The 71,677-nt window shown below is 45.3% G+C and overlaps 1 protein-coding gene across 1 annotated transcript; it reads left to right on the forward strand.

Moving 5' to 3' along the window:
* Positions 1–7,747: 7,747 nt before the first annotated feature.
* Positions 7,748–45,001, forward strand: PKDCC (protein kinase domain containing, cytoplasmic). Its single transcript, XM_059835093.1, has 7 exons — positions 7,748–8,469; positions 22,642–22,764; positions 25,854–26,125; positions 29,813–29,892; positions 30,629–30,736; positions 40,712–40,885; positions 43,824–45,001. Exons 1-7 carry the CDS (start codon positions 7,795–7,797, stop codon positions 43,907–43,909), a joined length of 1,518 nt encoding a protein of 505 aa, XP_059691076.1. The 5' UTR covers positions 7,748–7,794; the 3' UTR covers positions 43,910–45,001.
* Positions 45,002–71,677: the final 26,676 nt, after the last annotated feature.

Here is a 71,677-nt window from a genome sequence, read left to right on the forward strand (position 1 = left end):
ACCATGGCCAGAGAGAATCGTGCCTCAGGCTCAGCAGCAAATACAGCACACACCACTTGCCCTCAAAATCGCTCCTTTCTGACCTGATCCTCGGCAGAACCCCTGGTTACACATGCTGGGTGGTTAGACCAGCGCTGCTGAAGCTGTTCCTTCACTTCTGAGCAGGTCCTCATTTGATGTCGATTCATAAAGCTCCACAAATGAAGCCTATTCACAGCTGGAGTCCATCCCCCTGCATTAAAGTATTACGTTATTGTTTATTAGGCTGAATGGATATTATGTGCATGTGTGTATGGATTTTCATTTCAGATTATGGAAAAAAAAAAAAGTAGTACAAGTAAATCCCAAGAGTGCCCACAAGCCATGAAGAGCTTGGATTGAACAACAAACGCGGGGACAAGGCAAGACGGTGTGATTGACTGAGAAAGGGGAGCCCTGGGTTGTCTCCGGGGTGCTGCAGGATTGGAGGTAAGTCACTTCCCACTTGCATGTGGACTTCCCACTTCTCATGGGGGGTGTGATTCCTTCTAGTTCCCTTTGGGAACAGAGCCCTCCGTGAGCAGCGCTGGCACCCCACCTACTACTCTGGGGTCCTGGCACTGGGGACACGGGGCATTTCTAATGTAGTATAAATCATCAGATGAAAGAGGGGATTTAAAAACAATTTATTTTGTGGCTGGTACTTCAAAATACTTTACAAGTCATATCAAGAGGATTTTTGAAAATCTTTCTTTATGAGTTGCTTTCTTTTCCAGAATAGTATCCTTGGAAATGACCCACTGGGTAAAAACAAAACAATAATAAATCCCTGTGAAAAACAGCCATTTGAATTTCCATGAATGTCATTACCTTTGAAAGCCATGGGCGCCTGTGCTGTGTTTGGGTGGCACTGCGGAGAGGACAGAACAGTTGAAACAGAGGTCTGGCAGCAATGAGATTACACAAAGATACCATCAAATGTCGTCCAGATTGCTGGTAAGTACGTTTGTCCACGTACCGGGCTCAGATAAAGAGCCTGCAATGTGAATTCAGGCCTGCGCCAGGTCATGGTGCTGCAGTTCACGTCAGCGAGGTCCAGCAAGTCACAGCCACACCGCGAGTGAAAGCAGTGGGGAGAAAAAGCCACAGAGTAAACAACTCACCCAAAGACTCCGTGGCAGTAAGCTGAGGCAGCTGCCTGTGCCTTTACCCTGTTACGCACTAGATGATGTGAGTACTATTTGCATATAGATATTTGCACCCCAGCTGTGCTGGCAGGTTTTGTTTTTCCAGGTGCCAGGCAGCACCCAGGAGCTTACGTTCTTAGACTAAGCGGGCTTGAGGCTTGCTGCCATGTCACTCTCATCAGACCAAACACGTAATTTTTGAAATGCCTGTGAGAGGTGACCTAGAGCCTTTGGCATGTCCTCAGGGAAGGATCAGCCATGGGAACTGACATCAGCTTTTTTAAACAATTACTGGAGGAGTTCGCAGGGATATTATTCACAGACTAGTAGAGGGGCCTGCCATATGGGAGCTCAGTCTTTCCTCCTGGCATAATGAACTAGGGGAGCTGGGCAGCAACTGGGAGGAGTGAAAAAGTACTTGAGAGGCCTGGAAACATATGCCTCCCCTCACCTTTGCAGAGAGGTGGGACAGACCCGGTCCCTTTGCCAGTCCCCACGTGTCAGGAGGAGCGGGAGCGCTGCTGTAGGTTTTGAAGGCACTTTCCAAGCTGCCCTCATTCTTCTGCACATGGTCCTGACATTTTATTAAATTCTCCTGAAGTTGCTCCTGACCTAAGCTAAGTACTTTTCTATTGACATCAACTTTTGCCACTTCACTATTCACCCCCAGGTTATTAATAAAGCATTAAACAATATTGGTCTGAGTCCTGCTCTCTAGGGCACCTCATTATTAATCTCTTTCCCTACTAGAATTGGCCATTTATTCCATACCCATTTATAACCAGATTTTAATCCATGACAGGACTTTACCTCTCACTTTGTGGTTACCAAGTTTCCTTAACAGTTTCTTGTACAGGTGTTTATCAAAAGGCTTTTGAATGCCCAAATAAATTATATCCTCTAGTTGTTCTTTACCCAGTATTTTATTAACTCTTGAAAGTGTAAAAGGTCTGACTGGCAAGATTTATTCTTATAGCAGCTATGTTACTTTTTTCCTTTGCTTGAGACTTGGTATTTCCCTGCAGATTGTAAAATATTTAGAGCAGCGACTCTCTGAATCTTGTGGCTTGAAGCAGCACCAGATATGTTGTCAATGTTTAATTAAACATAAAAGTGAATGTAATATACCGCTGACTTTCTCAGCTACTTCCTTGTAATGAAGTTAAGCTAATAATGTAGAATTTCCACGAGCTTGCTCTGTCTGTGTAAATATTGACAGGGTCTTTATCACTGCAGTACCAGATTTCCACGTGCATTAATGGAGTTATCCTTGTAACACCTCTCTGATACAGGGAAGCTTTAATCCCAACTGCCTGAAGAATCGGGGCACACTGACATCTGGCACGTAAAAACCAAACTGCTGTGCTTTGAGAATACAGGTTAGGAGATAAAACACCTTCTCCCACTTACAGATGGTGTATTCACAAAAAATGCAGGAATCATCACAATTCACAAAGGTAATCAAAAAGGCACAGTGCCCCAGCATCTCTTCCCAAGCTCTCTAAACCCCAAGTTCATTTTTCCTGTTGGAAAAATGCAGAGCACCGCAGGTAGAGTCCAAATTTTTCCTTTTTTGCAGACTGTCTGTGCTTGCAGGTTTTTGCTGGCTCCGCTAGTGACCATTTATTTTGGACTCACACCACATATCCAGTGTTTCATTATGCATTTTTGCTCCAGCCAGAACTAATACAATTGGCTGCATCTCAGCTTGCTTCAAATATACAAGGGAGCGGGTTTCCTGAGAGAAAAGGAAGAAACAACACCAAAAAAAGAGATCTTGTTTAAAGGAAAAAGCACTACAAAGATTTTGCCATGTAAGAAAACTTACAAAAAGCTACAAAATATACACGTGCAAGGGCCCACCTCTGGCCCCACGTCCCTGAGGAAAGAGAGGCTTTCTATGCTGTGCTGAAAGCTGACAAGACTTTGGCAAAGCAGGGAAAGAGGTTGGACATGGAGGAGGCCTCAGCAAAAAGGCATGCAGGACACGGACTTGCATTTTGAAGGGACTTCTGGCCTCACGGCTGAGACTGGGCTTTCCAGAAAAAGCTCTCCTTCCACATAAGCAGCCAGAACAGGTGGTCAGGAATTCAAAAAGTTATTAAGTCCTTTCAAAAAAAAAAAAGTCCTAAGCATCAAAAGGGAGTGCTGTGAGCACCGAACACTTCTGGAAGAACAAACTTCCCCAGCAGAAGCTCTGAAGGATTCCAGCTCCCTCAAACATGTCTCCAGTTGTGTTTTTTAAGTGATCTTGAAGCTGCCCATGCTTGAAAATGTGGGACTTCTTTTTTGGGGCCTGGAGTCAGAACCCCTTGAGACCAGCAGTGGGACTCGCTGGAAGATGCCTGCTTGTGGGTGTAAAAACAGGGATAGCTGAGCTTAGCTTGGCAAATTTCATCGACTCCATAGACCAGCGATGCCCATGCAGCCGGGCTGATGGCACAGAGGGGGACAGGAGCACGGGCGCTTGAGATTGCTCCTGGCCGGGTTTGGATGCAGACTCCCAAACCTCTCTTTCCCATCGCCCATTCCTGAAACACAAGCTTTGCCTCCAGGATGGCCATGGCTCCTGCAGCAACAAAATAATTTCCCCAAGGAGCAGTCAATATATTGCCGCGATCTTAATCTTATTTAGCGTGGTAGCATGGTTTTAATTTTTCCGTGTTTGATCCCTCGGCTTTAGGAATATTGATAGAAATAGGGACTGTGAAGATCAAATAAAGAGCAGCCTGTTGCATATGAAAAAACACCCTTCAGTCCTCACTCCCTCCGCGGTGATTCAGCTTTTCCAACTGCGCTGCCGAGATAAAAGGCTCGCATGTGAGCAGAAGTGTTAGCAAGGTCTGTAATGCTTTCAGCGCACCGTCTTGCAGAAGAGCCTTGGCTGCGGGAGCAGATAGCATCTACTCCTAAATCTCCTTCAGCGGCGGGGAGGCCGGGGGTGCGGCGGGGATGCAGAAAAGGCTTTCGCCCCCTTTTCTCGCCGGCACGGGCTCCTTGCTGTTCGCCGCTGCTCGCTGCTGGCTTTAGTCGGTCGCTCTGTTCATGCACCCGTGTTGGTTTTTGTGGCAGCGCGGTGTGAAGAGGCTGGCAGCCCCTCCTCGCCCAGCCGGGCAGAGCCGGGCAGAGCCGCGCCGGGCCGCCCGCCTGCGCTCCCGCGGGCCGCCCGCCCCGCCCGCCTCGCCCCGGCACCGCCGCCCTAATCAGTGGCAGGCCCCGGGCGCGGGGTAATTAGAAACATGGAAGGGGCTTTCTGTCTTTTGAAATCTGCCTCTCAACATCAAAGTGCTCCGCGCAAGTCGTCCTCCAGAGGTCGGCTCCCATATCTAAATGAGTGATGTATTTCATGGTATCTGTCGGGAGGGATATAATAAAGAAAACCGGCTTTGAGACGGGGCATGATGTGAAAAACAGGTGGCCCACTTTAATGGGTTGCGGAGCATCTGTTTTGCAGTCCGGTTGTTTCCCGTAAACGGCGCAAACGCGGCGGGCCGGCGGCGGGCGCGCAACCTCCGCGGGCGCGCAGCCTCCGCGGCGCCTGGCGCTGCCCGGCCCGAAGCGGCGCGTTTCGGGGGAGAAGGAAAGGGGAAGGCAGAAGAGGGGCGGCTCTGCCCCCCGGCCGCTCGGGCTGCTCTCCTTAAATCACTGCCTCCTCACGGTGACAAGCACAGCCCGACCCCCCCATTTCGCTGCAGACGCTCTCTTTCCCGTCCTGCGAGAAGAGCCGGCACTGCCTCCGCCTCGCGGAGATGTACACCCCCCCTAACACACCCGTCCCCCCCAAAGCATCCAGGGGTGCAGGTGCCATGCGAGGTACCCGGCAGAGCAAGCTTCCCCCGCGCTCTGCGCTGGCCCTCAGCCGCCCCCCGGGGCTACCGGCCCCCCTCCGCTTCCGTGGCGGGCACGGCCCCTCGGAGGAGCCGGCTCCCCCCTCCAAGAGTCTGTTGGCCTCGGTTGGCCCCCGGTTTGGCCTGTACGAAACACTCCGCTGAGATCACACCGCTTGCTGGTAACGTTTCCAGCGCCTCCTCCTTTCTCGGCTTGCACAACCGCTCCGACTTTCTTCTGACTCTCTCTGCGCAGGGGTAGAAAGTGTTGGCTAGCATCAACCAAGCCCTAAGTCCAGCCAGGCGTGCGCGTTTCAAGCGCTCACGGGCAAATCGCCGTGATTTCCCCGGCGGGCGCGCAGGACGGCGGGCTGCGCGCCTGCTGCGCGGCGGCTGCGCTCGGCTCGGGGAGCGCGCAGTGGCGAGCCCCGCCGCCGTGACTTGGCCTGCGGTGTGATTTAAGGTGACCCTCCGGATCATACCGCACGGTGTCTCCCCGGGAGCCCTCTGCCCTGCCGGGGGGAGGTCCGGTACATTCAGCTCTCCCAAACCTACCGCGGGAAGGCGGTCCCTGCCTGCGGGGTGGGGGGATGCCCCTCGAAACAGGGAGGGCTGCAGGTGTCCCAACAACTTTGGAAACGCGTTTCATGCCGTTGTGAACCCGCTTACTTTGCACAAAAAAAATCACCCCGGCCTGCACCCCTCTCCTGCTCTACACCCGCCAAATCCCACTGAGCGCAGCAGGAACGGGGGCTGGCTCGGGAAATCTGCAACGACGCTGCCCTGGAATGGCTGAAAGGTAAAAAAAAAGCGCTGCTCCCGCTAGATAGGAACAAAAACAGTTGGTGGGGGGAAAGACCCCAAATCCCCCCCAAACTTTAACAACAAAAAACCCCACGCCCCTCTCCCCCCCCCCCAAAAAAAAAAAAAAAACCCAAACCACACCAATCCCCCGGAATACAGCAAACATAAATCCCCGGGCGCCCAACACCCCCACCGTGCTCCCCTCCCAGCCCCGCCCGTGGTCCCCCGCAGCCGCGGGGAGGGCAGGTGGCACCGCCCCGGCGGGCGGAGCGAGTACCGCGGGGCGGCGCGCAGCGGCCGCGGGGCAGCGCGCAGCGGGCGGGGAGGGGGCGCGGGGTCTGGGCGGCACGGCACGCCGCGGCCGGGAGCCGGCTGCCCCGCCGGGCACAGCCCCCCCCCCCCCGTGTTATTTTTATTTTAATTGGTGATTACGCGCCCCCCGTTATTTTTATGTGGTGCTTAGTGCCGGGCTCCGGAAGTCCCGCTGGGAAGGGGCGCCCGGTCCGGCGTGCGGCTGGCGGGCAGCTGCCTGCGCCTCTGCCCGCCCCGTGTGCGGGGCCGCGGGGGGGCCGTGCCGCCGGTGAGTGCGGAGGGCTCTCGGGAGGCAGCGACGGAAAGGCGAGGCTGCTGGGAGGGACGGCGGATCCCCCGCATCCCCCCCGGAGGCTGCCTCCGCCCGCCTCCTCCCGCTCTCGCCGCTGCCTCCGGCCCCCGAGCGCTTCCCCGCGCGTCCGGGCCCGGCAGCGGGCGGGGACGGGGGCTGAGCCTCCCCGGGCTCCGCTTTCTGCCGGCGCTGGAGGAAGCGCTGGCGCTCACAGCACGCTGGCTCCGGGGAGCCGTCGCGGGTTTCTTTTGCCCTTCCCCCCCCCCCCCCCCCTTTTTTTTTCGGTGTGTCCGATGTGTATTACCTAAATGGCTCGTCCCTTCCTTTCCCTTGTTGGAAATGATTTCCCGCTTCCATTGTGGTGAACTTTGCCTCGCCTGGCTCTTTACGGCTTTTCTCTTGTTGATGGGCTTTCCTTTGTGGAAGTTTCGCGGGCTGATTGTATTTGTTAATTAGTTGCTAACAGCATCGTAATGTGGGCTTGATGGATAACCATGTCATTAGCACTCACCCCTGCAATTCACATTTCCAACAGGGCAGGGGCTGCCCCATGCCGAGACGGTGATTTGTGGCTGTAGCCTCCTGTGCCTGACAGGCACCCCGAGCCGCTCTCTCCGCTCCCCTGCCCAGCCCTCCGCGCCCGCGTTGTGCCGGAAAAAGGCATCGGAAACCCCCTCCTTCCTGTGGCTCTGTGGGTGCTTGTGCCCCCCCCGCGCCTGCCAGGGACGGGGACAGGGCATTCCGCACACACCGCTGCCGGCGCGACTTTCACCGCGCCGCGCGGACACGCGTGGGAAGGACCACAGCCGCGGCTGCCCCCGCCTCGCCCGGCGGCAGCGCCCGGAACCCGCCCTGCCCGGCAGCCCCCGACGGCGGTGCCCCCGGGGCCGCGGCGCCCGTCGGGGGGGGGGGGGTGTCGGTCCGCCCGCTCCGCCCCGCCCCGCCCCGCCCCGCGCCTTCCTCGCCGGGGGCTCGGCCGAGCCTGGGAGATGTAGTCCCGGCTCCCGGGCTCGCCGGAGGCCGGCGGGGCTTCCGCGGGGGACTACGTTTCCCAGGCCCCCCTGCCGCTCGGCCGGGCCGCGGGAAGGGCCGGGCTGTCAATCAGTGCGCGTCGGCGGGGGTAGCGAGCCGGGGATCCCCCCCGCCCCCCCCCCGCGTCCCTCTAATAATAAGTGCTTCAGAGGCTTAAAAGCAAGGAGGCAAGTGTCATGCGGGCGCGCCGTAAGGGGCTGAGCTGCGGCTGAGCGCCCGGGTCCGCTCTGCTGCCGGCACAGCCCGGAGGAAAAAAAAAAAAGGGGGGGGGGGGGAACCGACCCACCTCAGAGCTGGTTCCCGGGGAAGGGGCGAGAGGAGAGAAGCCCGAAAGGCTGGACAAGCCGGCAGCGAAGTGGCGATGAGGCGCAGGAAGACGGCGGTGGCGGCCGGCTGCTGCCTCGCCTTCCTCCTGGGCACCCTGCTCAACGTCCTCTTCATCCCCGGTTCCGAGCACCCGCCGCCGCCGCCCCGCGACGGGGTGCCCCCCTCCCCGCCCGGCGCCCCCCTCTACCCGCCGGAGGAGGAGGGCGGCGGCGGCGGCGGCGGCCGGGCCGCCCTGGCGCGGCAGATCCGCGAGCGCTACGAGGAGGTGCTGCGCTACCGGCAGCACCGGGCGGCGGCGGGGCGGCGGCCGCTGCGGCCGCGGGAGCGGCGCCTGATGGACCTGGCGCCGCCGCGCACCTCGGCGGAGCAGCCGCGGCCGCCGGGGCCGCGGGGCCGAGCGGCGGCGGCGGGGCCGCGGGCCGGCGCCTGGGCCGAGCTCTCGCTGGAGCCGCCGCTGCTGGGCTGCCGCGACATCCGCAATGTCAGCGGCGTGCAGTACTTGGGCTCGGGGTACACCAAGGCGGTCTACAAGGCGGTCCTCAACCGCACGCTGGCCGTGGCGCTGAAGGCGGTGGATTTCGGCGGGCACGACATCGCCCACTGCGTGCGGCAGTTCTCCGCCCTGGGGGACTGCTACCGCCTGGCCGCCTACAAGATCGTCAAGGAGATGATCCTGCTGCAGCGCCTGCGCCACGCCAACGTCCTGCAGGTACGCGGGTCCTGCGCGGGCGGCCGCGGAGCCCCGCCGGGGCGGGTGGGTTGCGCTGGTTTTCCGCCGCTTTCTTGGCCCCGCCGCGGGCAACCTGTCGCTGCTGCCGGCGCCGGCCCGAGCGTGAGCGGGGAGCGGGCCGGGGCCGTGCCGCGGACCACCACCCCCCCCCCCCCCCCCCCGCCCCGCGGGGAGCCGCAGCCCCGTCGAGGGGCGCGGTGGGGGGCGGCGGTGCTGACACAGAGGCCCCTGCGGGCGCGGCGGCTCCGCGGGGGAGGCAGGAGGCGCGCCGATGGGCGCTTTCCGCCGGCAGCCGCGCACCGTCAGCGGTGCTCGCCCCCCCGCCGACAAGGGGTTCGCCCCGGCGGGGCGCGCCGGGCCCGGGGGCAAGGCCGGTGAAGGTGCGGGGTGCGGCGCATCCCCCCTGCCGCCGGGTGCGGGGCCGACCTCACCGGCAGCCTCCGCCACGGCCGGCCTTGCGGCTTGCTTTCTGATCGCTCCTCCTCGTAAATACTGCTGAGGTGAGGAAGGGGGCGAGGGAGAGGGCTGAGGAAGGACTCGGAGATCGGCAAGCGCTCCCCGAATGTAGGAAATACAGGCCGTCCTGGATGCAAGCGCCGCGTGCTCCGGGCACCCCTGGAGCGGAGGGGGCAGAGGGGGCTCCCCGGCGGCGCCTGCGGGCTCTGAGACGGCGCCGTGCTGGGTACAGGCAGCCCTGGCACCCGGAGCAGTAACCGGGGAGGACAGGCCGAGCGTTAGTCCTCTTAGTCAGCGCGCCGAGACCGCGGCACTTGCCAGAAGGGCTGCACAGTAGGACTGTTACACATCAGCATGAATCTCAACGGGTCCATTTGGATGTAAATGCTGGTGTGGAAATTCCTGTTGCGTTTCGCATAGCATGAGCGTTGCGGTAGAATAAAAAATGAACGTTAGACCAGACGGTCTCACAGTAGGTGCTTTTTGAACTGAAACGAGTAAAGGAGTTTTGTGTTTCTTCAGCAGCAGCAGCAGGAGTACCAGCTCCCCCACGAGAACTTCAGATCCCGACGATCAAAGCTCTCGAGTTTCATACACTGTTCAAAGAAAGGGTAGTCATGATTCATCCACAACAAGAAAATAGATATTAACCAACCTTCCTTCCTTCCTTCCTTCCTCTTCCTATTTCCATATTCTTTCCTCCGTGGTGCCAGGTCTAACTATAATCCATAAGGAGAGCAACATCTAGCAAGCTACAAAGAGCTGTACTCCTAGTAGGGATGTTACTTGCTCCCCTGTCGCTGGGATGAATTCTTGTTGGGAAGCCCGTGCTTGGGTGCAGCCATCGTTACTGATTGAGTTGACAGCAGGAAGTGCACCCTACAGTTGTAAACGCGGAGGGGATTTTTTTTCCCCCCAATATTGTTTTTCTTGCTCAGTGGAAGCGAGCTGGCCAGGTCGAGCTTGAAGCGTGTGTTTTTAAAGTTGCGGTCGTTTTGGTAGGCACTAGCGTTCCTTCCCCGCGTTACTCGCGTGCAGTTTTCTGCTCTGGAAAGATGAATCGGGAAATCGCTCGTCCTCCTCACAAAATGGAAGGGGGCCGCGTTGTCTGCGAAGGGTCCCCAGCAGCCGCCGTGGTGTTTCCGCGTGTGTGGGCAGCGGGACCCCCGGCAGCGGGACCCCCGGCAGCGGGACCCCCGGCAGCCGGCTGGCAGCGCGGGCTGCGCCGCTGAGGCTGCCCGGAGCACCGCTCCCCCGGCAGCAAAGCTGAGAGGGGCCGCAGCCGTTCGCTCCGCCGCTCCGCGATGTCAGGTGGGCTCTGGAGGGGGACGCGAAGGCGAGGTGCGGGGTGTCCCCCGGCGAGGAGGAGGCCGGGGCTGGAGCAGCTGGAGGGTGAGCGGGCGCGTCCACAAGCGCCGGGAGGAGAAACGCTCAGCCTCCGTGCTGGGAAACGCTCTCACGGGCAAAAACCCCGCGTGTCAGTTCGGGCTTCGTATCTGCGCGCCACCCGACTTAAAAATAGATTACGCTTAAATCAGAAACATGTTTTAAGTTTCGTTCCGATCTTGTCATCGCGTTTTCCTTTGTCTGCCCTCCGCCTCCAGAGCCGCTGGCAGAGCTGCCTGGGGGAGCTCGGGACGGCCCTGCGCCCCCCGCGCCCCCGCCCGTTTTCTTCAACGCGTTTCATTCTGGAGGCGCGCGGGGCGAGGTCACTGCGGCGTGAGTGAGGGATAAACGTTGGGTAAGACATTACCTTGAAAGGAGGCTATAAAAATCGACCTGACAGGCTTTATCTAGGCACGGTCGGGGCAGCCGTATGGGCCGGGAATAGGTCTCCGGTGTCACACTGGAGTCGTAAAACCGGTGCAGAAGACGGGCACCAGCGAGCAACGTGAGATTTATTGGTTATGTCTCTGTTAAAATCTCCGAGGGGACAGGATCTACCGACCTCAGGACTGATTTTTAGCTTGTTTTCAGCGGAAGCTGGCCCAGGGCTTAGAAATCACTGTCCAGGGTTTGCGGCCGAGGGAAATCAGTTCAAAACCCTCCCCGCGCCCCCCGCCCCCCCGCTCCTGGCTTTTGACAGGCGCTTCAGCTTCCATTGGAGCAGTAGGACCCGCGCTGCTTACCGATGCCGCAGGCACCACACAACATCAACCGGGCCAGCAAAGGCCGGGAGCTTTTCTGCCTTTCCTCCTTACCTCTTTTTTGCTCCTTAACCCGCCCCCCCTCCCCCCCCCCCCCCCGCCGGCGGCACCCGGCATACCCGAATAGGAGCCGGCTGCTATAAATAGCTCGAAGGACATGCCACCCTCCTGCCAGCCTGCCGTGCAGGGGGAGGGCTGCGGGCAGCCTGCAGCAGCCCCGGCTCGGGGCAGCGAGGGGGGAGCCGGGGGGGCTTTGGGCAGGGAGCGGTGCTCTTCCCTCCGCGCCGCGGCGGCAGCCGGCACCCGCCCGCGCTGCCACCTGCGAGCGCCGCCCGGCTGCCACCCCGGCTGGAGCCGGCGGCACCCCCGCAGCCGCCCACCGGGGCTGGCGAGGAGCCGGGGCTGGCTCGGGGCGAGCGGCGGGTCTTCCTCCAACCCCCTCCGCCGTGGGCAGGGGGGCGGCGCGGCGGCGGCGGCCGCCCCCCCCCCCCCCCCCGGGCTGCCCTGTCCTCCTCCTCCGCGCCCGGCCGCCCCCGAGCAGCCCCGGCCCCGGTCGGGGGCTATTCGGGGTGAATGCGTTCGTCAGTTTCTCTTGCTGGGAATAAAGTTTCGTGTAGGTTCGGTCCTAGGAAAGGGGGTTTTCCTGTAAATCTCTGGCAGCTGACAGCCTGAAGTGTAGCTTGTAAGATAACAGGCTTGTTCTTTACTGTCTCAGCAGTTCTCATTCTGGCCTGTCTCTTGTCAAAATCAGCTTTTTTTTTTTATTTTTTTCTTTTAGCCATCCTTTTAAAAGACTTGATTATTGTACAATATATGATAGAGGGGAAAAGAGCTCTTTCCAGAAAGTACCGCTGCCTTCAGGCAACATGTTGACATATCCACCGTGCCCTCCGCCTGGGGAAGGAGCCAGATGTGTCAGCTCCGGCAGATGTGGCGAATCAAGTCTATCAAAAGAAACGTGGAAATCCGGCAAGAGGGACAGGGGTTTCGCATTAGCCAACGCTGAGGCGACGGCAGCTTGCCCTCCTATCTTTCTTTACGTGCTCTGCCCGTCCCCAAAAGGGCCTGTGTGCCCGCCGGAGTGCCAGCGCTGGGCCATCGGCCCCCCTTGCCCCCGCAGCTCGCCGGGGCTGCCCGAGGCTCCCTGGCGCGGCAGCCGCTGGGAAGGGCAGGTGCAGACTGCAGTGGAAATATATTTGCTTTGGAGTGGGGAAGAGAGGGGTAGTTCATTAAAGTTGATTTTATAATGAAGGGCGCTGGGGAAGAGAGGGAACTGGGTCACTGATTTATTGTAACAGAGGATTTAGCGGCCCGCTAATTGCTTTGCAGTCGCTCTGTGTCAAATGCGGTGCCTGATCTCTTCCTTTCCCTCCGTGCTGCGGTTTCTTTTCTTGCAAAGTTCAAATGCTGCTGTCTGAATGCTGGCTTTCCGTGCATTTTAGTGGCGAAGATGATTTAGTGTGCTTTAATTCCTCCCTGCCCGTATTTGAGGAAGGAAAGAAAATCAAACCATTTGCAGTTAATTTTAAACAATGAGCACGATTGTAAAGACACAAAGGCAATGTTTGATTTACTGTAATAATGTAATTATAGCCCTGGAATATCAGAATTAAGGGTGTTGCCATTCATGGGCATAAGCGGTTCTTTGGAGGAATTCTTTCTTCCTTTGCATTGCTGAAGCTGAAGAGAGGGGAGGGAAGGTTTGAAAGGGCAGACGTTTGGAAAAGTGCAAGCTTATTTCTGTGACAGCTATTGGTCAGCACTTCTAGTGTGAGTTCACAATGATTCATTTAAGAAGCAGCTACTGCTTTCTTAAAAGCAAACAAAAGCTTAAGGAAAAGGGTTGGCTTTGTCTGAAGCTGGTGGAAGATACCAGCTGCTAACAGAACCAGTGGTCTGCTGACTGCCCAGACAAGGCTGCTTCAGTTGGCTTATTTAGCTTTAGTGTAAAGTCGAAACACGCAGATGAAATACTGAGATGGCATCAACACTAAAAAAGTCACCATCCCAGTTACGATGTCAAAGCGGTTTCTATATGAATTGGTTCAGTTAGCTCTAGTGTATTTGTTACTGATTTGTTTTAAATGGTCATGATTACAGTGAGAATATTTATCACTTAGAAAATTCATTGAATAAAACAGTACTGAAAATAATACATCACTTGCTGTTGACAAGTTCAATAGACTTAAGATGTGCTAGACGGTCATGGTATTTTTAAATACCTATTTTTAAATAAGGTTTTCTTTTCTTTACATGTGATAGTTAACAGAGCGTTTACCCTGATGGTTTCCCTGTACATATGCAAAGCCAGCAGGATAGGGCAGTTTTAATTTTAATGTGAGAATTAAAATAGTAAAGCTTTACATACAGTTTGCTTATTCCAAGTGGAAGTAGACAGTCTTTCCAAGTCTGAAGAAAGCCAATACACAATTAATTTCCAGTGCAAATACGTTTGCATAGGGAGTGTATGGACTCTTGAAGGTCTGGTCCTTCCCCATCCCTCTTGCATGAATCCACTGTTGTTTTCACAGAAAGGAGGGGGGAAGGGGAGATCAAGCCATGGTGGAAACAGCTACTCGGGGACCTCTTCCCTGTTGCCAGCGGGTGGACATTGAATCTCCTTTGTGGTGGCAATGGTGCAGGATTCCCAGCAACAAGCCTTGATCTGCAGTTGGCTGGAGTCTGATGATGACAACTTTGGGAATGGCTGGCCTGAGAGGAGTGCTGTGATTGCTGATACCAGCTGGTGGGTGACTGCACGGAGAATTTGTCATTCTGAATTTCGGATGGGGCAGCAGAGGTTCACAGCTCTTAGGAGCAAACCTTTCAAAGCCAAGCACCTAATGAAAATTAACCTTCCAGGCTGGGGCTGGGGCTAGCTGGGGTCTGACCATGCGCTCTGCACGCAGTCATCGGTAGGGGATTGCTGCAAGTAGGAGGGTCGGTTTAGACGGGGAATTTTTTCTAATGCTTTTCTAAAGTAGCTCAGTTGAGCTGCTCTTGGGACAGGTTGGCTAAAGATGAATGAGGCCACCACACACGGTGCAAGACCAGGCTGACACCATCTGTTTAACTGGCGTTAGGATCAGAGGAACCTCAGGTCACGGGCAGATGAGCCTGCCAAATCCTGGTGAGGTGGCAGGAGAGGTTCACACCGCTGGCTCGCTGCCTCCTTCCTCTGGTAAAGCTGCCACCGCCGCGGGCGAGCGGAGACGGAGCTGTGCCTTTGTCCCGGTCGCTCCACTCCACTGCTTGACGTTGCCGTAGGTGCACCTTGCAGGAGGTGAGGCATCTAAGTCACCTGAGCATCCTTGAAAATTGTTGTTGGTGGTGGATGTAGGGTGTCAGCACTGGACACTTAGGTGGGTGGAGAGGAAAAAGCAGGCAGTGCCACCTACTGATGGCTCCGTGAGGCAGCTCGTTGCTGCTAACAGATGTCCCCACAGCCCCAAGGAGTTTCGGGGTGGAGTGGAGAAGGGCAGAGAGAGCAGACAGATGTGGTTTGGCGAGGAAAGAGGAATTACACAAAGTGCTTCTTTATTGCGAGACTGCTTCCCAAAAGGCCCAGATGTTATCCTGCACTTTTAAGAGTGAAGAAAGGATCTGTTAACAAGAACTCCAGAGCTGCTGGAAGCGCAGAGCTGATACAATTGCAAACCGACTCTAACCGTTCGTGTCACTGGAAGGCAAGCTGTACGTCTTGATGCTGAAGTGGCCAAATAATGTTTTTTCCCACTGAATTGCATGGGATGGCAGAGGGCGTTCAACTTGCAAAGCCTTTGGCAGGAACGGATTTCCATAAGGCACGTGCCACCACATAAGTTAAAAGGGCTACATCGTCTGTCCTTTTGAAAACGGCATTCATAAAACTAATCCCAATCATTTGTTGAATGATTTCTATGATTGCTTCTCAGTTTTATGTGCCATGTAAATCTTTCCAGAAGACTCTGGTTTGAATTTCTGCCTCCTTTATGGGAGCTGATGACTTGCAACCTCATGCAGTTTCCTTCAGGGGAGCCCAGCATCGCTCCTCCTGCACAGCAGCAGCTGAGGGAGATCGCTGTGGGATCCCATGGGATGCTGTGGGTGCGATCAAGTTCTCCCTTGCTGCTTGCTTTTTTCAGAGGAGCGACAGCGAGTGAACAAGGCCACTCCATCTTGTGAATATCCTGGCCTGGAAATGAATTCTGACCAGGGCAGAAATGCAAGGGAAAGCATGTGGTTTTTAGAGCGTCTCTTTTCACTCCCCCTCCTTCCCCCAAACGTGGAGTAGCTAGGTAAACCTCTTCTGCCTGGTATCCAGTGGTAGGACATATGGAAATGGTTCAAAACTGTGCCAGGGGAGGTTTAGACTGGACATTAGGAAGCATTTCTTTACCGAGAGGGTGGTCAGACACTGGAACAGGCTTCCTAGAGAGGTGGTTGATGCCCTAAGCCTGTCAGTGTTTAAAAGGCACTTGGACAATGCCCTTAATAACATACTTTAACTTTTGATCAGCCCTGAATTGGTCAGGTAGTTGGCCTGGATGATTGTTGTAGGTCCCTTCCAACTGAAATTATTCTGTGCTATTCTATGCTATTCTATGCTATTCTATGCTATTCTATGCTATCTTTGCAACGGGTGGTTGTGGCCCTTTTGTACATGCTCTGTCTCCTTGTTGCAGTCGTATTTTGGGAAGGGCTGTTAGGGCTGTGGTGGTTAGCCAAGGAGGCGGGAGATGATCCCTGGAAGGGCACTCCAGGGCTGGCAGAGCTCTGCTCCTCTGGCCCTCAGCTCGCCACACGGACCCAGGGAGTGTTGGTGGACACACAGAGGTGTGAGCTGGCCCACACTTAGAAGTGTTGCAGCCCTGGTTTATGAAGTGTCTGTGTCAGATATACAAGCTGTTTTTTTTTAAAATGTCTTTTTCATGGATTTTTGTGCCAACACAGTCATCTGATGGTTCAGATCGGTGCCTCGTGACATCTAACTCCCATTGCAATTTTTCATTTCTGTGATGGCCGTGAAAAACTTGACAAGAACTAGTTCTCACAGGCACTATGCTAATACTAATATTGACTTTAGACTAATTTTAAAGGAGTTGTTATTTTTTGTCACACTCAGCTGAACCACTCAGTTTAGGTAGTAGGCACCAAACATGGATGTTTTATATTGTTTTAGGCCAAATTTGGAACAACATAGTTTGGAAAAGAGTTGCTTTTTTCTTGGGCTATGTAGCTGCAGATAGACTCCAAGCTTATTTTAAAGCTCACCATGATAAAGTAGACAGTGATATGGCTCAGATACCTAAGAAAGAAGAATTATACAAATGAATCCAAGTCAAGCTCTTCCGAACGTGTGGTGCACCGAGGTTGATAGTTTTGTAGTGCAAAATCACGTCATAACGAAGGGTTAATATGTCGGTGGAGTGGAAATGAATGCAGTCCTATGGATGGAGGTCAGGGGAGCTTCTGGTCTGGCTATTTACAAGATAATGAACTGTGCCTGCAGTGATACTTCCATTGAAATCATGGTTGTATGAGTGATCTATTTGTCTTCACTGGAAGGCTTTACAGGAGTAAGCCACTTGCGTGACTAAATATTTGCAGGTTTGGGCCTTGAGCTTGTGCAGCGCAATGCAAATTCAAAGTGCTGTAAATGTTTTTAGTAGAAGAATTTTCCACTTCAGAGTGTAAGGAAAGCAGGGAGAGTAAAAGGGAGATAACGTTAATAAATCATAAGATTATAGCCAACATAATATGTGTCAGAACAGCAGGTATATATGGATACGTATACACACACATACATATAAAATATATGGAAATATCTGGGGACCTTTGTGGATATACCAACAGATATAGTTAGATATACATACGTGTGTGTTTCTAAGTGATACATTCCAATTTTTCTATTAATGAACTTCCATGTTTAGTAACAGTGCCAGATACGAGATTCTTGTACCTTCTGGAGTTTAGTGCTAATTGTAATAATGCCTTTATAAATAAAAGCCTGGGCAGAGCTGTGAATTTAGAGTTTAATATTTGAATTACCCACTGCTTGCTCTCAGTTCCAGTATCTGGCAGCAGAGGAAATCCTGTCTCACAGCTGTCAGCACGCAGTTTTGGTCCCACTCTTAAAAGGTTCTGCGTGGTGCTGGGGACACTCTGTATGAAAGTCTTTTTCCAGTGAAGCTCAGCACTTGGCAGGGCTTGATTGCTAGATTTCAAAAAGGTGAATCAATTTGCTTCTTATGCATCGTCTCTATATATCCTGTAGCAGGAAAGATGATGTTGGATCGGTCTTTATTAAGTTTAGGCCTTTCAGGGAACCCATCCTTTTTCCAGGGAGATGCATGTTACAGGTTTGCAGATGCCTTTGGGCTGAGTAAGTATGGCAATGTATAAAAATATTTTAATATATGTATATAAAACATATTAAGATGTAGATGCAAATAATAAGTGTATATATTATATAAACACATAAACATACATATGTCATATATACACAAGTATATACATATATGTGCTTGTGTATATATTTATATATGTATAAACCATCAGCAATGAAGGAAAATATTTAAAACCCGAGGGATGACTAGATCTTAGAGTGACATAAACATCTCAAATCATGTATTGGCAAATCATAGCTGTACCAGGCAGGGGCTGTCCCAGCGCTCCAGGAATGAAAGGAGAATCCAAGAACTGGTTGCATAAAAAATATTACATTCACTTTGATGGCAATAAAGTGGCAAGAGCTTGTAAAATGTGCTGTTCTGGTTTTGACGGGTAGCAGCTCGAACAAATGGCTCTTCAAATGGCTAGCAATGTCAGTGGGAGCTTTTTATTCCCCCTGGGCATCCTTAAGTCACTGCAAAATACCGTCTTGACACAACCAGTTTTGATTAAGTAACCCTGTGTCCGTGTATTTTTGAAATTAAAGACTGTTGCTCTTCATAAAAGTGACGTTTTTTTAAATTGCCCTTTTCTATTGTGGGCAGCAGTGAGGCCTTACTGTAGTTAGGTTGGGCAGGTCCAATTTAGAAGAGAATTAGGTTTCTAGAAATTACTTCTGGTGTAATGCAGTTGAACGTGTCGCTTACATTACAGCTGGAAATAGTGTTCTTGAAGTCCCTGTTCCTGGAGTCTTGGAAATCTCGTGTTCATTAAAGAAAGAAGGGGGAGATTTCTAGCTTTTGTGGTTGTAGAGAAAAATCCAGAAATTGTGAACGTTAAGGGTAGAACCCAGCAAGGCAAAGAAGATGATTGGCGGTGCGTTGTAATGGCATGATCCGTACAGAGGAGTTCTGCCCTCCCGTAGCCGGGGCAGCGGTTCTGCCGCAGCCCGGCCGTGGGGCCGAGCCGAGCCCGCGCAGCCCCGGCTGGGGAGGGTGGCCGGAGCCCGGCTGGGCAGGGTGGCCCGTCCTACCCTTCCCGACCGAGCAGCCTCTATACATGAAATGTAACACTTTGGCGGAGGTTCTGGCTCGACATTTATTTTTCTGAAAATCCAGCTGGGGTGCCTACGCTAATGCAGGAGGGCTCGTTGTTTGCACAGACTTACCCTGCTGATGACAGCTTAATAAGCTCCTTTATTTTGTGTTTTGATTCAGTAAGCTTGTCAGCTTTTGTGTAGGGTCTGACCTCTGCTTTCGCCCTCCCTCCCCACCCCAGCTCCTCTGAAAGGGGCGTCTCTGTCCCCATAATTTGTAGTAAAAGGGCATTGTAAGGGGAGGTGAACTGACTGGCTGTAGGGACACGGGCTCCTGCACAGCAACATAACTTCCACAGGGGCTGGCCCTGGATGCCCAGCGTGCCTCAAAACTGCTGAAGTCAGTGGGAGTTTGGGGTGCGCAACGGCTAGTGCAGAACCGAGCCTTTACGACTGAGAAAGTCCAAGCAGCGAGGGAAGGATTCGGTAAACAGGGCTACTCGAAATGGATTACGGCACATGATGTGAGAACAGGTCAACATTTCGCCTCTGGCCTACGTTTTTCTAAACAGACAGAAAGGCATCCCAATATTGTGACTGCTTGCTATTACATTCTACACAAAAATATATCGGGGTAGCATTTAAATGCAGTGACTCGAGATAGCAAAAAGATGTGGGGTTGTATTTCTTGCCGTTCATTTGATTGGAACCATGCTGAAAAGGCGTATGAAAACCATCACTCGTGAATATATCTAAAGTGTAGCTTTGTGATGCTGAGAATGATGTCCAACCGAATAGAATTTCAGATAGAGGAGATATTTTGGCTCATCTCTTGCTTCCAGCTATATTCAGTTTCCCCGTGTCGTTATTTTTCTTGCTATTGCATGCATCCAGCTATCTGTTTCTTACTTCACCGTCTGGGAATACAATCCATTTTGTCTCATTTCAGACCTTAAAATGGATTGGACAAAAACAAAAGGAAGGAAAAAAAAATATTTTGGGCAGTACCTCTGTACTTGTTTCTGTGTCTTAATAAGTCAGCTGCTGAAACGAAAGGCCTAAGAATTACTGTCTTGGAGTATTTTGCATCTATATATATTCTGTATTTTGTAACATCTGTATGCTGGATGGTGGTTCATCAGGAGGGGATGAATGTAACCATTTTAGATGCTTAACTGGCTGTTGGGACTTGCTCAGTTTGTAATCATGGTAATTGCACATACAAATATGGCCATGCAATTACATGAGCATTTTTGCATTTAGTTTCAGGAGCTCATTTAGAAAAGTATAAACGCAGCCCAATAAATCCTTTATATCTCAGACTTCCGTGCTTTTATAACTCTATATAATTATGTAATAACACTGCATCTGAAGAGGTTTCACTTAAGTAAAAGCAATAAAGAGATCAGGTTGGATTATGTATTTTTTGAGTTGGACCTACACTAACTTGCTCAGTACTCTGTTTTTCACCTTGTAAGATTGATTAAGTTTGGCAGTACTTGTGCAAGAAAATTTTTTTGTGAGGAAAAAAGAGCAATTTAATATGAAACCAAAACTGGATCAGGCCATTTAAGCTTCCACAATGCCTGAAATGATTAAATGGATATTAATGTAGTAAAATACACACTGAATACTCAGATACTCGGGCAGTGAAGACTTTTGCCAAGGTATAAATTGGATACTAAAATGAAAGAATGATGAGCGAAGTTCCAGCTCTCTGAGAACAAATCTAAATCATTATTATTACTATTGGCATTCATGGATTGAGATAAAATAGACACAAATAGATCCTGTAATTAATTCCTACTTATGTGTTCATGTGCACATGAGTAGATAATAAGACTAATTTCTCGGTATTTTGTGTGTACAGATATGTATGTATTACGTTTTTATAATCAAACGAACGTATAATTGTTGTTTGTTTTCCGTATTTGTATTCCTGGAATGGTTTTCACAAACATTGAGAATATCTAATGAAGACTGCTATCTTTTGTTGTATTCAGTGTTAATGTGAACCAAGAGTTATTGCGATACTGTCATTTCCCAGTCTGGATTGCTTGCTAATTTCCCTTATGGCTTTTTCCCCAATGGATAGTATTACTGTGCTAAAGACAAGCGCTGAGCTCTGCAGATGGTACAGAAACAGATGTTAGATTTTGACACTCGGAAGTGAGGGTTTTCAAACCTACCCAGCTTCGTCCTGCCTTCTTTGTCTGCCCCCTTTGTCACAAGGGAGACCTGAAATACCCAGTAAGAACTGCAGAATCCAGCTTGTCTCTGAGAAAAGATACATATTTTGTATTAAATATTTTAATTTAATTTCATTTTTTGTTAGCTCAGAAGGCTTAAACAGAATTGTGCTGATGTGATCCTCTAAGATAGTTTGCAGCAGAGGAAGGTCTAACTGCTGTCAATAAGCTGCACAAAACTGGTGTCACAGGTGATGAGGAACAAACACGAGTCCGGTCTGAATGGCTCTAGATCAAGAGATGGGTTGTCGTGGTTGTGGCAGTAAAGAGGAAGGTCTCTCCTCCTATTTCAAATGTTCATATCGGCATCTATCACAAATTCTCTGTTGTGCATCGATGCCAAAATCTTTTCGGCATGTTTTAAAATAAAATCTTCTAGCTCTTTTTTTTGTTTAGGTTAACGTCCACGTTTAAGCAGCTGTTTTGAAATACAGTGCCATTTTTACACCAAAAAGAAAAATTGTTTACTTCTTTTACATTTTTGGCACCCTTTTTTTCCTTTAAACGTAGACAGCTACAGTCAGAGCTAGCAGAGCGCTTCATAACAAATCCCGTATTTGCTGACTTTAGCCTGGTCTTTACTTTTCTCTCTGGGAGGGTCACAGGCCGTAAGAACGTGCTTGATACCCGAATCTGCTCGCAGCGGTTGTGTTCCGCCTCACCCCGCTCCCTCCCGCGATGGCACTCGCTGGTCTGGCTCTCTGCTTTCCTGGTGAATTGGAGTCGGTCCCCGTTCTGGTCTGCATGAGCCTGGCTTCTCCTGCAGGGCCATATCCGAGTCCCCTCAGCTCAGAGGAGACCCCCATCATCTTCCCTGAGCTTTTTAAAACTAAAAGAGGTCTGAAAAGTCAAATTACTCAGGGCAAGGCAGTAGAGGAATAGCAGCAGGGCATTTTTTTAATGCTGCATTTTCACACAGACCTTTTCACTGTGTGGCTTATTTGACTGGGGGCAGAGATTACATTTAATTTTATTTTGTGTGCATGCTGTTCTGGCTGGAAAGTTGCAACCAGATCCTTATCAGGCTCATTTAGCTGCCTCTCTGCCAGGGCTTGGCAGGGAGTTTGTAAAAGCCTGTCCCCCAGCCCTGTCAGACATTGTCCCGCTCCATATAAAGCAAGACATCTCTTCTCCACAGTCTTTAAATATTCTTCTTGTGCAATTATTTGTGCAAGTGAAAATTAATCGTTCAAATGTCCTTGGAAAGCAAATACAAGAAGGAGCTGGAGCATAGCTGAAATTGCCATTTAAATGCTTTTGAATTGAAGAAGCTACTGGCAGATAATATTGTGGAGCATTTGCCCTTCTTTAACCATACTGCACACAAGTCGATCAAGTATAGCAAGAGGCAATTTCTGGCTGGGAAAAGATAAGTTTTGGTATTTCAATTGCTTTTCAAGCTACCGTGTCATTGAAATACACATTGCCACTCAATGCACAAAAAGTAGTCCTATGGGATATGTCATTAAAAGCTATTTTGCCCTGTCTTTTAAGCAGAAAATCAGTCTTATTTAGCCAGGTATTGCATAGGCTAGACTAATTTTCCTCAGATAGAATTCTGTTTCTGCACTCATGGATCTTTTAATTTTATTTTTTTTCCTTAAACATTCATTGAGATAAGATCCTCTACTGAGGGGCATGCAGTGGGCACTTTACTGGCCTTGTGCTGTATGATGCCCACAAGACACACTGCTAGCTAATTTGGGAGTTTCAAGGGAGTGTTCCTCATATGAGAGGACGCAAAAGCTATTGGAGGGTGACTTCAAGGCAATAAAATGTGTAGAACTCAGAGCCTTTTAAGAAATGCTTACTTTGCACCTCATCCATGGAGAAACATAAAAGCATGCCGAGATACATTACACTGATACTGCCTGGTTGTGATTTTTTTCAGCTCTATGGCTATTGCTACCAAGATAGCAATGACATCCCAGACACACTGACGACCATCACTGAACTAGGCTCGCCTTTAGAGATGATTCAGCTTTTACAGACTTCCTGGGAAGACAGATTTCGAGTGAGTAACAACTGTTTTAAAAGGACTTTTAAGAGACCGATGAATACAAAATAACATCAAGCATGAAACAGGGGTTATGTACTATGCAGTGCAATTCACATTTATTAAACGTTTGCCTTGCATGTGATTACATCTTGGTTTAGAAACAACATTTAGCATTCCCTTTCAGCAGTGTTTAAAATACCATGCTATTTTGTCTGTCGATGTTATCTAATTGTAGCCGGTTATATGCTTTTTACATGGTGTCTTCAAACATTTCTTACTTGTTAAAGCTCGAGGCCCAGGATTTTTGGCGTTGAGCATTGTGCTCTGCAACTGGGATTAAACAATAGAAGGATGTTACATTTCTCTCCTGATCCTTATCATAGGTTGGTTTTATAATTGTTTTCTACTGCTTCCTGCTCTGTTTGTCTTTCACTGGGGGAAGAGTGAAATAAATGTACACAAATCTCAAACCCGGGTTGTCCACTGCATTGGCAATTTACCAGGAGCACGAAGGTCACACTTAATTTGTCCAAAATGAAGCCAGACTGCAGCAATGCTTTGATCAAGACAGCAGTGCCTCGCTCAGTGTGTATTGGGACGTGTCGTCGGCTGAGGTTGAGTCCCGAAGACGTTGCAAGGCAGCAGCAGTCTTCATCTAAACCAGTTTGGATTGCATGGCTACATCTGTACCAGAAAATTAAAAGGGCGCCTGACTGATCTCAGAGACGAACCAGCGAGGTGCAGCCCACCTCTGTACTATTGAATTCTTGCGCTCTCTGAAGGCCGGGTGGCTGCACGCAGGATGCCCGTCCTGGGCTGTGCTGCCTTCTGGATCACCTCTGGGGACGGTGTGGGAGAGCAGCCTTGGTCCTGGCCAGACCCGGGCCAGAGACCGTCCTGGCAAGTGTGTGTGTGGGATTAAGTTTCTGTGCCCGGGAATGTTCCCTGGCAGAGTTTATTTTACTAATACAGAAAGAGAAGTATGTTCCCTGCGCTAAGCTTCATCTCCCTTTTCCTGAAAGAAGTACGGTCTTAACAAGTGGTAGAGGTACTCTCCACGGCTCCCGAAATACAAGACCTGTCTTCGGCTCATCTGATCCAAGGAATGCAAATAATGGACTGTGATGGTAACTACGTACAAAGTAGATGACCAAGAGATATGTTAGATTACGGGTAATAAACAGGGAAGTTTCCTTCCAGCATGGATATTTCTGAGTGAGCAATTGCAAAGGGAGATGAAGGAGAATTAGGTGAAGGTGCTGAGCTGATTTACAGAAGTGGAATTACAGATGAAACATTCCTGGGACAGCTGTAATGACGTCTTAGATAATGTCACGCTCATTAGCTTGTCTAGGATGCAACTAACGCAGAGAAGCAGGAGGAAATAAAACCGTATCTTCTTGATACGTGAGACTTGTTTGTGGTCCGGTCCTAAAAATGGCTGCGTAATTATTTGACCTTATTCCTACAAATAATTTCCTTGTATTGAAGGACTCGGCAGTAAGCTTGCTCCCCAGATCAGCACCTCTGTGCTCGGCAGAGGTCTGTGACACAGAGCAGAGCCTTCATCTGTGTGCTTAAAGCTTGTCATACAGGGGCATTTGCAGTCCCAGCCTGGCAGCAGGTACCCAGGGCAGCAGCCTGTCAGGGTTGGGGACAGAGGTTCCCACTGCAGGAGCAGGGGCTTTTTGGCGTTTGAGGAAAGGCCATTTCAGCTGACAACCTGTGTTTTTATTCAAACTAAATTCTGGGTTTGTTGGCAATTGAAGATATGTGTATTATAGGTTAGTTTCGGCTGGATGTGCCTTTTACATACAGCCTGTTGTGGGATGGCACATATGTGAACCCCATGTCCTTCCAGAGGGAGGAACGGGCGGTCAAGTCTGGCATCCCATAACCAGGTCTGTGTTCATCTACACCTACAGGCATCTCCATGTGAACTGTGGTGTCCTGTAAGTAGGATAGAAACGTTCTAGTCTGGTCAAGCAGGAGAATGATTATAGAAGTGTGAGATAGTCCAAATGTCCCACAGGTGCAGGGTCTGTGAGGGATAACTTCAGACGTGCTCAGCTTTCTTATGAAGGACATATTTAGGTGCTCCCCTGAGCATACTGTTTATGCCCCAAGATTGAATTTAGATTTGACTACTTCAATGCACGTGGCCTTAACAGTGTATTTTAACAGAAAACAAAGATTACTTCTAAATAAAAAGCTTGCTAGACTGAATAAGACCTGTTATTAATTTAATACATAGAATAAAAATTCCCATGTTTAACTGCGTTCATATTAATGCTACGTTGCATTCATGTTACATAGTGGACTCTAAAGGAATGCATGAATTGAAAACAGTACTTTGGTAAAGGGGCTGTGTTCAACGTTCATCGAGTTTGCTGTCTAGTAATACTCAGGTTTCTAACCTGCAATTGAGAAGTGCAGCATCAGCACAGAGCTCCCACCCCAGCCCCGAAGTGGCACATGAGGGTGCACCAAGGTAGACCCACCAAGGCAGATGGATGTAGGTGCTTACCCTGAGGCACAGTGAAGAGTTACGGAGAAGCTGTGGAGCTCTTTTTTCTGGGAGTTTGCTTCCTTCTCCCCTGGAAGAAGGCAAACATAAGAGGAATCAATGGAAAAAAATGATAAAAGTGGTCAAAAGGCAGGATCAGTACGTAGGCAATACAGGCACTGTCTGCAGTTGGAGCTCCAGGCACGGGCGCAGGGCGCTCCGGCCAAAGCTTCCAGACCTGGAGTTTGTAAAAGAGCAGAATCAGGCTGCGTGGTCAAGGTCTGTGCATAATGCGTTATTAAAAGTTAATGCTTTTATTCCTATTAAAAGTTAAGAATAGCAACAATGAGCCCTGCTTCAAGAAGTGTGGGAAAACACTGGTAAAGAAACTTATTTTTGTTTCAAGTCTCGAAGGGTTTTACAATCAGCTGTGTTAATTCTTTGAAAAATACCTTAGTGGCAACATTCATTTTTGAGGACAAGTTATAATGCTTATATGAAGTCATATATTTACAAATATATCTTCAGCTAAAGTGGTTTCATTTATATACTTTGTACTGAGAAAATAACGCAAGGTACCCACGTTTTTGCATTTCAGATATGTCTCAGCTTAGTTCGGCTTCTGCATTACTTGGCTCATTCTCCTCTTGGCTCTGTGACATTACTGGATTTTCGCCCTCGGCAGTTCGTGATTGTGGATGGGGAACTGAAGGTGACGGATCTGGATGATGCCAGCATCGAGGAGAGCTCTTGCACCAGTAACAGTGACTGCTTTATGGAATTCCCCGCGAGGAACTTCACCTTGCCGTGTTCGGTTGAGGGACGGTGTCAGAGTATGAACGAAAAGAGGAATCTCTATAACGCCTACAGGTACGTGATCGGAGAAGGTAAAAGAGAATTAAGAGCGGGCAAAAAGCCTCCAGCATCCTTTATAGTTATTCACATCAACGAGTGCATATTGTGTCAGAACCATTACCCAAGGGTAAGTGAAGCCATGAATAATTGTTTCATTTGTGAAAGTACGTAGCATTTATAACTTTGGAAATGTTTTGCATATTTTGAGTGTGATTCACCACTTAGTCTGATTTTATGTTGGTTGAATCCTGCTGAATTCTTCACACAAGTTGAGATTTTCATAGGAGTGAAATACCGCCTGTGGAGATGGGGGCCCATTAGCTCTGTGGTGAGACAATTCTTGCAGCTCTTCTTCAGTGTGAGTTAAGAAGGGTCATCGTGCCTTTTCCCCCACGGGCTGAGGGAAGGGCTGGCTTCAGAGGCAGAGTTAGAGCTCAGGTCTCATCCTGCACTCCAGCTTGATGCTCCCTGCCTCACCGGAGCCTGCCTCGGTAGGGTTATAACAGTCCCTGGCGCAGCCACGGGACCACGAAGAGCACCCTCAGTCGCTGACAATCTGGGGTGTAATCCTCTTAAAGCAAGGGGTGCTCCCTTTTGCCCCCCCTGCTCTGCCTACAGCCCTGTCTCTGGGTGGGCAGGCACTGGGGGACTGGCTCGCGGTGCCGCTCCCGCTCCGCGGCCGCACCGTGCCCGTGATGGGGAACGCGTAGGTGACGGGTCATGCTGGACCAGTCGGCCACGCTGAAGAAAGCGTTCAGCTGATGCATCTGTCTTCCAAATTAGATTTTAAAGGTTTCTCCAGATTTACAATGGAGTCCTTCTGGGCGATGGCTTTGTGTTCGTGGTCTTGGCTCTCCCCCGTCAGTCATCGCTCCCCTCGGAGGGCTGGGCTGGAATGCTGAGGGAGCCGTGTCGCTGCTTTCCGGGGAACCGGTAGCTGATGCTCTCAGTGCCACACTCCTCATGCTGCCGCCGCTCCGGCTGACGGGCGCTGCTGGGGCAGGCGGCCGCATTCTCTGATCCAGATAGGAGGATCTCAAAGCAGTGCCATAATGGTGTGCTCATTTCTTAGACTTCTCTTTCAAGTATCGTGCCATTCACTGCCTGCCAGACCACAGCGAGGAGAGGCTGCTCCAAAGAGAGTCTTCTGCTTTGGTCCCAGGGCGCTCACCAGCATGTGTGTCGCATTAGCTGACCACACTGAAATGGGCTGCACCACATGACAGCCATCTGCAGTCGTGCAGCGCAGTTTTTAGTGCGTCCTGCAAAATTTTCCGTTTCCATTTGCTTGGCTTAAAGATCCTGCTTAGCTTGCTAGCTTTTGGTTAAGACCGTTTTACTGGTCTGGCTAAGAAACCTTTAACAGGCACCCGTCTATCTCGGTCGCAAGTGGGGATATGTCTGCGGCGTGGTGGGCTCGCGGCAGGTTGCTGGTCTTGCTGGAGGAAGCAGTCTTCTTCTATTACAGTTCTTAATATTGCCTTTGAACCACGCACCAGTGTGTGACGCACGCACAGTGCCCCAGTGTTTTCAGCCACTGCTCTTGCTTAATTCGATAGAGACAGTGGGGCTTTGTTCAGCAGCAGATTCATGCTATAATAGGCCATGACCACCCGTGCTAGGGCATTAGCAAGAAACTCTGTGCACTTGCCTTGGAAGGCTAAATCTTCAGTTCATTAGGTATAGGCTACTAAATTTCATATTTTCATGGATGCACTCTTGTTGTAGAGTTAGAGACTGCCCTCAATAAAGGGTCGCTGGTGCTGTCGGGTAGAAGTCAAAAGCAGTAGTTTGTCAAACCGTGCGTAAACCCTTTGTAATTTTAAAATATAGCAGGCCCTAGCCTTGAAAGTATAATTAGCCTATCTAGCTGGTTTCTTTATCAGGTAAATAATTAAAGGAGAGGAAACGTTTTGGAAAAAACTCCACTATGCAAGAGCTGGCCCATCTTGACTTTCAGATGGTTACCTTCTGTCACAAATGTGTCTCAATGGTTTTTCCTCCAAATGTTTGGAGGAACAATTTTCAAAGCACTGGACAGTTTTAAAAGTAAGGATAATTAATATTTTGAACTATTAACCAATGGCTGAGATGAATTCTCCATCTTTGACAATTTTTAAATTAAGATTGGCTAGTTCTCAAAAAGAAAAAAGAAAGGGGAAAAAAAGGCTGTAGGAACAAATGTAAAAGAACCTGATAATCTGTGTCGTGCAGATCACAAAGGATGCCACTGGCCCTGCAATCGATGAATAACAAATGTTCATGCAATTAAGTTGTGCAGGCGTCAGTGTCTCTACATGTCAGAATTCCACATGTGGGTGTTTGCGTTAGAACAAGTCGTGTATTTCTATAGCCACGCAGAAACAATAACCTCCGTGACTCACATCCATCCAGCGTTTAGCAAAGTAAACGACGGCTACTGAATTTTTGCAAAGAACTATTGACAATCAGTCAGACTCTGCTTTATAGATAATGTCTAAGCAAAAAAATGAGGTAAAATTTACCAGACAAGTTATTCATTACAAATGTTATGCTGCTGTTTATATTTCTGTATGTATTTATATTGGCTGTTTCATACTCATCACTAAGAAAACCCACCTGGGTATAATCCCGCTCGGGAAAATCATAAATACTATTTTTGTAAGGAATGAAAAAGGGAGTTAAAATCTCAAGGAAATACTGATTGTGTAAGTGGAAAATGTCAGCTCGATAATACCTGTGTCTATGACCAATTTTTGCTATCAGTAACTTAATTTTTTAATTTGTGCTTATGTGAGACATCTGCTAGTCTCCCTCCTGAGCGTGAGTCCCTGGAGGTTTCTGTTTGACAATGTGGTCTCTTTATATGAAAAAGTGTTTACTCTGCTTTGCAGATTAGATGTAAAGCAGGGCAATTTCCCAATTGTGTTCCTGTTCTGCTCATTACCTAATATTTATGGCTGGTAGTTCTGTTTAATTTGTCAGATCCTGAACTGTCCATCTCCATCTTAGGTTGCTATGACACTGAGTTTGCAGTGGGTAGTAATATTGGCAGTGTAATAGAAATTTAAAGAACAATGTGAAAATTAAGTGCACTTCAAGTGATGATAAAGGCATATAGTTTTTTCTTTTGTAATTAAAAATTTTAAAATGGAGAATATTCATCCATCAATGAATATCTACATAAATGCATCTTGAATTTAGATAAATTATGAGAACAGAGAAGACATTCTGAATTGCGGTGGCATTAAAACAATAGAAGAAGGCTTTCTGCTGGCAATTCATTTGAAAGTCGAAGAAAACTGTAGAAAATAAAATAATAGTTATTTGAAATGAGCAGAAATTTGATTTGTGCACTTTCAAGGTTTGAAAAAAAACCCAAGACATCTGGGTTGATGGCATCCTTTTAGTTTGTTAAAGTACAGACAGCTTTGCAAATAGTCACAATCCACGGGGCTTCATTGCAAATTTCTGTATTAATGGAACATTTACAGGTAGTTACAAGGCAGCCTTGTATATAACAGCATGGTCTAGGTATGCCAGACAGCTGCGTGAATAGTCTCAGCTTTATATTTATTTGACTATAGAATATGATTATATTTCCTGAATAGGTCAGTGGCTTATAAGCAATAGGAATTTTTTTCCTTATGTTGTTCAGTAGTTACCAGACATTTGTCAACTCTTTTTAAAAGTTTTTCAATGTGGGTTACTTTTCCATTGCAGGTTTTTTTTTACGTATCTTCTTCCACACAGTGCTCCATCCTCACTGAGACCATTGCTGGATAAGATAGTCAATGCAACAGGTAATCGCAATAAACATGGTAATGCCACGTATTTCCTTTTTTAGTGTGACTATCACATTTGGGATGTGGGGGATGCTGCTTTTATGTTCACTGCAATAGTTCACTGGGGTGAACTGCATCAGAATGCAATTCCTTGCAGGATGTGGAGGAACCTCTGTCTCTGGCAAGGGGAATTTTAATGATAAAAACAGGATACTTCCCCATTGCCAGTGGTAGCAGTGGTGGTTTTAGACCTCAGAAGCCAGAGGCAAGTGACATTACCATAAATCTTTACTAATTACCGAGGTGGTGCCTTTGGGACAAGAGTAGTTGCCCCAGCTGATTTCCCCTCTGATTTAAGGGGTTTTGGTGTATTGTTCTAGGGGGTTTATGCCTTGTCCTGTGTGTATTCAGTGGGGACTTTAATGATGCTGGGCTATAGCTAATTAAGCAGCGAAGCCTTTGGAGCTCCCTATATTGGCTAAAGTTCATCCCTCGTGGGGAGCTCACCGCCGTGTTTTCTGCCCGCAGGCTGGAGGTTCCCAGCTGGACAAGCCAGCCTTTGACATGCCTGGCTCATGTCAGGTACAAAACCCAATTTATAGTAACTCATGGACTTCATGTCCGCATCACAACACCGTTGTGGAGCAGGGCACCGCTGGGCTCTGATGCTTAGGGCTTTATTCAGATGCAACCTTGCCTTCGTCCTGTCCAGGTTGCTTCTCATCTAACTTGTTCTTTTTCTGTGCTTTTAAAGGAGAGCTTCACTGGGGAATAGATGAGACGGCTGCTCAGCTAGAGAGAGTTTTGAATCTGTATAAGAGTGGAGAGTACCTACAGAACACGACCCGGATGCCGAAAGCTGGTAAAGAGGTCTTTCTCGAAACTTGAAATCAGAAACTTTGTCTTTATTTTGAGGTTTGAAAGGGCAAATGTGCAGAAAACGGGGCTCACTCGCCCTTGAAATCATGCACATGGTAGTCTGTTGTCTGCTTTTTGCTTACTGGGTGCCTTCTGAAGCCCTTCTCACTAAATGAGGTAGCTGCACATCCATAGGTGTGAGCAGGCTGTAATAGGGTTAAGGAAATCCAGCGGAGCATTGCTCTCCTTAGCAGATCTGTGGAAAATGTTTTTCGTCACTTCCACACACTTCTCTGCTGTTGGAGTATCAGAGCCTCCCCAAACATCAGCTGGGGGGAATCTAATCAAGATGCCATAACCCTCTGTGGATTTCCTGTGACTTACAGGAATTTCTTGTTACCTAAGCACTCGTAGGTTGGAAGAATAAAATTTTTGCATGGTTTGCAAGAGAAAAATAATGTGTCCCACAGCTGTCTGCTAGCAGTAGAATGAAAAAGGAAAAAAAAAAAAGGATAGGATGAAAATGAAGCTGCATGATAGTATCTTTTTCATAAAATCTCTGCAGCACCACAGGTATGTAAAATGCTGTTCGAGCAGCTATGATACAGAGGGATGCATATTCTTCCCGGAAGGATAGCTTGCGGAATTATACATGTCAAAGAAGATTATGTACGATGGAAATGACTGTTAAGTCTAACAATTGAAAAAGCTGTTTTGCAAATTATTTTTGTGTACGTACAATATTCATGTCAAATTGTCAACATAATTGCCTGTGAGTTGATAGGAAAATTATGGCATTGCTGCAAAAGCTCAGTAAAGAGGGAAAGATGGGTTCTAAATGAAGATGAATGTTGGCACAGGGAGTTTGAAAAGTTCAGTGAAGCATTTGCTCTGTGAAAGAGACACAGGAGCCAAATGCATTCCTGTCGTAGCACTGTTAACCTCAAAGGGCCATGACACCAGGGATGAATTTGACCCACTTATCAGAATAATTCAATATTTATTTTGTTGTAAAATTGGCAGGAAAATTGTTGCAGGTGTTCATTTAACTTTCTAATTTTCAGCTTTTCATCACAATCTGTGCTGAGTGATGCCTGTCAACACAGCAAAATTATTTTCAGCAGTACAATCAATAGTACAAACACGTCCTTTGTTGAAGAAGTGCCAGGACGGCTGAAGTTTTTCTGTGATGCTGGTTGATTCCAGATTTAACTGCCGTATCAGGACAAGATGAAGTTTTGAGTTTTAGAGGGCTGTCACGTTTATAAAGAATCTCAGGGAGAGAAGCTTAAGGACAGCGGTGGTAAATGTAACAGTGCAGGTTTCTACTAATACGCAGCAGAGCTCCGTGTATATTTGGCTACTGTAATAGTTACACATTTTTGTGTTAGTTTAATTCTGTAGAGTCCTGGATAATATAACGCAGAATCTGCTACCCCTGTTCATGGTTAGTAACGCCCTTGTGTGCAAGGAGCCCTTTTTATTTGTAGGACACTGCTTGTGGACGTAGGCACTCCACAGCGCGAGCAAAGATATTGAAAATCCGTCGATGCTTTGTGTAACATACTTGGCCAGTCTACATTAAAGACTGTGAGTGTAATATTGAATTCCTTGATAGGAAAATGTTCTCAACCAATGGCAAGCCTGAGGAATCAGGTATCTTAGTGGAAATTACGCTTAGATGAGATGTGTTTTCAGACTTAGCTGCCATGCCTTTAAGACGTGCAGGCCTGTTTCTTGTTTGTTCTAAGGCTACTTTAACCAAACAGAAAAGGGGTTGTAATTTATTGCTATTTTAAGGCTCCCTTTCCTTGCCAGAAAAGTATGAAGAAGTTGTATGGTGAGGGTGAAAATAGGCCTACCTGCTCATTCATATCACTTTTGTTCTGAACACATTCCTTTCTCAACCAGTATTTGATTGGTAATACCAGGCTACAATTAACTTTTAATATTCTCGGTCCAGAGATTACGGAATTAGAAACCATTAATTAGAAGTTGTCCAGGGACTATGGAATGAGAAACTCTCCTGCGGTATGGTGGACTTGCGGGAGAGGGTGACAGTGGTGCTGGAGAGGACTGGTGTCGAAGTGATCAACCTCTTCCACTGGCAGGATGTGCCCAACTGAGCTGGCGTCCTGCCCGGCGAAACCAGGGCTGAAATGCTGAGCAGATCGAATAATTCGTGTAACTCCTGGTGGGTGGTGAAGGGAGAGATGGGTGTGAAAAGGGACAACCGCGATACTTTCCCAAGCTGTCAGCTGAGGTCCTGCTTTGGCACTGTTTGAGAACTAGGAGGACACTGTGTTACTCTCTGAAAGCAAAGAAAAAGTGGTTTTAAGACTGTGGGATTTTTTTAAACCTTTTCTGCCTTGCTCTACAGCATGATGAAAGTTCAAGGAGAGTGTTTTCCAACCCAGTGCTAGGTTAAGATAAAACTAGAGATGATGGTTTGGTTCTCAGGCCAGGTTGGAGTTAATCAGAGCTTTGCATTCCTACGCCAGTGTGCCAAGGTCAGGAAGGCACAAGTTCGCATTGATTTTGCTCCAGATGATGGAAGTCCCACAAGGTGACTGGCTCCCCAGATTTTCGCTCCCTCAAGCAGTAGAAATGACAAGAATTAACAATGCCAGTCTCCTCTGGCATCTAAAGGGTTGTGACAAAATAAGGCCTTTCTGGTGTATGATCTATTTTGAAATCCTAAAAGCAGAACTGGAGGAGAATTCAGATCCAGGAATCGTAAGATTTTGTTTTGGATTCGTTTTTTTGGGAAAAGAAACGACACAAGGTTCAGGTAATGGTGCTTCAGGATTTGGCTTAGGTCTAAATGCTTTGAATTACCCATTGTCTTGTATAGAGCACTGTAAATTCATACTAGGAAGGAGGAGATCATGATGTTGGGGCAAGTGATCTAAGGCCGCAACTAAAACATAAACTTTGAGGAAACAGTCTGTTATCTATCTGAACCTATGTTTTTGAAAGGAAGACCTCCTCCTATGAACACCATGAAGTGAGAAAGGTGATAGTGATAATCAGTAGGGAAGTGACATGAAGAAAGTTCTTGTCAACCCTAGTGTTCCCATAAATAAAGTTTAACAAGATGACACAGTCATATTACAGAAGGTCTTGGATATTAAGCTTTCACTGTGCTTCAGTTGTAAAAGATTTTATAGTGCTGTAAATTATATTATGGTCTGGACTATGCTTTAGTGTCTTAGAAACCGAGTAGTGGCGCGGGAGACATTTGATAGCTATGTATGCGTTCTGTAATCATAAATCATACTAGTGTTAATGTTGATATAGGAACAGTACAGTGTTTAAAACAACACAATGAACAAATACTTTTATATTCCATTGACTGTTGGTCTCTTGCTGGAATCCAGAAGAATGTGTATTAAAACAGGAACCATGTATTTCTTCTGACATACGTTATCTAAAAATGATTAAATTGTTCCATTAATTATCCAGATTAAGAAGACTATAAAAAAATCTACTGATGTTCGTCAGTAAAGTCCTGCCCCAGTATCAACATTTTTATTACTTCAATCAAGTGACATTGATTTGTACCAACTGGGTGTCTGGCCCTTGAGCTAAGCCCCAGCCCTTCAGTTACCTCAGAATTTACTCAGAAATGCGTGAAATCAGCTAAGACTAGTAAATCCAATAGCTTTGTTATTCATTAAAGCTAATAGATGACCCATTATTAGGCCTGAGGGTGTGCAAACCCACAGAAAGGCGTAATTAGCTGCTGTTAGTTGAAAGTACATTCTCAACGCTAAAAAGGCTGGAAGGCTGGACATAAAGCAAAAGTGTTTTCCTTTGTCTTAAGACAATTTGGCAGGATTATGCTGTATGTAAACATTTACACTACAACAGTGTTTTGAAAAAATATTCTGCAGGGTCACTATAGCAACCTGCTTAGGACATGGTAAATCCGCCCAAGAATTATTGAAATCAAGTGGGGGGGGGGTGTGTATACGTGTGTGTGTCTCTGTGTGTGTGTTTGTGCACATGTGTACGTGCGAGACAAATTTTGCAAGGTTGCTGGAATATTGTTTGAGGCAGTTTGTGTATCCTACGGCAGGCCACAACGCGAAGGCTAAAAGTACTCTGCTGAAGGTGCTTGAAGGCTCGGCCGGGAACATACTGCAGCCCAGATTCCTGCTTTATCTGGCACTTGTGCGTTTGGTGTTTCTTTCCCAGGGACACTGAGGCTGCTTTGCGGCCAGCGGAGGGTACGTGGGGCTGCAGGCACGGGCAGAAGGGCTCCCTCTACGCCCTGCCTTGCACAGAGGGCTCTCGCATCAGCAGCCTGGCAATCCCAGCGTGCAGAGGAATACAGGAGCAGGTTGCTTTGCACTCACACGGTGCTGGAAATACGGTGGGGCAGCATGTGTGTGCTCCCCGCTACTGAGCTGTACAGTGACCGGTTGGTTGTTGCTCACACGTATCTCCACCGTCGCGCAAACCATTATGCCCCATTCACTATGCAGCGTGTTCCGCTGTCACTAAACTTCTCTGGGTCCAACTTGGCATCGTACAGCAAAATGCTTTCTGCTGATGGTTTAGGTCCTCAGCTCCTTTGAAGAACACTAAAGAAGTCACTGAGTGTCTTTTACAAGTCCTGTAGGCACCTGTCTTTAAGCTGAAATACCCCACACATGGGACCCTGTATGCCTTTTGGCTCGTCCATCATCAGCATCATTGTTTTTATGAGTGAGTGGGCCAGATGCAGCTTACAAGCATCTGTGGCACTGGGTTGGGCTAGTTGCCTTCAGTAAATCAGTGCGCACCGCAGAGGTGGCCCTGCGTGCAGAGCAGCTCCGCAGCCCGGTGAGCCGCCCGGGGACGTGGGGCACGAGGCAGGAAAAACACCCCAGCTGTGTCACGTTAACAGGAATAAAATTAAGGGAACATGTTGTTCCTCTCCTTATTTATTTGCGTTTCAGTGGCAGCCTGCATACCAATTTAAATATGGCTCTACTGTAAGCACAATAGAAGCATATAAAAAGCGGCAAGCCTTACTTCGCTTCCAGCCTGCACACGGGAAACAGCCAAAGGATGGAAATACTCACCAGAGAAGCCAGGCTATCTCCCGGTCTGACGGCAAACCCGTGTCCTGCCAGGCCTGTCTGTCTTTCCAAACAGTTGGGATTCGTCAGAAATGATTGAAAGCAGAGACACGCGGGATATGCCTAGCATGTCATTTTCTCAGACATACCAAAAAATAGCTTTCCGTCGCACAACTGCACCATACGGCTTTGCGAGGCTCGTTGTCAGAAGCGTGTTTAAATGTGAGGTATTGAAGCATGAGGAAAATTTCAGCATAAAATGAAGCGTACTAAAAACATAAGTGTATTATTGTCTATTTAGGATTCGATTCTGTTCTGCATAAGCTCCCTGAGAAGCAGTGGGGACTGTTTGTAGAGCAAAACACTGCTCAATACCACTTTTTGCTGAGATTGGCAAGATCAGGCTCTCTCTGCTTACTTGTAAGCAAAGCAATTAAAAGCCAACCCGGAGTCAACTGCCAGTGTTCCTCTTGAGAGTGGAGGAAAAGGGGAGGGAGGAAAAGGAGCAACATGATTTCTCTCTCAAGGATGAACATTACTGCATCTGTGTCATTGACCCATGGTGTATTGGCAGGTGATAACTAGAAAAGAGAACTGGGCAAATTTCCAATGAGTAGCATAGTTGGTAGTAAAAATGCAATCTGGCTGCTGTGGCTGAAATAAACGGTCATTAGGACTGATTAAAGTCAGATTTAGGGTGATTCAAACAAGCTAAAAGGGGGAAACCACAGGCGGTTTCACATAGTTTATTATATACTTGTGGAGTTATTTATATGATTCAGTCTAGTACAGTGAAAATGAGTATGTTTATAGATTGTAGTCGGCTTTGGGACAACGCAGGTGATTTTTGAGGGAAAAAATATAGAACAAGATTTTAAATCATTGACTTTCTTTTGTAGCTCTTGCCCTGGTCAGTGATGCTGCAGGTTGTTTTTAAAGATGCCTCTGTTACCTGTCCCGAGAAGATGCTTGTTTGGAAAACAGCTGTGGCTGCTGGGGAGGCTGGCTAGCACTGTAAGAAACTTCTAAGAAGATTTTGGCCTGATTGAAACAGCAAATTTCGATTGACCAGAGCAAATTTTTAAAAATATTTTAAAACTATTAAAAATGTCGCAAACCAAAACTTTTGAGGATTGCCCAGATTCAGCATAGCAAGATATTTTGAAGTTTCAAAATGTTTACGGGGCAGGAAAGACATTTCCTAGTGGGATTTATTTGTATAACTGTGAGCAGCAAATCAGCTCCCATATGTTAAGCTGGAGTTAATCTGTCATAAGTGACATCAAGATCAGGCTTACTGCATTACGTTTATTTGCTTTAATCCTCACAAAATCAGTAGATGGAGAAAAGGATTCTTCTTCCGTTGTGATACCAGCAGGAGCATCTTGCACGTCTCTGATCTATTCCTTGCCATTACCTTGATAGACTTCATATACTCTGTGTCAAGCTACGTGTATGTACGCAAAAGTGTAAATTTATGGCTGTATTTATAGTATTAGGCAAGTATTTATTGGTTTTAAACACCATTAGTCTGGAAATCGACCAGAACTTTGACCTTTTTATGATGTGATTTACTGCCGTGAGCCTTCAAATTCCACGGACTCCATTTAAGCAAGTTTCAGGTCTCGGCAGGACAAAAACCTGAGCTGGAGCTGTCTTTAAACGAGTGGAGTATTGCTTATTTGAGCAAGTAACTGCACTGTAGTGACCAAGACGATAATTTAAAGGTGTAGGGGAAGCCCAGCTCTCCTGCTGGCTGGGGCTAATGGAGTGCAAGGAGGAGCAGGAGGCGCCTGGCATTGCCGGGGCACATCACAGCGGAGGGGCATCCTTCAGGAGCACCCTTCTTCCGACTCCTCCTAGTTCTTGTGAGAGGAGTGCATTTCTTCGCAACTCCTACAAATAAGGGCTAAGGGGTCAGCTCCCTAATTTGTCGCTGTGTAAACAAGAGATTCCAGGGATATTTGCCATCGCCATGTAAACGGGGAAGGCAGCTACCTTGCTCTGCTCAAGATAAAGTGAGTTTTGGAGTGAAACGTGGTTTCCTCAGACGAGCGCTTTGTTGCTGTTGCAATGAGTTTCTGATCGGTTCTGACTGTAATAGTTTAAGAGGAGATCCTGGGGCGGCAGGAGCGCCTGGCTGGTTTGGGAGTGTAGCCAGGGTGCGGGGCCATCCCATGTCCCACTCTCTGCTCCTTATGGCCGCCTTCCCATCAGAATGCTGCCTGCCATGCAGGCGGGGAGAGGGGCTGCCTTCCTGCCTTTCCCCCTCGCTGCATCCCACTCCCCTCCCTGCAGGCAGCGTGGGCAGGAGGCTCAGGTCCCCAAACTGCAGGCATTCAGCGGTCTGTGCCATTTCGGGGGAGCTGCCAGACTTGCCTTTTTGGAGCCCGTGTGACTCTGTGCTTTCACTTAGACTCCAGTGGCTGTATTTTCACCTCTCTGGCGCTTGATGATCTCCCAGCCAAGGAGAATCCTCTTTGTGTGTGGGTTGCGCTGCTGTGTACCTGTTACACTACCCTGTTCCTATGAGTCGTTGCAGATGGTGGTGGCTTCCCTCATGTAGGAACTGGTGGGGAGTGCCAAGGAGAGTAGGGACAGCCACAGGGCTCTGCTGCATGGTGAGACCACCCTAAGTACTGTCGTGGAGGTTTCCGTCCTCTCCTGCACCCGCAAGCCAGGACCTCGCCATCACCATCGCAGTTACTGCTGGCCCAACTCTGTCGATTAATGTGTCCAAGCTGCCCAAATGATTTACCAGGCTCGGTCACCTTGAAAAAGTCAGTGGACAGGGAGAACTTTGTCTCCTACCTCTGACAGAGCCTCAGGTCACGTAAATCACTGCTGCTCTTTTGAAATCTCTTTATATCAGCCGAGAGCCTAACCCCTGACAGCTGTACCAGGAGCAGTGTTGAGAAGAAAGTGCTAGAGGCGTATTAAGAGGCATGTCTGTGCGCAGAGGAGTTTAAAAATTGAACGATAATTCAAAATAAGGGTCTTCCAGACGGGCTCCTGCCTTGCATGGAGAAAAATACATGACGTGATGGGGGGCTGCGCTGCTTAGTGCCCTGAGGGCGTGCCGAGGGAAGGACGGGGCACGCTCTCTGCTGATGGGGAGAATTGGGCAGATGCTGCATCTTCTGCTGCTGCAGCAAGTGCCATCATTCTGTGAACGTCCTCTGTGGCGTGGCTTTGGCACAGTGCAGTGTTAGGTGGCACTTCTGTAGCCATGCAAGGAAAAGTTGTGAATAGTCACATTTTACATCCAGTCAACATGGCACGCAAACTGATACAGACAGTTGTATATGGTGCTGACAATGGTGAATTGATTTTTTTGCATTTTATTTGCACATATCATTTTACTGACCTTGGCTGTGAGGCACAAATCGATACTCAGCAGTTACCATACAGAGATAAGAGAATATTATTCAGTTACATTCAATTATTGTTACACTGTACAGTTGATACAGAAATTAAAAAAAAGGGACTTTACCTATCCAGCCAGTAGCAGTTTGATTTCTGCTCTGACTTTTCTTCAGAAGAACTACATATGCATTTTTGAGGGAGGCACGACCATTTGTAATGTAAAACTGCATTTGTATTCTGTTTTTTTTTCTTCGTCTGTGTGAGTCTGCATTTTCTGAATGAATGAAAACTTCTTTTCTTTTGATTTAAGCAGGACAGGATCAGCTCTGATTTTGCTTCTTGTTTGTGAATGTTTCTTATGATGCTTTTAATGAGCTAGCCTTAAAAAAAATCCGCATTTACTGCATTTGTTTCCCACTATTTCAGACTGCGTGGTGTGAATGAGCACTTCTGGATGTCTACTTCTTTTCCCTGTTGAAATACTGGCAGTTTAGAGTAGTAGACGCACTCGCCTCTGACTCGGTAGTGTTCGTACAATGTGCTACCCGAAATATTAGCAGGCTGAATCTGCAATGTCAGTCAGAAAATGCTTGAACCAAAGTGACTTAAGAATAGGCTGTGAGTCAGGGCCGGCAGCTCTGGTTTCCATAATAGATACAATTAGAAGAAATACAGAATGTTATTTATTTTTTTGAATAGCATGTGGGGGGGAGAGATGGGGGGAACCGTCAATTTGTGCGTCTGGACACTAAATAGAAATGTTTATAAATGATTAGTTGAATTTGCTGATGCATTCATTAGAGAAACCCCCGTCAGCGGCTGGGAAAGTGAGAGGCGCTGTGAACAGAGAACAAGAGGCAGCTCATAAAGGCAAGTGAGACTGAACGGCAGCCAAGGGAGAGGAGTAATCGGCAGGGCAGCGCGGAGGCGCTGGGCGAGGACCACGCTGACGTTCTCCCTCTGCTTTTTTTTTTCCCCTTCTCTTCGGAGGCCCACCAAGCGACTCCCCTTTTGTGCTAATCTGAGCAAGCAAAAAAAAGTTTGCTTAATTAAAAGCCTGTCTTTTCTTCCTTCTCTAAAGGGGCTGGGGGAAAATAGCATGCTCTTCTGAGGGAGAGGGAGGGCTGGGAACGCCTGGTCGGGTCTCACCCCGACAATCCTGCTCACTGTTAAGAAGTAGGACAGTGAGTCAGTTCATTCAAGTGGATGCTGTTTATTCAATGGGACATTCTTCCTGTAAAACTCCTAATAAAACCAAAGCCTCGCCTACGCAGTGGGGAAGGGGAAAGGGTTTTGTGCCCAGACTGTTTATTTACAGACGCTTTCTGGAAAAAAAGGTGAGAAGAAGAAAGGAGGAAAGGAAAAGGAAAGTAAGGTGCAGAGCTATAAACACGTTTGGGAGTAAACCGGGGCTGGTACAGTCTGGCCCGTCACCTTTTCCGTCATATATCCCAGTCCTAAGCTGTTATAATAAACCTCGCCTGTTAAAAACAAGCAGTTTGCTAGAGCTTTTAAAACGATTGCTTTGCGGTGGTTATTTGCAGAGTACAGACGGGTGCCTGAAGCTTTTATCCCTGATGAGAACTACAGATGCTGGCCATCTTACCATCATAAGGGCTGCCTCCTCTCCGTGTTTGACATCAACGAAGCCATTGAGATCTGTGACAGCTACTCCCAGTGCAAAGCTTTTGTCTTAACTAACCAGACGACTTGGACAGGTAGGTGGCAGATGCTGCTGAGCAGAAACAGCATCCGAGTCACATATGCTGCTTTAAATGTTTTAATACAGTTTGGGGAGCATGCTGCGCCGGGCTGTGGGAGCCACCAGCAGCAGCTAGAGGTTTCTGAAGCTCCAGCTGATGTGGTTTGATTGTTGGTGGGGCTTCTCTTTGCTTGCTCTCGGGGGAGCAGGAACCGGCGGGTGGGCTCAAAGGAGCTGGCACCAAAGGGCTGCAGCACATGGACCGCAGGTCTCCAAACAGTGGGGTCTGAAATTTTATTTTAAAACACAGAAACAACAACAAAAGCCTGTGACCTGTTTCCACAGTTAAATGTGCAGGACGTGGTCCAACATCTGGATTGAAATAAATCTTTCCAATCCATATGGTTGTTGTGGTTTGACACAAAACCAAACAGGTTCTCCCGTGCATCTAGCTGGGTCTTCCCGGCTGGTGTCAGAGATGCCCTGCCGCTGGTGGGAACACTGTGCTTCTAGCAGTAGGGCTTTGGCTAAAGGACAGTGAGGAGGGAGGGTTTAAAAGCAGGTAGAAGTAGGACTTCCAGGGGAAAATCCCATTTGCTACCACAACTCATTTTCTTGTCTAACAGAATACAATCGTTGAAAAGAGAAATACATTTTCCAAAAGGTCTGTGGGTCTGGCAGTCCCCATGTGGTTCCCCTGAAGGCAGGCAGTCGGTGCCGATTGACATCAAGTGGAGAACTGGCCCTGGCTCACTGCTTCTGCACCAGGCTTGTGCCTATTTCAGGCAACTCCAGAGCAATCTGAGAAAAAAAATGTTATGAGTCTCTGCTAAAAATCTCCAGTAGCTGCAGCTCCCGAGTGGCTGAGGGTTTCAAAAAGCAGAATGCCACAGCCAGCTCCCAACCCTGCGCCCCTTCCCTGGGTGCCCAGGAGAGCTGTGTGCCCCCGCGGCTGGCCCCTGGGCCGTGCCGTGTTCCCCTGGGCAAGGTGCACCCCTTGAAGGGTAAAGAAAAAAGGCATGTTTGTGTCTATAAAGTGCAATCACAGAATGACAGGGCTTGGAAGGGACCTATAGAGATCATCTACTCCAACCGCCCCGCCAGAGCAGGTTCACCTAGAGCAGATTGCACAGGAATGCGTCCAGGCGAGTTTTGAATGTCTCCAATCGATCAAATCCGTGTTCTTTTGTAATCTTCCGTCGAGATAAACACCCCCCCTGCCCCAAAGTCGGGGTGAGTTTTTCTTCTGTGTGTTGTCTCCACACATACAGGGCTGTTTCCCTGTCTGTGATTGCCATTTTCTGCTCGGGCCAGGTCGGCTCCCCTGCTCCTGTCTTTGAGAGGAAGGGTTGCTGATGCTAGCCACACCTTGGGAAAACTGATTGAAGTCATTGGTCTACCACAGTCTTTAATGTGACAAGTTATTTAGGCTCTGAGGCTCAACTTTCTGTTTGTACATCTGCGATCACAACATGTCTTAACCTTAAAGTCAAAATTTACCCTGTGTGCAGTTGGCTGCTTTAGCTGTGCTTCGCTGAGCAACATAAATACACACCAAAGCCAGGCTTATATACATGCCTAGCAGGTCCCCAGCTCCGAAAGCATCACAAGCTGGTAGAAGCCTTAGACAGTTCATACGTTTCAGAGTGTTTTAGGCAGTGTACTGCTACGGCTTTCTGCATTTCTTGCGCTTTTGAGAGGTTTGAACGGGGACTTCCACGGAGCCTAGAAAAAACTAATTTATATTAAGCTTGCCTGTGGCTAACTGGTGACTACTAGGTCACCATGTCAGACTATTTATAGTCAGACTATTGAATTTAATTAATGTAGTAAAACAGTAATTATTATGGCACAGGGAACTTCATAGGAAGTTTAGAGCAGCTCCTGTCTCAGATTATGTTAAAAGCAAGTGAAACATATTAGCAGTATTTCTAGTCTTATTTATCATTGCCTTTACCTTGTCGCTCCTGATGCGTAAGCACTCGAGTCCCTGAAATCTGCGGCATGGAAGTTTGCTCAGTAGCTGAGGCATCCCATTTGCTGTGTGATACTTTTTAAGAAAATAGTGTTATGGGAGCTCCCTAGAGAGGCAGGCTGGGAGTAAATAGCATTTGATTTTCTGAAGTTCAGAGAGAGGGAAGGCAGAGGTTGAATAGCTGTGGAAAATCTCTCTGTGGCCTCTGCTCCAAGGAAAGGCAATGACAGTGTGCATCTGTGGGGCGGCAGGTACTCATCGAGAGGCAGGGATGTGAATGAGATGCCAGAGCAGTAAGCACGGGGAGAGACAAGAACTGTGCTGCGGCTCCCACGAATACCGCTGAGTGAAACCTCACCAAATTCAGTGCCCGCTGGCCTCGGATGTCTACCTGGCAGGTGCCTTACGCTGCCCAGGCTGTTAGTACTTGCTGGTGCTTTTTGTACAAGGAGTAGAAACCTTGTTCCAGCTTGCTTAAAACCCAGAGCTATGAAGTGATCAGCAAGAGCTATTTCAGCAAAAGTGGTGTTTAACACACATCGCACTGATCAGTTTTGCAAAGATTCAAGCATGCAAAGACAATTCTGCTCCTGTACAATCAAATGAATGCCCTGAACGCAAGCCCGTTTTTATCAGCGGGAGAGTCTTTAAATAGGTTTTTTTAAAGGTCATGTGAAATTTGTATTAAAATCTTCAGACCCTTCCTTCATTTACTGTGCTAGCTGTGCGCAGCCGTAGCTGGACCATAATTAGATAAGAGTAAACATACGGAAAGCAGGGGAGATTCAGTGTCATTTTAAACGAAAGCATTTCAGTTTTATACCAGGTGAAGTTAAGAAAGACTTCAGTCTTGGGTTGCCAGAAGAACGCATAGGTTGAAGAAGAATATGAAAAGTCAGTATTTTAAAGTTTGCAACCTTTTGCTCATCACTTCTAATAAATTTTTTTTCCTACCCCTGCCTTTTCCTATTTGGTGCAGGTCGGCAGCTTGTCTTCTTCAAGATGGCCTCAAATCATATCGTGCCTGATCCTGACAAGATAACGTATGTGAAGGTGACAGACTGACAGCTAAAGTGGCTCAGTCTGACGCATGAGTGACAAGAGCTGTTTGTGTATAAATATAGGCAGCTGTTAGGTATAAGGCGGCTGTGGCCGGAGAGATAATTGCACTATTACTCATTCTAATCTATAGAGTGCTAAACAAAACTTTAAAGAAATAACCTGCATGACCAGGATGAATGTGCAATAAAACAACATTTTGAAAATGTGATATTTTTTTTAAAACAAAGCAAAATACAAGATATGATACACTGTTAGGGTATAATTTTGGTTATAAATCAGCTGGCAGCTCTGGCTTTTCTAACCAAGGTTAGCATAATATTTCTGACCTGTACATGTGTGTGCAGGGATGAAAGTTGATCATTTCTATGGGAAGTCTGTATCCTCCACGCTGATATTTATTTGGGCACGTACAATCACAACAGAGTAACTGAAGCATATCAGTTTGTAAGCTGAATAGCAAATGTTTCTGAAGACAATCAGCATTTGTGTTAAAGCTATCAAATATGTAATGCCGGCATATTTGTTAAAAGGAGGGAATTGGTTAAGTTTAGAATTGCGAGACTGTAGCTAATTTTAATTTTTGCTTCCAATGTTATCATAAAGTTTCATTTTTAATTTAAAAGAGCCGTTTTGTAGGTCTAGCAAATCGCATAAGCATATGAATAGTCCCACTGAAAGGGTAGGGACTTACCAAGTGCCGAGTGCTTTGCTGAATAGGGATAGGCCTAAGCATATGCTTACAATTAAGCCTGTGCTTAAGACTTTTGTTGAGTCGAGTTAGAATTGTTCAGGAAGCCACATCTTTGACAGACTGGCAGAGCAATCCAGCTGGTGGAACAGTACTTGTTTAATGACTATCTTGCAGTTACTCATATTTATCATCAAATCCTTGGTTTTCTAAGGCACCGCTTGCTAATTCTTAGAGTGAACGAAGTAAACGACCTTAATAATGGCAAATGAATGCTAGCCTTAATTCTATATAAAATGCGTTTCACAGGCATGGTGTGTCTAGAGAATTTGCTTTCAGTGAAAGCAATGAAGTAAATGCTAAAGTGACCAATGTCATACTGTTTTGTAGTTTGTACAGTCAGGAAAAAAAATGTGCTTTTGTTTCTCAAATTGTTTATTTTTGTAAAAAAAAAATAAAAAGATAAATACAATCTCTTTCATACTTGATTTTTTTGTGTTGCAAATAAATGCCTATATCCAGTGAAGACTTAGACATAATGTATTGTATTTAAACTTAAGCCTAGGATATTTTTTCCAGGAAGGAATTGAGGTCGTTCCAGTGGCTCCCAGTGCGGGGTGTGTTTCTGGGAGTACATGGTGGCTTTGTCTACGCGGTTGCCTGTCGCAAAGCAAGTGACCATTAAAAGACAAGGCTTGAGCAGCCTTTCTTTCCCTGTAGTTTGAGTCACATTGGTACCAGTCTTTTAACATTTGGAAGGAATGAGAGTGAGAGCAGAACCTGAAGGAATTACTCATTGGGCTAAATGGTGGGTTTTCTTACGGGGCTTTTACCAAGGAGGCTCTGAGAAGGAGAGCAGGAGAGCCAGGGAAGCAGGGCAGAAGTGCTCATAGCCTGTGTGAGTACGCAGGAGAGATGGTGACACTGTCGGCAGCGGGTCTCATCTCACTGCGGTTTCCCTGAGGTCACCGATACCCTAACAACTTCTGGCAATTGACTGAAATGACATGCTGTAGGGGCTGTAACTCACAAATTATCAAACTCCCAGCCGTAATAGCTCAGCTGATTGTGTCACCCTGCACTTAGGAACCCATCAATCATGCTGTGGTAATAAACAAACACTACAGATTCTTTTAAAATTGCTACATAAATCATGCCAACACATACTGCACAGTTCATTGAAGTGATACGGGTTGTTGGCACTGAGGTGCTGGTATGTATTTTGAAAGTCTTTAACCTCCTGTGATTGCCTTACCATTAAGCACTGTACACTGCTCCAAAAATACTCAACGTTTAAAAACAATGTGAATGGTTAAATTCTTTAGTTGCATTCCTAGGTAAAAAATACAAACATTTAAAAGGAAAAAAAAAGATATCTGGGGTAATTCTTTAATGTTGTAGGTAGGTAACTTAGGATAATTTCATTCCATCACTTTCCGCACACTGGAAAAAAATGCCTCTTAAGTCAGGAACTGTTTATCCCTGGAATTAAACAAACTTGCCAAACCAATTTACATCAGCTTTTGCAAACAGAGGTCAAGTAAGCAAGAAAGAAACGTAGCCATGAGCCAAGAAGCTGGATTCTGAATTTCAGTGGTAATCAACTTTATACAGGCAGTTTGAGAACTCTTTGAGAGTAAGGCTTTCCAATGGAAATGCTGATTAAAATCTTAATAAGGGAGGCATGATACTGCAATAAATGAATTTAATAGCTATAATAAGCACTGGCAAAAGTCTGCATTTATGGGGAGAAAGTGTCTTTGGTAGCAGTGGGTCTGATTCAGCGAAGTGCCTGCCTGGCGCTTGAGGCATGGAAACCCCTGAGAAGCCACGGAGGAGGAGGAGGAGGAGGGAGCAAGGCACAAAGTGAGCTGGCAGATCTGAGCCAGTCAGCCTGGGAGCTGCTTCACGTTTTCTGTGGAAAAGGCATTTCTATCTATTTTTTTCACCCTAACATTTTGACTGCTTTTTACATTTCCTGGCTTCCTCAAGCCACAGGGTAGAAATGTGAAAGAAGACACCCACAGGGCTTTAAATGACTGATGTCTGCGTGCATGCACGTGTATGTATGTGTATACGTATTTATGTGCATGTCACACTGAACAGGGAGAGCTTATTTCCTCAGTGAAAAACCAATTGGCTGTGCACAAAATGAAGTGCTAAACAGGATGTTGAGTTCACCTGGAGAAGTGAGAGCTGCGTGAAGCAGTGGGTGCTGCGGCTCTGCGAGGGGCTGTGCTGAGCGTTTGGTCCTGTCCAGCGCTGCAATGCCCCAGCCAGGCTACGGCTCAGAGCGCTTCCAAGAGCTGCCCTCCGTCTCCATGATGGTTTGGTGAAGGGGTGACACTAGCCCCACCACTGGGAACAGACTCAGGCAGTGAAGCGGGCACTGTTCGGCATCACTTCTGGCCCGACATCCCGAGGGATGTAGTGGAGACATGCTGAGAGCTTTGGTCTTTGCTTAGACCAAAATAAAAGTGTGTTCTTCTATTTTTCTGTATCTTGTCTGAGCCTACTGTTTTCTCTCTAGTCATTTTTCAAAGCTTTCTCCCCAACTTCAATGCGTCTTTTTAACTGGAAAGCTGAGGTCTCATGTATTTATTCAGCTCCAGAAATAGGTTGTTAAAAGTCACATCACTTCTAAGAGAAATCTGTGGTGAAATTAGTGATATCACCACGTGCATTCATCATCCTGAAAGGAAGCTTGAAAACAAGTGGGCCCTGTTGCCAGCTGAGGAGCTCGAGTAAGTTTGTGTAGATTGTGAAGGGGGTCGGATGGGCAGTGAGGCACCAGAGAATAATCTCAGAGATGTTCTTCCAATATGAGATAAAGGCGTTTTGTGTATGACTATTCCTAACGTGCTTTGCCCTGCCTCTCCCTGTTTCACTGAGGCATTTTGTTTAGTACTTCTGCCAGCCATGACCACCAGGATTCTCCTAAGATTTGTGAGAAGGATGGCAGAGTGGGGTGCAGGGGGGACAGCAGCTCAGAGTGAAGGCAGGTCTTCCTGTTGCCAGTTACTGTATGTAGTGTGGTAACCGCTGCGGACCAGTGTCCTGGAGCAGGACCAGACCATGGTAGATGCACAGTGAAGACCTTGTCCTTGCCTCTGAAATTCACATTACCAACTTGTACCACAGCTCATGATAAGTCAATGCAGCCTTCTGTTGGTACCAGGTGAGCAAAGGAGCAGACTTAGCGACTAATCAGTCAGTCACAGACAAGCATCCTGAAAAACATAGCGACCCACATGGGCTCTCTGTGCTACAGTTACGGAGAGCAGAGCCCCAGCAGGTCCTAGCAAGACCGTCCTGCATTGATCCTCTCCCACAGCCTGCTGTAACCTGGGGACATGCAGGAGGCATGCGTTACAAGGAGAATTGCAGAGAGGCAAAATACATACTGTTATTCCACTTCTACTGGTGGATGTGGGGTGCTGACCCTATTAATGTCTGTAAGACACCGCACCTTCATGCGCTGTTGCTATTTAGAGCAAAAAAGACACTCTTGTTGATAATAATTTAGATTAAGCAAATAATTTAGAGGACTTGTAATTGAAAGCTTTTGGAAGGTGATAGCGAACATCCAGAGATCATGTTATGTTGCCTGTCAGAAAGAAATATATGAATAGAGGGATGTTCAGACTTTGGGTAGAGAATGCCTTATCTTGTATTCTTTAGCACTAAATTCTTTGAAGACTAACTAAAACCTACTACCAGGGGAAAAAAAAAGGAAAAATGGAGTGGCAAGACTGTTCACAAGTTTTCCCAGGAAAACATATCCCTAACTTTTTGGTCAAAATGTGAAATGCTGTTGAAAGAAGTCAAACAGATTCGGGTTGAAAAGACTGAAGTGAAGTTTTCATCAATCGACTGCAGAAAGAAGAAAATGGGCTCAAAGAAGAAGAGGAAGATTTGTGAAAAGCAGGCAGTATATAAAGACTTTACAATCATACTCTGCTTAATGTTTTTTGAGGTGTGATCATTTGATCCTTTTTTTTTAAGAAAACATATATTTTTCTCTCTGAGTTTTAAGCAGGAGCGAGACACATTGGGCCAACTTGGGCTGACTGCCTCTGAGAGCTCCCAGGGGACATAGGATCCACATCCATCCTTCAGCACAGACATGGACCTTGGCATTTTAACTCTAATCAGTAAATTGCTTGAAAGTAAGTATAGGTGTGTTTTTCAAGTTGACATGGCTGCTTTTAAGAGCTGCATTTTAAAAATATGAAAGAAACAAAACATTGTCTCTCTTCCCTTTGTAGTTGCATGCAGTCAACAATTGCCTTTGTGTAATAGGTGCCCCACTTCCCCATGCAAACTGAAGGGAAATATAATTCAGTAGGAGCCACCCTCATTATGAAACGGTCTTTGATGTCAAACCAGAGGACAAACAACATGTTTATTAGAAATTGTGGCTTGTAAACAAAAAAATCCCTGCTAACCAGTTTTTCAGCAAGTACTGTGAGGCTAAGAAGGAAGACTGAAATATCTGGTGGCTACTAGAAATGATAAAGCCAGAGTCTGATCTTACTTAGTTTGATTTTACCAGTGTAATTCAGTTAATTCTTGATTTATGTTCACACAAAACAGAATCGTACTGTTAGGTTTTAAATTAGCTATGGAGTAGGAGCTAAATGAAACCTGCCTCTTTGACCTAAATGTTCGCACCATACAAGTGAGGAAAAAAACCCACTGATTTTCCCATATATACACACATGCGTGTGTGTGAACACATGTGTAGGTTCCTGTGAGAGTTAAACAATGATGACATGAAGAGTCACCTTACTTTAAGATGGAAGCTTTAGCAAGACACAGCAAATTAAAGACATGCTATTTAATAAATAATCTCAGGAAAGGCATAAGTGTTCTACACGTTTTCACTCCCTGTTTAACAGGTATAATGCCGTTCTTATTTATCATCCTTCTGCTGACTTCAAGTATGCCCTAAGAACAATTTCCAGTTTTCAATATTACAAGTACCTGGCATGTATGAAGATAATGGTACTAATTGGTATTTACGAATTGCAGCTTTCTATAAATACACTGGAAGGAATGCGGAGCAGCCAGTCAGACAAACAGATGACCAGGGGCACAGTGGCACTTTTAGAAGTGGGTGTACTTAACGTTTTATACAAGACCTTGGCGTTGTGCAAGTTCATGACCTATTCAAAACCTTATGTGACTTACTAACAGGTCTTACCTCATTCTTGGACACAAGCTGTTGTTCAGCATGGACGCTACTATTTCTACATGTTTTACCATCCTGGCCTTTAGTCCCAAGAGTGACAAACCTAAAGCCTGCTTGAAGAATGAAACCACTTCAATTAAATGTCGGGTTTTCATCTGTATACAGCTCTGATATCTGATTCATTATGGAATTCAGATAAAAGACAGCTTTTAAGCAGAGAGAATGTCACAGAGGCAAAAAATAATGCCTGTTTTGTCATATAGGCAATGGCTTTGCAAACAGACTCTGTGCAGTCTACCTGGAGAATTGAAAAGTTTAATGACTTAGATTGTGGGTGAAGGTGGCAGATGTGAAAAGAAGTCACCATTTTGCTGCTTTATATTGTAACATATGTTCCTCGACTTGTAATTACTCTGATATACTGTCCATTTTGTAAAGACCGAGCTAGTAGGATCAGGTGTTGATATGGGAAAAAACTCCTCTTTGCTATTTTTTACAAAATTCTAAAGAGTATGACTAAAAAGAGAACTCCATAAGTGCAATAATAATATTGCAATTCAGAAACCACTGTAGTTGTGATGTAGCTGATTCTGCACAGCTTCTTTGCAGTAACAATTGATGGACAAGAGTAGGCGACTAAAATTAGCAGTAATTCCAAAGTGGATGTTGGTGCTAAACAAAAATATCACAGGATGGCAAACATATCTCATTCTAATAGTAACAGGAAAGGGACATGAGAACTATATAGTAAAAAAGGTGTAAGAAAAACACAGATACCATTTATATAATAAATATTTGTATAAATTGCTGTGGGGGAAAAAACAAATGCACCGTACCAAAAATTCTACCCTAAATCTCAGGAACAGATTAACTCTTACCTCTCTGAAGTCACCAGCCCATGTAATATCAGTTCTCAGTTTCTTCGGTACCCTCTGCAATTTATTTCTGTCCAAATCTCAGTCTTCCATTTCTAGCTCAGAGATGTGTGTGACAGAAGGAAACTGCAGCAATGCAGTGACTCCTCAGCCAGCCTTGGTTCTTGCTTCGTGTTGCAATTCCCTCACCAAAGGTGCATAGAACATGCCTTCAGCTTGCTTGGAATAAATTCCTTAACTACTAGTGTTCCTAATAAAAATTACTATGCACTGCTGACAAAAGCTACCTTTCCCCTATGATGAGATAAAGCACCCTCCAATGCCATCTAGTGATGCTGATAGAATCTTTTTCAAAAACCTAGATCTTGTGCATTCCAAGTAATTTCTACGCCTGTGTATGCTATGATCCTTAATGCTTCTGTAGCAAACCCAAAACAATTTTTCTTCATCTAATTTCAGCACTTTTTACTAATTTACTCGGTTAATGTACTATACTACTAGTATATTGCATTTTGGTTCTTTCCGAATTGTTTGGCAATGTAAGAGGCTGCTGAACCTGCTCCAGCTGTCACCTGGGAAGGAAAGTTACTTGGTTCCATATTCCATGTTGAATGCCCTTAATTCAAACTCTACCACAGGACCATGTGAAGCTTGCCCTTCCAAGGGGCATGCAGCTCACTTTAAAGCAGAGCTCCGATTGCAGAATCCTACAGAAAAATACGAATAATTTTAAAACTGCACATTGGTTATTGTAGCAAACCAAATTATGAATGGCATCAAATTTCTGTTGCTATGTCCTCTCGGAGCTGTTGAGGCTGATAAGATTTCATACAGCCACAGAAAATCTAGGGAACAGAACACAGAGGGGATGAAGGAGGGAATGGCAAATTTGCTGTGTTTAATGTATTGGACACCATCTGTATTTTATTCAAATAGGGTTATATATTTTGTGAAAATAAAAACCAGCCTCATGAGTCAGTGTGTGCAAGGCAGTCACTTGAATATCTATAATGGGAAACATGTTTTAGGTTGGAAGTTGCAAAGGGAAATCAAATGTTTGAAGTGTCAAAGTTGGAAAAATATAAAATACGCCTGACACCGTAGCTATTGAAGCCAAAATGAATAAATCATCATCTCAGGAAAGAAAACCCCACCAAGCTCTTGGCTATAACCTTCATTTTCCTACACTCAAATAAAATTACATACAACCTGATAATTTAACCAGACTTGTCAATAAGAACTGATGGCTTCAACAGACACTATCACTTCATGCTTCAGTGTAGACTTCAGAAGCATCCAGTATATTATCCAAGAAATAAATTTAATGTCAAACTTTTCTCTTTAAGTTGATAGATAGAAGAACCTTACGCAGTGGAGCTGATGTAAAATATATCATATTGCAGAACACTAGAGTAAAATGAAATTAATGCCAGCTCAGTAGTTTATTCCCTATGTACAGCTTTTCCTGAGCAGTTATATAAGAAGTATTTTAGTATCTTTCTAAGTAGGGCAAGCATGACTTCCAAGATGGAATTTGAGAGAAACTTTGAGGTTACAATAATAGGAGCCTGAGTTTACACTCCAATTTCTGTTACAATCCCGGTATTGATTCTGGTCAAGTTTTAAGCCATTTTTTCTTCACGTTAGGCTCAGTGTCATAAATGTGATTTCCAAACATAATAGCACCTATCTGTGCGTGTCTGGGGAAAGTTATTGGGACACAGTGTTTTCTGGCTTTGTCTGCATCAAGGCTTCATTTATAACAAATGACGTAGCCTGATGGAGAGATGAGAATACTGCCTTTTTAGCTGCAACTTGACGTGCAGTAATTTGGGCAAACTGAGGACTTCCGTTTAGTGTTTAAGATGCCTACATACCTATTTATTTATTTATTTATTTGTCAGAAGGGAATAGTCCCTGGAAATTGCAAATCAAAGTAACACCTCATTTTCATTTGTTGAAAATAACCTAGCTGGCCTTTTACTTGCTACAAATAGATTAGGTGGTCTAAAGTCTCTGCTGTGCGTAGCCTGAGCTGAATGCACCGGTGAGGGAAAGAGTGATCAGGACTGGATTTGGCACCCCGAATCTCTCTTTCCCTTCAGCCCTAGATACATGTCGCAAAAGGCCCTGATTACCTGTTTAGGCTCTATACAGGTCTCAGAGGACTGTAGCCCCCCGGGAGGTTTTTGAAGTGATCCACCTTCTCCACCCTCTCTAACGTCCTTCTCTTTCCCAGCTGTGACCCATAGCGAGCAGTGCAGCTTCTTGGCCACCGTTTGACATTGTGAGAAAGCCCCAGCTTCACCACACAGATTATGTTTAGAGGTAAGTTGGAATTGTACTGAAGTAAGCAAACTGGGCAGATGACATACATAAACTCCAGTACCTTCCCCCACACTAAGCAGCAATTAGCTTTCGAAAGGTCCTGTTGCCTTTCAAAGGATCACGTGAAGTTAGGTATCCAAAACTCTGATCACACTGGGAGTCACACCCAGGCAACTTTCATCTGCTCCAAAATGACCCTGATGGGTCTGACCAAAAAGCCAGTCACCCCATCTGCGACGTCTGACAGTGGCCAGCAACTGACCCCAAAGGGAAGAGTAAGTACGGACCCGACCCTTCTTCTGACACTCTCCTCCTCTCTGTCAAGCAGCAGTTCAGCATTTCCACAAGGTTAAATTATTAAACCAACTCCAGCCATTATCTACAAGAGTGTCATATCACTTGTCTTGGCAGCTTTGGCAGGATCAATATCTCCTACTTTGAAAATAAACTCCTCAGCTTTGGCTTGGTGCATATACAGCAGCAGGAAATGGTTATTCTGCGACTGAGTGCTTTTCTATTGACATGATATCTTAATTAAATCTACAAATGGAACACGTCTTTGGTGTTTTCAGTAATTTTTTTTCCTCTGTGAATTAGTTTCAATATTTGTTTGTTCGTCAGCCAGAAATGTGGTCCAAGGGAAGTTGGAAACAATGCTCAGCTTAGAATCTTGGTATTAGCACATACAATCCACATAAGGCCATTAAAAACATATATTTAGCAAAACCTCAGCCTCCACATAGAAGGTAGGGCTTTTCACCATCCTTGAAAATTAATGTAAACCTCCAGGAGTGGATGATATTGCTAGGTGTAGATTGGAATTTTTTATTACTCACCTCTTGAACAGTTAGTTAGGAAAGTTTCTTAAAGTACCTCTGCTGTTGGAACTAAAAAAACATTCAATACTGCATTCTTTTTGACTTACATTACAATTGTATAGACCTGGACTAAACAATAAGTTTCTGCTTTTGCTGGATATAGTTTGTAAAAACAACCGAGACAGATTCAGTGCTATCTGAGCCTGTAGTGCAGGATCTCCAGTCTCGGTTGCTGAGTTCTGGTCCACAATTACCTTGTTGAATGAATGGATTATAGGTTGAACTAATTCAGGAATTATGGTTAGGTAACCAAACACTGAATGTGGGCTATTACATTCAGATGACTGTGTGGATATGGAATATCTAATGTGTCTTTTTTTTTACAACATTGCTGTTAAATTCACTGCTTGAAATGCAAGTTTTAAAGCATGTCTAAAATCTCTCTTTTGAGGTCACCTGTTAATCAAAAGTACTTACTAGAAGACATTTATATGCATGAAATCGTTATTGTTTTCCAATCTCCAATTACACTTAATGTGATAAACTTGAAAAGCCCACTGATCAAAGGTATTAATTACTCTGTTTCATACACTGAATACCTTTGCTGTAAATGAACAGAAGAGATCTGATCCTCTTTTCAGTCTGCATGGAGATTTTATGAATGATTCTTTACCTCCAAATGTCTACGTTTCAAAGATATAGTTATCCAGCTTTCTGGTAACTGTAGAAGACTACTAAGAACAAAATACAAGTGGCTAAGGAATTGGAAAAGCTGAGATTCCCTTACTCTTGAGAACAACTCATGAGAATGACTCGTGTCCTATCTCCTAAACCAGAAAAATGTTTGTGAAAAACTTCAGGAGTGCAGAACAGAGAGGAGGAGAGAGTGAAGCCTGCCTATTTTCCCTAAACTGTTATGTTCACTCATGGGACTCAACTCAAAGAGCTTACTGCTGTCACGTGAGGTGCATGAGAGGCAAAGGAGGCTTAAGACATTTACGTTATAGCTACTCCAACTTGCCTTTCTTACTCCTTTTGGTTTCTTGCTCTCTATCGTGTTACACTATCGTTCACATATAACAGTTGTATGTGAACGGATGGCTTAGGTCTATTTTGTCATAAAAAGGTCAAATTCCCACTGCCAACCCATCCTTTCTGAACTGGACTGCAAAATGAGGGCTCCTCATGCAGCCTTTGCTCTCAGGCTAGTCCCAGCCCAATACAAACAAAGCCATTGACTTCAGTGTGCCTGCTTGTATGAATAAGGCCTATAAGGTACAGCCTGTACATTCCAAATTGCCTCTTTTTTGTGCCATTCACACCAGGGATTAATATCTGTGGGAGGCTTTTGTGAAGTCTTCACCCTCTTGCCCTTCCAAAGTCCAGCAGTAGCTGTGACATCAAGGATGCAGCTACCTTTTTTATCCATACTGCCCCTTTGTAAACCAGCCCTTTAGTTTAGCATGCAGAAACTGAAAGTTTTCTTCCAGTCTGCAATTTAAAGTCCCAAATTGCCTTTCTTGGAATACTGTTGGAAGCCCTGAAAGCCAGTGCTTTTCGGTTCCCACTGCTAGTTGATACTTCCCCGCCCTCTGTCAAAATTAGAGAGTGGCAGCGGCCATGGAAGACAAGCTGTCCATTAGGTCACCTAAGAAATGACGCATTGAATATTCATTGTTCCCTATTGTAAAATGTCATTTTTCCATGAGTAGTGCTTGAAGCAGTACAGAGAATACATTTGCATAAACCATTTGTCAGAAACAGAAGCCTCTTTGTGAAGAACTATTAAGAAACCACATAATCTACTTTTCTGTTCTTATACAAGTTCAGGGAGAACACAGAGCTCCTTTGTAAACAGAATCTAAATACAAGTGCTGGGTATATTTTTTCTGCAATCGAGATTCCATAAATAATAAAATTGGAGTTCAAAACCAGAAGTACCTGAAATTGTTAAATGTAATGTTAATGATTTCCTGGCAGTATTTGAGATTCAGAAAGTTTAACACTATTAATATCCACGCTATTTTGACCGAGCTGAACTCCACCTCCCCAGTTCTGCTAAATAAAGCTGTAATTAATCTGCAGTACAAATTTTGGTATCTCCAGTTCCTGGGGAAAAGCATTTTTATAATACATGAGGGGAAGTTGATTCTGTAAATTCAGTTGTGGCTTTTAATAGCCTTCATAATTCATTGCTGTCTCAATGATTTTCTGCTTTTATTGCCTGTCTGAGCCCTTTTGTCTAGATAGGTGGCCTTGAAGGTTGCTTTTTTTTATGATACCACCTTTCCTCCTTAATGTTTCATTGCCCTTCTCCAGTAGCTGATCTCGTGCACACTTAAAGGGGCCCTCCAGCACCTCCATGATCACACAGATTGGGATAAGTAAGCCAGATAAGTCAAGGCAAACAAAGCCCAAGTGTGGCACACTGAACAGCCAAAGAGATTACTGCTCATGCGATTAACATCTTTTCATGCCCCTTCTCCCACCGCAAGATGGTCTTGTTTCCTTTTCACTGGGCAACACAGTTCAAGTATTTACTTGTTGCATTTCCCCGCAGTGAATTACTCAGGCGTTTCTACCATTCCCTGGGAGCCCTCCTGCGCCTGGCTGTGCTGCAGCGGGGAGGCGTAGGGGCAGCCCTGCTCAGCAGGAGAGCACTGGCAAAAAGCTCCACACGCGTTTTGCTAGGCAGTCTTGGCAGAGAGCACATTAACGTAATCGCTTTTTGTTTTATTAATGGATAACTCCTTGTTTGCAATGAAATATGAAACCTTTGCAGATAACATATGCCCTCAGCGCACAGTGACAGTCATTTGGATTAGCAGAATGCAGCCAGTTACCTGCAATTATTATCAACAAAAGTCATATGGACTAATTATATATCACCTTTAATCCCAGTGTATCAGTCTCCTGCCAACATTCATTTACATTGGCCAGTCATGCTAGGTGCTGAGTGCCTCCTGATACCAGGCAAAGTCAAGGTGCCCCAGTCTTTCCTGGGGCAGCGCTGGACCTGGCTGGAAGCCCCACAACGCTTTCTTTGTGCCTGGTTTTCCAGCTGATTCCATTCCAGAATTCTAACAGAAAATAATTAAATTGATAAAGTTCAAAAAAGAAAGGGAAAAGTGTAGGAACCACCAAATGCAGGAGGCCTGGTTTAGATTACCCACATTTAAATGATCATATAATTGTATTTTATAATTCCACAGTTCTAGATTCAGCACAGCGCCTACACACAAAAGCCCTGTGAGAGTACAGTTGCACTGCAGGCTAAGCCCAAGCTTAAGTAGACAGAAATATTCCTAACTACTCACCCCTTACAGTATATCCCAGACTTGGGGCTCAAATCCTTGATCCATCAGCTTCTTAGTTAATTACACGAAATAATAGCACGCATTCACCAAGAGGAACTGAGATCTCTTTTTCTCAGGAGCTACAGATAGTGGTATCGGTTGAATTCTGTAAATGTCCTCCCCAGATTTTAAACTAATTTATTTGTCTCACAGCTGTTTGGTGTTTGCTTTCCATAATGTTTGTGTGATTAGACTTTACGGGCTCAAGTATTTGCAGAACGTGGATTACTGGAAAACTTGAGGAAACGTATTTCAACATAAACATGAAATGATTCCTTCCGGATGTATTAGTTCACACATTCAGTGCAGAAATAGAGCCAAACTGATCCGAGGCCTTTTGGCCAATGTCCTCTATGCAGCACAACCCAAATGCAGCTAATCAGTGACTCCACCCAAATATTAAATGCGTGTCTGATTGACTGAGTTGTGATCGACTTGCACGTATTGAGAAAAGAGGCGAATTTAATCAAACAAACTCTTACAGTCTTGCCGCAGCCCTGACTGAGGCTGACGGTAATTTTTCCTGCGGGGTTTCGCACACCAGGATGTGGTGTGCATCCCACGCCTGCCTCCGTCTCCTTCCCCCTCCTTCCTGCACTCCCTTGCCCTGCTCCTGCCCCTGATGGGGTCTGCCAGCTCGTGGTGAGAATGGATTTTAAACCGTCCACCAACCCCCTTTACCAAACTAACCAGGGAACAAAACAATACAAATCAGAATAGTATTTGGTGGAAATAGGAAGTATTTAATTCTAGCTTACATTTAATCAGACTCAAGAGGGTTTGTTACATGCCACATGGAAAGCATGGAAGATAATCAGGAGCGATAAATGCCAAATGGCAAGCACGTAAGATAATCATCAGCAGCTTTAAATATTTTAAAATGCATTGATGGCAATATCAATATTTATTTTCATGGTAATTTTTTCTTTTTTTGTTGTTTATTTTTTTCATAAATTGCTTTTAAGACACAGCAAAAGAAGTATTTACCTTATGCCCTGAAGTTTTTCAACAGCAGATGAGTTTTAGGCACACGTTTCTTCTTATCAGCATGCCTCTGTTTTGAACCCTGGTACATAGCAGCTGATTCAGTACTAGTCAACAAAGTTGGTTTGATAACTGATGGTGCAGGCAGAGAACTGAACAATGAACTCTGAGGTTTATAGTAAAAGGATAGCCCATGTACTTATTCTTCTATCTGTAGATCCAAGAGCTTGAAAAAAGCTGTGCACTTTAGGTGAATTATTTACTTTTGATTAGTAACAGCATTTAGCTTAGCATTCATGGACCCAACAGTTAGCATCCTTGCTGGAATGCAGAAAGGTGCCAGGTAATAATGGTTTTATAGTGTTAATACGCGAGGCTGGGATGGATCGGGTGGCTTCAAACAGGGGGCTGCCCTGTGGTGGTGTGCAGGCTTTATATTGGAAAAGGGCATGCTGCTCAAAGATCTCATTTTCATTCAGTGTTTATGAAATACACTGGCTGGGTGTCAGAGTACTCACTTTCCAAGACAGTAAAGTTTTGTTCTGTTTTTAAATGTTTCTTAACTGTAGTTTTCTGACTGCTGCTGCAAATTCCTGGGAAGAATACAGTTTTTCTGCTAGATCCTTGAACTGAGAGCTGTCACGTGGGCTTTTCGGGCTGAGATTTTTGAAGTCATTATTGCAGCCAGACAAAAACTGTCACCTATATTTAGCAGGAGTCAGTCCCTAAGCTCTTCTGAAAATCTCAGCCTTTCCAATAAAGTAAAAATTCGGGTTTCTGAACCGCCCAGATGAAATTACTCTACAGAGTAACTGCATAACAACAGGTAAAGGGCAAGACTATGCACATTTTGTGCACTATTGCTCTTCTGGCTGCAGAAACATGGCACTGGTGGAAAGAATTTGGGCAGCCAGCTGGAAAACTTAATCCTGAGTATTTTACTAAAAAGAAATGACTGCTCTTTAAAGACAAAGAAGAAAACAGTATAAAAATAATTCTTATATTCAGAGTATGTCCCTATATGTCCCTTTTCAGGGATTTTTCTTCTGATCTTTATGTTCCCCATATTCCCTATTTATATCGATTTAAAATTGTACCTGCCCGTTCCTCCTCTCGTAAGTATGTTAATTGGACATGTGTTTGTTCTGAGAAAATGAGTTACTAAAAAACAAACACTCCAAATGAATGATGTCTTGTGTGGCATGCTGCAGAGAGGGGTGATTAATACGACTCCCATATGCAAGAGGTTCTGACAAATAGGTTTACAAGCTTTGCCCTTCAAAACCCAAACTGGGTGTATGAAGAATGGAGGTCTGCCCAGAGCCATGGATTTTTGCGAGCTCTTGCATCCGTTCCCTCTTTCTGGTCTGACTTGTGTCCAAAATAAGGTGCTGGCAGTCAGCAAGTTGCCATGCATCTTGCAGAAGCACTAACTTGTTAGCTGAGTGATGATTCCAGACTCAGCATTCCCTCAGCTCTCACTTGTGACAGTGATTGCCAAGGCTAGTGGTGAACTAGATAAGGTGGGGGGAACAAGCACAATTTGGATTCCTTTTGAATTTTTGAACAGTGACACATCATATGGCCTTGTGTTCTTTAGATAGCCTAAGGCCGTGCATTTGCTAAGGAAGAATGCAGAGTCATTATTTCTCACTGTTTTCAGGCACAAAATTAAAATCTCACGTGTTGTGCCAGAATTTAAGAGCTCGTTACTTTAGCAGCAACCAGGATTACTAAGATCACCTTTTTATCAGGCCCTGGTGGAAGACTAGCTTAGCAGAGCGGCTATAACTTTCAGGAGAGCCTGGGCATCTCCTGGGCTTAAAAGCAGAAGGCAGGATGAGAGGGGCAGGGCAGCAGTTGTTCTGTTTTTCAGCAAAGGTTAAGACAATGCTCTGGTGCAAAGGGAGGGAGCATGATCTGCTGGAGGCATCTCTGCCCAAGCACTTAGGGGGACAATTGCTTAGGTGTTGCTTGAGCCTCATAATTTCTGAAGCCACTAGCTCTGCCAGGTTTATGCTTGTGCCACAGAGAAGCATGTAAAGCTGCGGAGGATGCAAACCAGCCTTTTCAGCTGGTGCTGCGGATGAAAGCTTGCGAAAAAGCAACCCACCCTAAACGAATTCCTCCATGACAGATCCAGGGTGGGTGGAACCATCACAGGAAACTGGTAGATATATTTATTTGGCAAGAATTCATTCTAATAGTCCCAGGACACCTATGATATTTAATATCTAAACAGAAGAGTAACTGCCACATGTAACAGCATCACCTTGATTTTAGGGCACCCCTTCTACCGGTTAAATTTACTACTTTTCCAGTCATTGATCTATCTGGGAATGCTTTTCAAATTCATGTGAGTTTTATTAAATGTTGGGTAATATGTGAGCCCATCAAGTGAATACAGTGTCCACTTGGGAGACTTTTGTTCTATTCAAGCCTTGGTTGACAGTGCAGCAAGCTCTGCTATGGGCTGCCGGGGGGCGGGCAGCTTGGGCTGAGCCACGCTTTGATTGATTTGCACAATAGGAACGAAAATATTCCTGAAACTCTTGAGATCACTCAACTCTTCCTGCCAGACTTCTATAAAATATAACATGCAATCAATTTAGCTTACAGCCAAATTCTCCCCTTTCAGCCCCCTCTTTCCTTTGGTGTGTCAGCGAAGATAAATGAAAGAAGCAATAAGGAGTACAAACAGCAGTAGCAACGAAAGCAGCAATTGCTTGTGTAGGGGGGACTCATGGTGCCAGGCTAGAGCAGAACCCACAACAACTTGACCAAACACAGGAATGAATGAAAGGTCCTTTTGAAAGGGCAAGAGAAAGACCGTGTTGACCTCTTGGCAGAAAGAGGAAACTTCAAAGGGTTTACAACAGTTAAAAGACCCAGTTACACGCAGCAAAACTGACTTGCCTTGGATGCTAACACAGCGAAACTAAACAACCTCACAGTAAGAGATATAGCAGAAGGGGGAGTAGAGGGGGCATATTTTCTGCTAGTCACTGGAAAAACGTCGAAAAGGCTAATTCTGTCAGTTTGGTGTTAGGCGTAGGGTTCTTTTCAAAGCTGTACATGTGAGGAAAACAGAAATTAAGACAGAACTCCTAACAGGCTTTGGAAAAGTCAGGCACGTGTTTTCTTTTCATTTTTCTCACCAAAAATGTTCTCATCATGTGCTTCTTTTGGAAACATTTGGCAGTTCCTTAGGTATGACAGAAACTATGTTTGAGGAAGTTAAACCTAATGAAATAGGGTATTTAACAAGAAAGCTTCTGAACGATCCGAGTGTTAATATGATTTATGAAAACTATATTGAAAAGGGGAAAAAAGTGCTAATGGCCTGAGATAGTTGCATTCTGCTGTTTTTCTTCACCTGAGCTTAATTTTTTTTTACTTGTTCAATACAGCTTGGAAGGTATTTGATCACACACGTGTAATTTTAAGCAAGAGAAAGGGCCGCTGGCTGCAGTGAGGCTGTTCATGCTCAGGGTTAAGTAAGTGCATAAAACCTTCTGCTAGACAACAGTCTTGCAGGGCTCTGTCTCTGAATTCCAAGGATTTGAGAGCAAGTAAGTCACAGCACTTCAATGAACAAAGACTTTCCTCTTTAATCTACTCTAGTTGGAAAAGATAAGAACTCAAATGGAATCTACTTCAAGACTAGATTACACATTAAGATAAGCATAATACGATAAGGACCAACTGACACAGCTTCTGTAAGGGCAAATTGTGCTGCTCTATCTTTCAAGAATTCCTTGAAAAAGTGCATAAAGTAAGAGATGAAATGTATCTTTCAAACATAATTTACATGGAATTTCAAAAGGCTTCTGACGGGAACCTGTGTGAGAGGCTTTGAAATAAAACAAATAGAAGTCATGCTGCCAACCTACAGGATGCTTGGAATTCATAGTAAATAGCCAATTTTAAACTAAAAGAGCAATGCAAAAACATGTTGGGCTGCTGTTTATTATTTGAATTATAAGAGATGCAATTTGTTAACAAATGATTCTGGATCGATAACAACTAAAGAGGACCATTAGACACTCCTAGAAATACTTGTATTTGCCCAAAGCATTCATTCTTCCATCCATCTATCACCATTCTGGCAGCTCTAATGAAAAGTAGTATGTGTTAGAAAATATAATAAACTTCTCATTATCGTAATGGACTTTGATCTAACATGGTTCCCTGAGGAAACAGATATGAATCATTGTGAATATTACAGCTTAATGAATATGCCTTTCCAAAATAAACTAACAAAGAGAAGGATTAGAGAAATACTTTACAGAAGTAATATCTCACTGTAGTAATGATTTAATAGAAAACTATGAATGATACATTTCCAATTGCACCACAGTTCAGCTTTGGATGCCTCAATATAAATGGACATGCTATGCATAGAAAGTGTCTGGAGAAGAATAACAAAATCAGTAAAAGTTGTGTGAAGATTCACATGAATGATTACTTCAACAATGGGCATTTGACATCCAAAAGACAAGGTTAACAAAATATCAGGCAAAATATGCTTTCTTAAATTTCAGCTTTAGAGTGCTCACATTCAAATTTGTGGGTTTCTTATGTGCTTAAAATAAGCATACGCTTACCAGATGCGTGATCAGTCCTTTTCAGCATGAGAGGTGGGAACCCATTTTCATGAGAGCCATTTACATTGTTTTTTGCAGTTACCTTCTGCAGACTATTTACACAGTAGTCCATGAATCCCTTTATCCACAGCCCATGAGCTGAAAATGACTGGCTTAAGCAAGACTAAAATGTGATTTCGAAGACAAAATAATGAATGTTAATGAGAACAGTAGCCATCCATTTCTTTCTTCTTTGCCCCACCATATAAACATAACAAGGCATCAGATCGAACTCAGATGCAATGCATTCAGGACATTTAAATTAAGGAAAATACTACTTTATCTAGTATTAATAGTAGTCAGTTTGTGATTTATTGGCACACGTAACTGCCAGAACATGGGCATAACATTCAAAATTGAATATGGGTCCTCTGTGGTATTTGAGTAGACAAAGGTTTGGATTTATTCAGCCTTTCAAATCTACATAGGAACTTCTATGTTTTAGGACAATTCCTCAATTTTTCCTGACAAAATGATATAATCTTGGATTGGTAAGGATTCTATCATCTATTTATTTTCCTTTATTTTTTGTTTTTTATCCCCAATAGAAAAGTATCTTCTCTATCTATATACGTGTAAAAATCATATGCTTAAATATGTTACCAGTGATGGCAATTCCATAACACCATTTAGCAGAACTTTGTCCTCTAGTCAGTAGTATAAATGCTCTAGAGAATTCATACTCTGGTCTTTACTAATAAATAAGATCATATGTTTGGAACTAAATAACAGTTTATAAATCACTGTTTTTCCAGAGTGCTGTTGATATCAAAGTTCAGAATGACTAAGACATTAATGCAATATTGTCTGTTGGGTTGGTTTCATTTGTCTCTGAATGTATTGAACCAATAAAGTGAGATGAACGTGTAAGGTGAGACTCTGTAAGTCCCCTATTAAACTACTGGATTCATATTAGATATGACATGAAAATAAGAAGCTACTGCCTTCTTTTCTGCCTCAGTGAGTTGTTATTTTGATAGTTCTGAGTGGACAGGAATAAATGGTACATGCTTCAGCCTGTTGACTCACAGTCACTGATTATTCTTATGTGGATAGCTGCAGTAGCATGAAGATTGATTGCGCTAGCTCATAGGCAGCAGCTGCCATTTACAAATGCCAGCTAGTGCTTCTCATGGGGATTTGTGATAGAATACAGAAATAAGCCAAAACTACTTCTATTAGCTGAATACATGCCTGCCTTTTTTCTTATTTTGCAGTTACACTGTGTGTCCCTACAATAATCTTTTTTACAACACTAGCTGATTTCAAGTAAATTTGACAGAGGCAGCTGAAGATTAAAAGGCAATTAAGTTCTTACAAGTAGTGTCAAAATCAGTGATCAAGTAGAAGAGAGAGAAGGAGGTTTTTCAAGTGTCCTGTCTAAAGGAGAGGCTGCCACATGTATTTATTTTACATCAAAGAATCCATACAACCAAGAAATCTAAATGCTCCAAAAAAACAGGGGTTTGTAATTATAAGCAAGCAACGCTTCCTTTAGCCAGCCGGGTATATGTGTGTCAATTCATGTTGTGCGTCATCTCGTGATCATGGAGTTGTGCTCTTTCTGTGGCAGCCTGGTGTTTAGGAGGCAAGCCATAAAAAATTGCCTTTCTTTTCATACAGATGCAGTTCACTTGATTTAAGATTTACAGAGAAATAATCACTTGGTGTTTTATTTAACAAGGTGTGGTCATACTGGAACTGTAACCCAAGCAGTTCCATTTAGTTTGGAGCCTGGTGCGCTATTTTTAACAGTGTAGGTATATGTGTGTATACAGATATATATGTGTGCATATACGTGCACACATTTTATACAGTGCATATCCTATAACCAAGACTATAAGGTTGGGAGCTTGGTTTTTTCCAAACAGGACATATTGCTGCCTGTTTTACTCACAGGGAATACTATCTACTGGTGACTTACTCCATTGGTTTATATCAGATTGCTCATGGAATAAAGAGCTAATCAGCAGGAGGCAAAAATGCTGCCAGGTTTTTCAGTTTTATCAAAAGTCTTGTGATTTATTTTTTTTTTCTGTGCCCTAGCTGCTGGAATAAGGGGAGTTCATGAGAATCTAAGCTTCCATTAAATAGAGTGACTTGCTAGCCTTCCAGGATGTGGATAAAAGTTGAAAATATGAAGCAAATAACCTCAGAGGGTCAAGAAACGAGAAGTCAAATATAAACATTTTTCTTTCTTGAGACATTCTCATACATAATATCTCATCATTTTCCACTGTCAGTGATGAATCAATAGTGGTGTCAGAATTTCTTCCTCAAACTTTAAAATGCTATGGGGTGACTTCAGCAAAGATGAAATATAGACATTTGGTTTTCTGCATGAAGAGATGGATCAGCATAAACAGTATATGGGACTGAAAAAACAAGAAAAAGTACTATTATGGATTGAGAAGAAATATGGCCCTTCATCTATGATAGTTGTCAGAACTATTAATCTCCTTTCTGGAATCAGACTGCTGAAACTACAGCAGTGTCCTTAGCAAGCACAAGCACATATGTCTCTGCTCATTCAAGACAAGCACTGATGTATGGGTTTCCTGATGACGGTTTTACAAAACTTTGCGTTTCAGTGAAAGAGGGACAAAGACACTGGAGAGCGAGAAGGCGCTAAAAACCAAGGACATATCTTGTATGCAGCCTGGGGCATAATAAAATGGCAAAGTAATGATGGGAGAAGGGACTCAGAACTTTGAAAAGGAACACTTTCTCTTCTTTGGTTTTGGGGGATGTCTGCTCAAATTGTATAACAAATAGAATTGCATCAGAGAAACTTTACCCCATCAAGTGGAGTGGAAACTGATAAAAATGAATAACGTCATCCTGAATTCGGCTGTTTCAATGGCTAACGTAGCCTCATAATCCTAGGAAAAGTGGTAGCAGTTTGCTAAGCAATCCGCTATTTTTTTTTATTTTTTTTATTCGTGTTTTTTTTGTGTGGACTCCAGTTCCTCATGAAGTTAAGAGGACACACTAAACTTCAAGAAATAGTGCAATAAATTGCAACAATCTAAGAAACTTCAGGGCCATGCCATCAGGAGTAATGGCCCGACAGAAACAACACATATTTTAAGAAACACTATTAATCAAAATCACAGACAGAAAACCAAATTTAATGTACTCAGCTTTAACTTCCCAGAAGTAACAGTTTTCCTCTGCTGTGAAGGATGAAGCCACCTAAAAAGAAGTTGGAGCCAAACCTTTAAACAGAAGGTAATCAGCTAGTGAAAAATTCCCCAGAACCTCTCTGTCATTTCCCTCTCACTTGTTATTTTGTCTTTGGCTTGGCTTGTCCCCAAAATAAGCCATGTTTCCTGAGATATAGCTCTCCATGGCTCCTGATGTTGTCTCTCTCTCTCCCCCATGGATTCTCTCCCCAGTGAGAGTATCACATGGATATCCTCTTTGGCATTTTTTTATAGCATTCTCATCTCTAGCTGTAAAAGATTAAATTAAAAGACTATTTGACCTGCCTTTCCTGGTCAGTGCCACTCTAGCAAGCAATACATCACTGGAGGAATGTCAACTTCATGACCCATTACTCAAATGAGGCGCCAACTAGGAAGAGTGAGCTGAGAGATCTAGGAGTTTTAAATTTATTGTCATGATACATCTAAAAATAAAATAGACTCTTACAGTGTGGGGAGTGGGAGGCAGAGGAAAGTAAGTTTAGGAAGTCTCTCAGGTCAATCACAAGCTTTAAATAATGTGACGCTGGCAAGCAGGGTTTCTTTTCACATGAGAGAGCTAATTCTGCTAAGTTAATTTTCACCCTGAAAAAGGCAGGATCTTTTTTATTCTCCCTCAGTGCAACTGTTAGACTAGATTTTGGGCAGACTTACAGCATCAGGTTGGATTTGGATGGATGAAGACATACCGATCACTCCGTCTTTGTGTCATGAATCGTTATCCTGAAGCAAGAAAGACCAGTTTGTGACTCAGCTGCTGACCTGCTGCAGTTTTTCAGGCCAGATTGTTTAAGCTGGCTTTCATTTCAGGGGAAACAGTTGGGGCAGTAATATCTCCAGAAGTTTAGTGTGATTGTCCTGTGCCTACTACAGCATGGCCATTCTTCCTGCTTCCATACTCTTTCCAACCTCAGGTTTTCCTCATGGCTTTCCTGCAGCCTCACTCTCCCTGTCCCATAGTCTTTCTCTGTTAGTCTTTCCTTCTTATTTCCATTTGGCATTTCCAAAAGATTTCCCATCTTTCCCTTTTAAAAATTGCATATCCTACTGACTCATCTCTTCTGGGCCACCCCTCCAGACATACATATCCTTGAAACAAATCAGGGAAAGAAAGCAAAACAAATTCTTCACAGATGTGGATTCTGCTCTCTTTGCTGGCACACTTCAGCCCTGTTGCCCCACTCAGTCTAATACATCTGTATAAACTTCATACTCTTGCAGAATGGGGCTTTTTAAGGATTTCTGTAGCCAATAGTGACTTAAACGAGTATTAACAGAGCCCTAAGCCTGACATGCACTTCAGGATGCTACTAAAAGGCAAATGGGGAGGAGGGAGGGCTAATACCTGTAAGCCAGGGCACAGCATTTCAAGATTTAACGTAAAACCTGAAGTGTCTGGTTCTGATGAAGAAAGGCTGAAACATAACATTACATACAGTCAGAGGTATAACTGTTTGTGCCATTGACAGTCCTCTTTTAGGGTGCCTGATGAAAAAAGTACAACCACGGGAGACTCAAAGGTAAGGCATTAAAAGGATGAACAAAGGACATGATTTCAGCCTAGTCTCTGGTGCGTGACATGTAGTGTTTTGGAGTGCTCCAGTATGAAAGAAATTCCAGAGATCCTCCAGGACTGGAGGAGTATTTTAAAAACATTAAAGAGTTCAGATCAGCTCTGTGTTACAGTATTTTCTTTTAAGTGTATATAGTTTCACAGCTTCTGTAGTGCCAAGGATTTTTTTTTTTTCATTAACTTTGTATTAGATCTTATGAAGTAATAACAATATATTATCTCACTTACATTAGTACAGGACAATATAACTCCACAAAGCATTTATGAATTAGTTGTTCAGACTTCTGAGGGACCCCAGCCCAGTTGAATGGAGAAACACACTGTGTGAAATTCTGCCATAAATTGTACCCGTATGACTCCGCTGCTGCCTGCAATGGTTTTGGAAGGATTTTGAGGGTAGGAGAGGAGAGATCTGAATCCAGACTGTTGGTATAAACATCTCCTCGTACATGTGTAATGGTTCCCACCTTTTCTTACTCATCAGTTCCCCTATGGCCCTTACCTGGATCCCAGTCCTGCTACAGCTGTTGCTGGATCATTTCCCTGAGGTGCCGAGGACTCCTCTGTGCTCATTTGGGATTTGTTTGCATGGAGTTTCCTGTAAGGTTGGGGCTTTTACTGCTTGGAAAAAAAGACAGTCTAATTCATTATGTTTGACTGGCACCCAGAAAAATGAAGGTTTAACTGTAAGAGTATTATGCTGCTACTACTAATGATAATATTAATGATAATATTATTGGTATGACATTTTCCTATTACATTATAGTATTAAAATATGCTATTATATTGTTTTTATTATTACAATAATTTACATAGTTTCACTGTAGTGAAACCAATTTTTTATATATATGTATAAAGAGGGAAACACTTTTTAAAAACCTAGTTTCATAGCTGCTGAAAGTGGCTCATTTTCCAGGCTCTGGCTTTTTGCAGGGATAATCCCCAGCACAGTAGTAAGCCAAGACACTGTAGACTGGAAACAAAAGTATATGACTCAAAAGAAAGGCTCTCATTCATGGCAGAATTACTGCAGCAGCTCACACTTCTGTGCTGGGACAAAGGAATCTCCAGAAGGGTGTGATCTTGGCTGAGAAGAAACAGTTTAAGTCTAGTCCTCCACCAGTTTTGGTTTATGGTGTCTCATGGTCTGACAGGAAGGTCAGTCCCTATGCAATAGCTTGCCCTTCCCTGAGGAGCCGTGAAAGGCTGTGCAGCGCTCGCTCCTCCAGCCACAGCCATGAAGGAGATGGGATATCCACACACAGGCTCGCTAACGCAGAGGCCCCAAAGCAGCTGCCGGCACTCCGTGCTTTTTTGGCACCTAGAATCCATTTTTTTTAACCGTAACCTGTAACAGGTACGAAGCGTATCTGAGCATTGCAATTTATAATGCCACGGAAGAAGAAAAAAAAAGATCTTAAAAATGCCAACATGGCAGCAGAATACTTAACCTAAACCTTAGCAAAATAATTATCTTTGTGTGATATACATCATGTGATTTATAGTATAGCTTCAAGAGACCAAATGAAACCCTGGGGTGAATTTCACTCAAGAAGATCAAAAGTAAGATTAGTGAACTGGAATTCTTTACCTATACCATTTATAGTATTCCGCTGGACAGAGAGGTTGCTTTTGATGCTAGGAGATCCACCTATATATTTATATTTTAATCCACTGTTTCTTACATTTTTCATATAATGCAATTTGTATATTTATATACAATTAATATTATGATTTATGATAGTGTCCCTGAATGTGCCGGAAGCTTTAGATACTGTTCCACATACACATAGTTCTCTGTTTCAAAGAGGTTAGTAGCTAGAGATGTCAGATTGCAAATGCCTACGTTCAGGTATGGTTTTTCTCACTTTAGGTGCAGAAGTGTTTGCAGGGTTGGGCTCTGTGCAAACAACCAGAAAATGGATGTTGCAGACCTGAAAACTGTGACTCACACTTACTTCAAGGACTTTTTTTTTTAACCTTTTTGGAATCAAAAATCAGTAGGTTTAATACTCTTTAAATCTAGCTTTGCTTGGGGACGACCTGGGGATGTCAATTTGGGGGAAATACTTTGGAAACATCTTCTCCTTTGTTCTTCTCTCCAAAAGCCGTATCAAAATACAGTGGTATGAAGGGGACCCAAAAGCCCTTGTGAAAGAAATTTCCTTGGCAGGAGCATGCTGGAGTATGGCGATAAGTGTTTCTGTAAGGAGCCTCTGCTACAGAGGTTATGCCAGGACTGGGGATGGCACATCAGAGCAGGATTTACAAGAAATTCCCAGTAGTGCTTGGATTGGTATGTCTGAGGCAAATCAGGGCTTTCTCCAGTCCTAAGAATAGCTATACTACAGTAGTTTGGGATGGTCAGCTTGACTTTATCTTCCCTAGAGCATGAAGCACCTCCACGAAATGCAGCACAGACCATCGCTTGCCATTTTTCACGCAGAAACACGGTTTGTCCCCCGCCCAGAGAGCCAAGGAGCACCGTGAGGCCTGTGCTGCCCGCAGAGCCCGCCCATCCCTTCACTGCCCATCCCTGGGCTGTGCCCATCCAAGAGTGTCACTAAACCAGAGCTGGTGCTCCCGTACACCACAATTGCTCTCCAAAAATATTTTCCGTGTGAGCTTAATGGGTTTTTGTGTGGGAGGGCAAGGCTGGTCCCCCACATGGTGGCGGGCATGGGCCTGCGGTGGCAGCTCCTAATTGCAGGGGCTGGCTGGAGCCCCGGGGCCTGGCGGGCACCACCGTACCACCACCGTACCACCACCGTACCACCCTCACGGGGCCTTTCTAAACGTTCCCTTTTCCCCAGCGCAAACCAAAATAAACAGAAGTGTCCATAATGATGATGAATGCCCACCAAAGGCTAAAATAATGTGCAAGTTTCTAATTTGTTTTTAAATATAGAGATTTTATTTGTGAGGTTTTTTGTGCGAGCCTCTCAAACACCATTAAACTCATACTCAAATATTTACAATGTGTTTATACTTACCGTGTTCACCTCTGAACAAATTGTTTGACCTTATTTGCAAATGTGTTACAAGAACTCCCAATGACAGATGATCTTTCATAGGAAATCACAACATGTAAGTGAAATTGAAGCTACGCTGCTGCCCCGTGCAGTATATCAAAGCGCTCTGATCTCCCCAAAACATAAATTTGCAGCGCAGACACCCTGGCAGACCCTGGGTGGGGATGGAGGAGAGTCCTCCTTTAACCTCTAGTGCACAGACGCGCACTTCAGGGGTCAGTTTACGCCATGCGAGATGAGGGCATTTGACGTGCAAAACCTGCGGGGCTGATGCTACCCAGTCACTCAAATCACATAATTAATGTGCTTTTGGGTTCCAATAATAAACAATTCTGATGTCGACTCGCTACAGCCAAACTTCCCTGGCTAAGTAAACAGCTCTTTGCTTAAAAATGGCTCTTATCCAAAATGAAGTTTTTCAGCAATCAGCCAATCCTGCTGTGAGTTTATATTTCCATGGTTGGGGGGGACGCACCAACTGGTTTAGTCTCCCACTGATTATGTTAAGATTGAAAGGACTCATTAAAGAATTATTTATGTTTCTGTACCTATAAATTTTATGCTGATGTTTGCTCACATTATCTCCAGACACAGTAGTCACACTTAAACCATGTCATTATAGCTAACTAAATATTGTTCTAATTATAGAACTAATGGAAGGTATGGAAAACATGAAAGAAAAAGTGAAGGAAAAGTAGGATAATTCAAAATATGCCTTTTTATATCTGAATTGCTTAAAAACCAGTCATCAGAGAGCAAGAGGAGGCATACTCATCATTGTGTGACTTACCCCACCAAGGAACTAGAAGGCGCATTAGCAAAGCATTTCCCATTTGCTAACAAAATATTTTGGTCTGACTCTTCTTTTGTTGCTCAACAGCTTTACCAGCTGAGGTCTTAATAGGAGGGATGCACAGCAGGGAAGCCTCTCCTTCCTCAGGTGACACTACCTGCAACTTATTGGGTGAGAAAAATGGTGAAGAATCCCCTTTACCTGGTGACTCAACCCAGTCCTTCCATCCACCAATTTTATGTTGAACTGTTTCCATGGATATCATTGATGCTGCTGTA

The sequence above is a fragment of the Gavia stellata genome, chromosome 2, assembly GCF_030936135.1.
Source record: "Gavia stellata isolate bGavSte3 chromosome 2, bGavSte3.hap2, whole genome shotgun sequence".
Lineage (NCBI taxonomy): Eukaryota > Metazoa > Chordata > Aves > Gaviiformes > Gaviidae > Gavia > Gavia stellata.

What these genes read in the sequence shown, in the direction of transcription:
- PKDCC (XM_059835093.1), top strand. Translation starts at nt 7,795, where the DNA reads ATGAGGCGCAGGAAGACGGCGGTGGCGGCCGGCTGCTGCCTCGCCTTC. An exon ending in AATCTCTATAACGCCTACAG is followed by an intron (nt 26,126 to 29,812) that starts GTACGTGATCGG and finishes TTTCCATTGCAG; the next exon opens with GTTTTTTTTTACGTATCTTC. An exon ending in TAACCAGACGACTTGGACAG is followed by an intron (nt 40,886 to 43,823) that starts GTAGGTGGCAGA and finishes TATTTGGTGCAG; the next exon opens with GTCGGCAGCTTGTCTTCTTC.